Genomic DNA, 72,089 nt, shown 5'->3' with positions numbered 1-72,089 from the left:
CAAAAGTTAGTCGGAATGTCAGGAACATGTTTACATTACTAAAAACAGCTTTGGCAAATCCGTCCGTCCGTTATACTGGGCCGATCTGCTTTATTTTGGTTTTATTCTCTCCGGCGATAACTGCCGGTGAATCCCGAGACATTGATAGGTTTCTTAAGTTCAGCCAACTTTGAGTAATCAAAAAATCAAATAATTAAATGATCACTCTAATAATTACAGATGAAGGCTTACCCTAACCCGCAATACATTCCATACTTAGCACGTTGCTAAGCGACTGAAACTTTCATTCTTCTTCTTCTTCTTCATGTGCGATGTCCTCGCAGAACGTTGGCGATCAGTAGCATGATCTGTTGTTTGTTCATAGCTGTTCTGAACAGAGTAAGCTTTGTCACCCCAAACCACTGGCTCAAGTTGCCGAGCCATGATGTCCTACTTCTCCCCGGACCACGTTTTCCATTAATTTTCCCTTGGAGTATTACTTGCAGAAGGGGGTATTTAGAGTTCCGCATCATATGACCAAAGTATTTTAGTTTCCTTCTCTTGATGGTAGTGAGAATTTCTGGTTCTTTGTTCATACGGTGCAAAACGTCTATCTTGGTCATTTTAGCTGTCCAAAGTAACTTCAGCATCCTTCGGTACGTCCACATTTCAAATGCTTGCAATCTCTTGCACATGGTCTCAGTTAGTGTCCATGCCTCAACGCCGTATAACAGAATGCTGAAAACGTAGCACCAGAGTAGTCGTGTCCGTAGTGTAAAGGAAAGGTCACGGCGTGTCAAAAGTTTTCTAAGTCTCTGAAAAGAAGTTCTGGCCTGCGCAATTCTGCATCGGATCTCGTGAGTAAGGTCCCAGTCATCATTGATGTGACATCCCAGGCATAAACTTTCATTGAAATATGTGATTTTCATCCTTAGTCATGTCAGTGCCTGCAACCTGATCACTGTCTATTAAGCCAGAGAGAACATACTTCCTCTAATCACGGATGAATACTATTCCGTGCTAGATAATCGATTTTCTAAACTTTCCCAGCTTCCAGATATATTCAACAGATGGCAGAGCGGTCCTAATAATTTATAAACAGACCCCATCCTGACATACAACTTAGACATTAAGGACGGTGCCATCACGAATGCACTGTGGTGGGCGTTGTACACTTTACAGATCCTTGTAAATTTAATCATTTACTCACACATCAATGGCATGCATGTATACCGAATGGGATAATATTGGAGCACTCCTTCTGGGTGATTCACATTTTTGTCAGGCAGGGGAGTTGGAGGTCATCCGATAATGTGTGACGCGATGTTGTCTAGCAACAGTACCTTGAAATAGTAAGTGACTGCATGGTTTTGGTCACGTAGCTGTCAGCTTGCATTCGGAAGATGGTGGGCACGAACTCTACTGTCGTCAGCCCTGAAAATCGTTTTTCATGGCTTTGCATTTTCACAGCAGGCTGTACCAGGCCACGGTCGTTTCCTTCCCACTCTTAGCCTTTACCTACCCCTCCTGTGTCATTGCGTCGTAAAGTAAATTGCTAAAAAAAAAAAAAAAATAAAAAAAATAAATATACTTTCCCTTTGTGAAAATCAAAATGATCATAAATATGTCTCCCGGTCATGACCATCCATCAACGGCTGCTAATTTCAGATGACTGTCAGCCTGCACGGTTGCTAGGTAACACTGTCTGACCATCCATCCATACCTTACATCACTACCTGCACGGTTGCTATGGTTGTACTTCCGTCACACATCTTGTCGCCTTACGTTACACAAATTTTCGGATGACCCCAGCCATACGACACACAGTCGAATCTCCATTACTCGAATTTTCAGTATCTCAAAGTAACTTAAATTTCCGGGTCATTTGTCCTATTTTGCACGCGTATTTATTTCTCTATTACTCGAAATTCGGTCACCCGAATTTTTCGATTTCTCGAAGCAAACATTTCCTCCCTTGAAGCAAAATATAGGTACTCTGTAACTCGAATTTTGTGCAACATTAACTATGCAATACAGTATTTGTGGTTTGTAATAATAATAATAATGATGTTATTTGCTTTACGTCCCACTAACTACTTTTACGGTCTTCGGAGACGCCGAGGTGCCGGAATTTAGTCCCGCAGGAGTTCTTTTACGTGCCAGTAAATCTACCGACACGAGGCTGTCGTATTTGAGCACCTTCAAATACCACCGGACTGAGCCAGGATCGAACCTGCCAAGTTGGGGTTAGAAGGCCAGCGTCTTAACCATCTGAGTCACTCAACCCGGCTTTGTGGTTTGTGAGGAACAGCCAACAAGTAAAGGAAGGGTTACAGTGCTGATGGAAGTTAATCTGACGGGGACCGAAATACTAAATCCTCTAGCGATCGGAAAATTGGCGAAGCTGTTTCTCGGGTGTGAATTAATAACTGGCTACGTACGAAAGCAACCCCCACGAAGTTGCGGATGACAAGCTCCATTTACGAATCTCGGCTGCGTGGTACTGACGAGAAGTTTCGACGTGAAGGGAGGAAAGGTTAACCGTAACAAACAGCCCATTAGCCCGTAAATACATATGGTTCAATTATTTGCTACACATGTTAAAAAACGATATTCTCTATATCTCGAAATTTTGATAACTCGAAATAAAATTTAGCTCCCGAGGTGATTCGAGATATCGACTTTCCACTGTATTTATATAAAACTCTAAAGTACAGTACCTTGACAGCTAAGCAGATATGGATCTATGTCATGGCCATCTATCAATACTTCACATCACAGCCTGCACGGTTGCTAGGTAACATCGCGTCACACATTTTATTGAAAGACATATTATTCACTAGCAAACGTGCCCGTGCTTCGCTACGGTTTTTTTTTACATCGCATACGGATTTCTAAATAAATTACATTACACGCCGTAATTGAGATTTCATTAAATTTGTTAAAGTGCAGACCTCCACTACCAGATTCACTACTCCTACACGGTACATGATATTAGACGCACCTTTTATCCTTCTACATGTTTGGTTCTAAAACATTTTCTCGTATGCCCATATTTATGAGTTAAATTGAGCTCGAAACTTCGAATAGGGTGGAATTTGAGTACATTTTTATCGATTTACATTATTTTTTTGCATACTTATGTATAAGCTAGAATCATGGCCTTTGATCGTGCCAATGTGCACCAAACTTGAAACTATCTTTCGTATAAGTGTATCAAACAATGAAATATACGTGTAACAATCACCAAATTTACGAAGAATCCAGAAATACAGCCAAATCTAACGTATAAGAGAGAGAGATACGAAAAAATGTCGTAGGACCAAAGTTGTAGAATACGTACTCCAAACTGAACAGAGATTGTGCCATCCGTTTTGTGATACAACTTACCGTTTAGCCAACAAATAGCTCAAAAGAAATGTCTGCACAGTCATTAAAATTGCCTTCATATTTCGATATTTTTTGGGGGTTAAAAGTGAAAAATGTGAACATCCTGCAATTTTTCCGTCGGTAGCAGGCTAAAATCTATAATTTCGCCAAATTTAAATTTTCTAGCTCGCCTGGCAGAATGTGCCGCCATCTTGATTTGAAAGGAAGGGGGATAAAAATGAGGAAATTCACGAATTTTTTAAGTCCACCAAACCTATAGGTTGTCGCTGTGGATAAATTATACGACTGCATACTTATGCTTCAGCCCATAATTTGAATCCCCCAGCGCGCGCTCTTCGGGGAATTTTGAGAATTTTCGATTTTTCCAGGGATGCTGGGGTAACAAATTTCAAATTTCTGAGATTTCTGGAAGTGCCTCATTAATTCAGGGCTATTTTCATTATTATACCTTTATATATATATATATCGCTCCAGACCGACTTGCTTATATATATATATATATATATATATATTCAACCCTCTACCCTTCCTGCCTTTGAAATGTGGCGCCGGCTCGAGACATCCCAGGGTCGCTGACTGGGTACTACCCTCAGAGATATCTTCAGATATTATAAACTAACCTTAAATTAATCAAGCGGGAAGGATAAAGAGAAGAAATAAAATAATTAAATAAAAATCCGAATGAGAACATTTACGAATGCAAAATTTATTGAAAAGGCTAAACTTTGGCAAAGCAAATATACTTCTATACAAACAATAAACTCTTCGGACCAAATATTGTTCACAACCTCTATCACCCTCGACTATAAAATATCAACCTCATGACTCATAGATTTCAAATCCTTCTAAACACATTACTTCATCTTATTACAATTCCCTTTCATCTTATTCATCAACTCTACTTCAGTACTTCAAAAATTTTAATCCAATTCCATTCCACTCATATTTTGGTACCACCATATTTCAAAATTTTCAATAATAAAATATTATAATAATCTATCATCATGACCTTTGTTAATTTGTCAAAGTACCTTTTTAAAAATGTTAATACAACCAAAACTTCTTCCGTTCATTCTTTGAATAACAAATTCGTATTTGCTCTCCATACCTTTAAATTATTTCCTCACCATATTATAAACCTTGTAGTTACCATTTACTAAATACCAAATTATTTATTTAAATACACTCTTCAAAATGAAATGTATGAGGCTGTGTAAATTCATTAAGCAACATCCGCCGTGTAATTCACAACTCATCTTTTAATTAATTAAATCCATTAAATTCATCATAATTTACAAATTCGCAGTTATCAATGTCGGTATAATTGTTACCTTGAAAATCATAAATTTATCCAATTACGTTTGTTAGATTTGGTAATTCAATCCAAAATTTTATATATCATAAAATTATTCATCACAAATTTCATATAAAAATAATCCCTATTATTATTTGAGTCCGAAACTATTTAACTTATTCTTTCTCGGTACCATCCTCCCCTCATATAATGCTGATAATATGGAACGCACGCACGAAATCGAAAAGTAACCCTGACATAAATAAATTAAATTAATTTACCGATTCATTAAAATGATAAATATCTCACATATGCTTAATTAGCTGTTTTATCATACACAAAACATATGCCTACCCTGTAGCAAGAAACCCTATACTATAATGTTAAATACATCTTAACCTACACTGATTCTACAGACAATGGGATGAACCTCATTGCCGCAAGTATAAACAACCACCGTGAACTGAATTCAACATCACAAGAAATATTGCAACTGCAAAATCAAAATTTGCATTGCCCACATATTGAAGAACATATAACATAAACAAACACAACATAATTCAATCATATAGTCACAAGGGAAATCCTTATCCACTGACTCGGCCGGGCAACGAACTCCGACCCTCAACATGGCATCATTACAGTGACCTATCATTACACTTGCCGCAATGATCTGTCACGAAATCTAGCTATCATTATTTAATCCAATTGTGCTGTCCTGAGTTCCACAAACAGAATTTTCTTACGGATGAATGCGATATTTTGTTACTTATAAGACCTTACTACAGCTGCCATAGCCTCTCTAATACACAACGCGCCGTCCTGGTCTGCTGCCTTATCTCACGTCCGACTCATTTCATTGACACGGCATTCTAACATGTTCGCACCCACTTAAATTCTCTCTCTCTCTACTCTAAATGAAGCCATATGTTCCTCCACAATATCATGCGCCTGTGCGAACAGTTACTAATTATATAATACTCTCAATATATTTTATTCATTTCATATTTCACGTATTATTCTACATTTCTCACTCCATTATCAGGAACACGTATATCATTATGCCGGTATTTACATATATATATGGCGCTACACAATCATTGGTTCGACTCTTGCGGTCGGCATTTTGTGTCTTAGAGGTCCCTATTTCAACACTAGCTAACTACTTCTCGGAAAAATTTTAAGATGACAATTATTCCCTATAGCACAAAATTTCTCATGATTAACGGTGCACGTTACTTACTAATGACATATATTTCCAAAATCACACTGTAATGTGCCAGACAGTCCGGGTTCGAAACTTGGGTCAGTGAAAATTTTCTTGACGAACTTTTCATGCGACATGCCAGGTTAATCTATCTATTCCCTCTAACTAATCCTTACTGATGCCTCCTACGTCATTAAATATTCACACACGCACACGCTAATATTTGCTAGAAGATCACGCACTGAGAAAAAAAAAACCATGTTTCACACCCGTAATGGAAAATCATTATTTACACACATTATTTCCACACTCGCGAAGACCATATTTTAACACACGCTAATATCACAATATGTACACCCCCCTAGGCATCAGCATAAAATAAAACCTAAAAAAAACCTAACTATCCTTGCTACAGTACTTATAAAGGAAAATAAACAAATAATCATGCATTAATTTATTTACAGTTAACAGCTAATCATGCACATGCTAGATAATGAATCAGGGTACTTATCGACTCGGCGACGCTCCATGCTCAGCTCCACGGCCTCATGGTTTCAGGTCGGCCCCATGATGTACTTAAGCCATCATGCTAACGGCCTCAAAACCTGAACCCATACCATTCTCCACACCCATGGTCTTCACTCTTGTTGCTTTCATGAAATCACACGCTCATCACTTCCTACTACACTAAAATACATATAAAAAACACAGATATAGTTAAATTATTCTAGCACATACACTTATTCACAATTGTAATATACACTTTGTCTCTGCTTTCCGCGAGTTTACACGTGGCACTGCGATGCGTCCTTGTTTGATCTCGCTCCGATCCTAATTTTCAGTTAATGTTGTAAAAATTCACCTTCTTGAATTTACAAAAATTTCGGTCATTATTGAGTTAAATGCAAAGTCTATCGGACCCGTAGTATCTTCGACAGCTAGTTATTTGATAGGAAATGCTCTAGATTAGGGTTCTCGTGAACCACATACACGTACGTCCGACACGTTCAAATTTCCGTAGCAGAGTGCCTGTTCTTAGCGGCTCGCGTCCTCTCCATGCACGCCGGATTCTGGATATGGAGCTCGGGGAACCCCATTAACAATGATGTAACATCCCGTCACATATGCCTGCGATTATTTATTCCAATAAATTGTTGCAAATACGCCGTCTTTTAATTATTGTTCTCAAAATGGTTTAATCTTGTTTTCACCTTATCCCCTGGTGAATTTAATTATTTTAGAAGTCATTTATGCGGCACCCATTTTTAATTTACCCCCATCATTCCAAAACCTGCTCTACTGCGATTCGCTGCCTGAAAATGTTGCCAACTTAAATCTGGTGACTTTTGTCATCACACCTCATGGAATATTCCAATGCTTTCCATTTCATCACAAGATGACCTTGACACGTGGAACTATCTTTAAACCTGGGCAAGCGAAATGGCGCCACACATCCGGCCTACAATGTAACTGCGGCTATTCCCTCATATGCCATTTTTTTTAATCTCTAATATTTTTAAAGACAATGATATGAGCCAATTGGGCTCATCTTTCCCCCACTTTCTTTTTGGAAAAATTACTGACAAGGGATTTTTCCAACCACACATCTTCCAAATATATCATTGTCTTTCCATTATTTACTTAACAAATCCAGATTTTAGACTCAAATTTTCTTCCTTAAGACGAGTATTATTCATTGTCAACTTAGTAACCACCTTCTCCATCATTCCTCTTAATTCAATTAATTCTTCACAGGCACATTCTCCGCCAGAACTTTCGTTTTCATCCATTTCTCCTCTGGGCATCTCGTATGTAGTATCGTAGGTTAACATAACATCTTCTTCTTCTTCATCTTCCATCTCATCGTCTTCTCCTTCATCTTCTTCAGGGTGTCCTTCAAGATCGTCTTCAACTACCAACAATGCGTTTTCTTCTTTACTCCTGTTCCTTCCAAGGAAAAACCCGGAGCATTTGGATTTAAGCCCCTGGCTTCCTCTCTCTGTGTCATGTCATGATTTTCCTCAATTTCTTCTCTACATCTCCTATCCGGATTCCCTTGTTGAATCGCACTCTTCCACTGGTCTGACGACACTCCTTTCGTGGCCAACTCCTCAACATATCTTCTAGACTCATTCCTGCGTTCTTGAAGATCAATTCTGTCATTTTCTTCTCTTCTTGGTCGACCTTTTGCATCACCTGATCTATTATATGGTGGATATGGTCTTCTCATCTCTCCAAACCTTCCATATCTATATCGGTACCCTTGTCTTCTGTTTCCTCCATAATTCTGATTATAATTTGACTCATAACTTCTATCGTTGACTCGTCCTCTTCCAAAGGATTGAGCTTTCCAATTTCTTCCCTGGTATCCTCCTCGATACTCTCTGTTCTGATTATCATCGTTCTTATTGTTGTACGTGTTGGTTCCCTGGGTCTTCTTCTCTGATGAATTCTCTTCCTTGGTCAAGTCAATAGTATGGACTGCTTCAATATTCCGATTCCTAGGATGATACAAGTTCAATGTTTGATCTAATTGCCTCAACAATACTTCGGCCTCTACAGCTGTTTTCACGTTCGCAGCTATCAATGTCCTTTGCACATCCACAGGTAACTGTCTTTCGATTGATGCAATTAACTCTTCTTCTGGAGGCGGACAGTCTAACTCCCTAAGCTTCAAAAGTTGCCCACTGAAAAAGTCTGCGTATCTCGTGGGTACTGTGCTCTGGTATTTTCGTGAATACAGTTCAAGTCTGAGTCCTTGTTGAACCTCCTGACCCCAGTATTTTTGTAAAAAGGCACGCTTGAAACCTTCGTAGTCATCAAAACAATATTTGAATGCTTTAAACCAGATCAATGGTTGTCCATCTAGAAATCGCTCTACAATCCTCAACTGTCTATCCGGATGAATTCTATTGTCCTGAATATATTCTGTCATCTCTCTAAGGAAACTTTTCGGTGTTATCTCGGGCCCGCCAGTGAATTTCCTTGGCTTTCCCTCGGATAATCTCATCAATTCAAAATATGGAATTGGTCCCATAATCTGTGGCGTTGAAGTTCGTTCTTCAAATGGTTGGTTGGTAGTTTCAGGTAAACGGGTCTGATCTACTCCATTTCCCAATCCTACACTACTAGAATGGCTTCCTGCTTGCTCTAAGACGTTTTGTTTATTTATCATCGATCGCATGAGCAGTTCTCCCTTAGTCTCCTGTAATTTCAATATCTCGACATCTTCCTTAAGTCCCTTGATTTGTCCGATCTCCTCTTTCATTTCTTTCATTAATTCTTCATGTATGTCCACCTTCACTTCCGTCTTATGGCATTTATGAGCCCATTCACTAATTTGCTTGGTTACTTCAGAACCTTCAGCTCGAAGATCCGCTTGCACTCCGTTTATTTCCTCCAAGAGTTCCTTCCTATTTTCAGCCATCTCTTCTTTCAGTTGGTCTTCTACCTTCTTAACTTCTCCATGGACATTATCTTTCAATTGCAACAACCGGTCATTAAATCCCTCGGAAGTCTTAACAAACGATTCATGTGTTTCTATTTGTAACTTGGTAACTTTGGCGTCTGTCAATACAATAGCTTCCTCGATATCAACCATCTTATCCTTGATCGAATTTACGGCTTTCTGTTGACCCTCGACGTTTATTTCGACTTGACTCAGTTTCTCCGACAACCTGGCATCTACTTGCGATACTGTTAAAGCGACCTGATCTATCTTTTCTTCCAACTTGTCACTGCGGGTAACTGCTTCCATTCGGACCTCTTCTATCTGCTTCTCTAATCTTTGAGCATTCCTATCGCAGCCCTCTTTAACTATAGTTATCTCTGTCGATAGCTGATCCTTGATACTGACCATCTGGTCCCTAACTTCTTTAAATTGTTCATTTGCACTCTCCTTAACTTCTTTAAATTGTTCATTGACACCTTGAAATTGTTGGTTAACACCTTGAAATTGTTGGTTAACACCTTGAAATTGTTCATTCGCACTCTCCTTAACTTCTTTAAATTGTTCATTAGTGCTCTCCTTCGCTTCCCTAAATTGTTCATTCATGTCCTCCCTCAGTTCATTCATGAGTTCGGTCATAAGACCCTTCACCACCTCCACATCTACCATATTATCTCTCTGAGAAGACGGGCCTTCCCTCTAACCATGTGCCGTGGATATGAGAAAGAATAAGTTCAAATCTCCATAATCATTATCATATAATTTAATTCCAGCTTCTTTACTTTACGTTACGTGGATAATATCAATCAAAAATTTGGCCAAACATTGCCATCTAGAAGCTGTCCCTATTTCATCTACATTTTGCCAAAGTTTTATACAAAGAAAGCAAAACCCGAAAAAAATATTCACAAACCACTAATTAACACAGCCCCAAAGAAATTTAACATCGAACCACCGAATATCGCGCTACTATCATTGGGCTTTCGAATTATTAAGTACTTCACATACAGTACATGCCAGTATACAAACACATGCCCTCAGCATTACGGCGGATATGACCGAAACAATGGCCCATATCGTCGTAAAATGACACCATAACATTTGTTACTGCCATCTTCCACAACTTGAGACCGAGGTCATCTCATCCTTCCACGAAAATCTACAATTTCTTAAACTATTGCCCCTGGCTGAATTTATTTGAAGAATAAACCAGACATTTTTAACCTCGTTTGGATTTAACACAATCCCTCTATTCTTTTGGGCATTTCTATTAAGTGACTGCCATGAGCCTATGTCCATAACAATGGTACTCACGATCTGTTCTCATTCAGTTTCGCAAAATAATCTACATTTACATGTCACTCATAAAATATCTAACAAAAATCGTGAAACCCGAAATTTAGGATTTTTCCAAAAAAATTTCCAAAATTTCTATCATCACCATGATCAACTTGGTTCCACTTAATGGGTAAACACACAATCGTGCCCCACGTCACGGGCGACAACTCAACCCTCTACCCTTCCTGCCTTTGAAATGTGGCGCCGGCTCGAGACATCCCAGGGTCGCTGACTGGGTACTACCCTCAGAGATATCTTCAGATATTATAAACTAACCTTAAATTAATCAAGCGGGAAGGATAAAGAGAAGAAATAAAATAATTAAATAAAAATCCGAATGAGAACATTTACGAATGCAAAATTTATTGAAAAGGCTAAACTTTGGCAAAGCAAATATACTTCTATACAAACAATAAACTCTTCGGACCAAATATTGTTCACAACCTCTATCACCCTCGACTATAAAATATCAACCTCATGACTCATAGATTTCAAATCCTTCTAAACACATTACTTCATCTTATTACAATTCCCTTTCATCTTATTCATCAACTCTACTTCAGTACTTCAAAAATTTTAATCCAATTCCATTCCACTCATATTTTGGTACCACCATATTTCAAAATTTTCAATAATAAAATATTATAATAATCTATCATCATGACCTTTGTTAATTTGTCAAAGTACCTTTTTAAAAATGTTAATACAACCAAAACTTCTTCCGTTCATTCTTTGAATAACAAATTCGTATTTGCTCTCCATACCTTTAAATTATTTCCTCACCATATTATAAACCTTGTAGTTACCATTTACTAAATACCAAATTATTTATTTAAATACACTCTTCAAAATGAAATGTATGAGGCTGTGTAAATTCATTAAGCAACATCCGCCGTGTAATTCACAACTCATCTTTTAATTAATTAAATCCATTAAATTCATCATAATTTACAAATTCGCAGTTATCAATGTCGGTATAATTGTTACCTTGAAAATCATAAATTTATCCAATTACGTTTGTTAGATTTGGTAATTCAATCCAAAATTTTATATATCATAAAATTATTCATCACAAATTTCATATAAAAATAATCCCTATTATTATTTGAGTCCGAAACTATTTAACTTATTCTTTCTCGGTACCATCCTCCCCTCATATAATGCTGATAATATGGAACGCACGCACGAAATCGAAAAGTAACCCTGACATAAATAAATTAAATTAATTTACCGATTCATTAAAATGATAAATATCTCACATATGCTTAATTAGCTGTTTTATCATACACAAAACATATGCCTACCCTGTAGCAAGAAACCCTATACTATAATGTTAAATACATCTTAACCTACACTGATTCTACAGACAATGGGATGAACCTCATTGCCGCAAGTATAAACAACCACCGTGAACTGAATTCAACATCACAAGAAATATTGCAACTGCAAAATCAAAATTTGCATTGCCCACATATTGAAGAACATATAACATAAACAAACACAACATAATTCAATCATATAGTCACAAGGGAAATCCTTATCCACTGACTCGGCCGGGCAACGAACTCCGACCCTCAACATGGCATCATTACAGTGACCTATCATTACACTTGCCGCAATGATCTGTCACGAAATCTAGCTATCATTATTTAATCCAATTGTGCTGTCCTGAGTTCCACAAACAGAATTTTCTTACGGATGAATGCGATATTTTGTTACTTATAAGACCTTACTACAGCTGCCATAGCCTCTCTAATACACAACGCGCCGTCCTGGTCTGCTGCCTTATCTCACGTCCGACTCATTTCATTGACACGGCATTCTAACATGTTCGCACCCACTTAAATTCTCTCTCTCTCTACTCTAAATGAAGCCATATGTTCCTCCACAATATCATGCGCCTGTGCGAACAGTTACTAATTATATAATACTCTCAATATATTTTATTCATTTCATATTTCACGTATTATTCTACATTTCTCACTCCATTATCAGGAACACGTATATCATTATGCCGGTATTTACATACATATATGGCGCTACACAATCATTGGTTCGACTCTTGCGGTCGGCATTTTGTGTCTTAGAGGTCCCTATTTCAACACTAGCTAACTACTTCTCGGAAAAATTTTAAGATGACAATTATTCCCTATAGCACAAAATTTCTCATGATTAACGGTGCACGTTACTTACTAATGACATATATTTCCAAAATCACACTGTAATGTGCCAGACAGTCCGGGTTCGAAACTTGGGTCAGTGAAAATTTTCTTGACGAACTTTTCATGCGACATGCCAGGTTAATCTATCTATTCCCTCTAACTAATCCTTACTGATGCCTCCTACGTCATTAAATATTCACACACGCACACGCTAATATTTGCTAGAAGATCACGCACTGAGAAAAAAAAAAAAACCATGTTTCACACCCGTAATGGAAAATCATTATTTACACACATTATTTCCACACTCGCGAAGACCATATTTTAACACACGCTAATATCACAATATGTACACCCCCCTAGGCATCAGCATAAAATAAAACCTAAAAAAAACCTAACTATCCTTGCTACAGTACTTATAAAGGAAAATAAACAAATAATCATGCATTAATTTATTTACAGTTAACAGCTAATCATGCACATGCTAGATAATGAATCAGGGTACTTATCGACTCGGCGACGCTCCATGCTCAGCTCCACGGCCTCATGGTTTCAGGTCGGCCCCATGATGTACTTAAGCCATCATGCTAACGGCCTCAAAACCTGAACCCATACCATTCTCCACACCCATGGTCTTCACTCTTGTTGCTTTCATGAAATCACACGCTCATCACTTCCTACTACACTAAAATACATATAAAAAACACAGATATAGTTAAATTATTCTAGCACATACACTTATTCACAATTGTAATATACACTTTGTCTCTGCTTTCCGCGAGTTTACACGTGGCACTGCGATGCGTCCTTGTTTGATCTCGCTCCGATCCTAATTTTCAGTTAATGTTGTAAAAATTCACCTTCTTGAATTTACAAAAATTTCGGTCATTATTGAGTTAAATGCAAAGTCTATCGGACCCGTAGTATCTTCGACAGCTAGTTATTTGATAGGAAATGCTCTAGATTAGGGTTCTCGTGAACCACATACACGTACGTCCGACACGTTCAAATTTCCGTAGCAGAGTGCCTGTTCTTAGCGGCTCGCGTCCTCTCCATGCACGCCGGATTCTGGATATGGAGCTCGGGGAACCCCATTAACAATGATGTAACATCCCGTCACATATGCCTGCGATTATTTATTCCAATAAATTGTTGCAAATACGCCGTCTTTTAATTATTGTTCTCAAAATGGTTTAATCTTGTTTTCACCTTATCCCCTGGTGAATTTAATTATTTTAGAAGTCATTTATGCGGCACCCATTTTTAATTTACCCCCATCATTCCAAAACCTGCTCTGCTGCGATTCGCTGCCTGAAAATGTTGCCAACTTAAATCTGGTGACTTTTGTCATCACACCTCATGGAATATTCCAATGCTTTCCATTTCATCACAAGATGACCTTGACACGTGGAACTATCTTTAAACCTGGGCAAGCGAAATGGCGCCACACATCCGGCCTACAATGTAACTGCGGCTATTCCCTCATATGCCATTTTTTTTAATCTCTAATATTTTTAAAGACAATGATATGAGCCAATTGGGCTCAATATATATATATAGAGAGAGAGAGAGAGAGAGAGAGAGAGATATGATCATTTGATTTTCCCGAAAGCAAATTTCTTATAATTGTATGTCTTAATTTTAAACAAATTTACACATCTTTGTGAACAAGTCCATGAACAGCTGGTCATTGATATGAGAAGTAACATACATTTGGAATATGATTAATGTCAACATTACGGGCGGAGGCCAAATCTATATTATTTTGTACCACGCAGAGGAATCAGACATCTCACACGGTGTGCTACCCAGGGAGGCCCCACCACCCGGGCGCAGACGAGGAAGGAAATCCGGACGGCGGAAGGTAGCACGGAGAAAGACGCCCTGGGAGTTCAGAGGCTGCTAACCAGGCCCGGCCTGTTAGCGCTTCCTGCATGATGCAGCATCGATGTGCACCCCACAGGACGGGGAACGCAATCAGGTGCCAGCAAATACCACCGCCGCCAGTCAGGAAGAGGAGGAAGCCGGCAAAGCAGTGGGGCCACCCGCTACCCCAAGGTCACCAGGCCAGGAGGAGGGCCACCAGGACAAGGCCTTTTTCCCTGTCAAGAAGAGAACCCCATCTTCAGGAAGTAGATGCCGCCTCAGTATCAGGAGGAAGAAGAAGACGCCGGACCACCAGGAGAGGGCCACCCAGTCACAGTTCAGGACTGCTCTCAGGAAAGCAGTCAACCGACGAGCCAAACAGCAGAGAACCTGAGCAGGTAGCGGCAGTCACGTGAAATCGAAATGTGCCGCTCAGAAGCTCTTGAAGAATATCCACTGCTTGAGGTAGGGCCACCGTCAGGATAGGTGTGGGCTGCTTATGAGGTGCAACCGTTGTGGGGGTAATCAACGCTACAAGGCCTGCGCAGCATTTAAGGAGCCGGTGTGCGCCAACTGCGCTTGGTGCCGGCCGGCCGCTCATGTAGTTTCCCCGTTTTCCGGCCCATGGCGCGGGCAGAAAGGAGGCCCGGTAGCATGTCCCACCCCCATCCAGGAAGACCCCGCGTCGGCTGGCTTGGCCTCATTCTCCGGGATCAGAGACTCGATACTACGGACTCCAATGGGGTCGAACGTTGCAACAGGCCCTAGTGGCTATTAGCACATGGCTCGGCAACCGGCAAGGCCCGCGCTAGTCACAACAGTGCCCAGGACTGATCCCCTGAATACCTGAAGTGGCGAAAAATAAGCTAACCAGTTGTGCATGACACCTATTCTCAACTAACACAACTCTGGACCTTTCCAGGACCACATCCTTGCAGGTGCTATACACAACTAGTGAGATTTTACATGTAGGCTTTTTCTTTTTCCGCCTGTGTGGTTTCGTCCTGAGCAGTATACTACGCCTAAATACCGCTTTACCAATACGACGTCTGCCTGGTAACGCGTGTGACGTCCAAACAGGTCGATACTCCTGTTGTATAATTTCTCAATCCTCTCTGCTATCTCTTTCTTCTTAAAACTAATAGCATGTCGGAGGCGATATAGGTTAGAGTCGATCGCCATGCGGGGGGTCGGTTTCCGCCCCACCCCCGGAAAAATTGCCAGTCGTCTAGTTCAGTCAGTATGTGTACTCAGTGTGAGCAAATGAGAACTAAGTGTGCTACAGTCACTGATGAACTCAGTGTGAGCTCCGTCAGTTAGTGGAGTTGCCAGCTAGTAGCCTAGAGTAGAGTGGGGCAGTCTGCGGAGTGTTCTGTCGAACTGTGGACCCGTTCTGATGCCTTTCGCTGTGGGTTGTATCTCTTGAGGCCAGCTGCTGAAGGAGATCATCGCACGTGTTCTGGTGCAGCGTGGAAGAGAAAACTCGAAGTCGACATAGGGCTGTGAACCGAGTTCTATCGGAGTATGGACAGCGAACATCATCCTGAGCGGCGAGACTGTTGTGCGAGGGCTGTGACAGCAGCAACAAGAGGACTATATGAATGAGTAAGTCTGTAGTGCGAGTGATCGGAGTCTGTGTAATTGTGCGTCATGTGTGTACGTTGTGAGTTCGGTAATCCTGTGTGTTAATCTACAGTCTTAATAATTAGATAATACATTTAGAAGTAGAACGCTACCAGGTTCTGTATTTTTTATTTACCCCGCCAACACGTTACAATATCTACAACAGACTCTTGTTGCTAGGTACAGTGGAACCTTCCTCTATAGCAGGGCCTCTCTGCGCGCATGCACCAGTGTATTGCACGGTGCAAGGTGCAAAAGACGACTTCGTTTGGTTGACCAGAGTCCAGACCCCCCACTTTTTTGATTTGAAGCAATAGCGCTGTCTTTCCCCATGCCTGTCTCGCTCACTCCGCCTGTCTCCCCCTTCCTCGCTTGCTCCGTAGTGCTCAAATCCGAGCCGAGGTGAGCCGAGCTTAGCCGACTCGCACCGAGACGACGCGCTGGTCTGAGCCGAGCCGAGAGGAGCCGATCCACTGTCCACAGGACCTCTGCGCCTCAGTTTGCATGCGTAAGATGTTGGGCGTTTGAGAGGCCCTGCTCTATAGGATGAGATATAAAACATTGTGAAACCCCGTAAGAACTGTGAACTTTGAGTAACTCCCTCGTGCCCTTCTGTCGTGCAAGATTATAGCTTTCTAATCCTTGGAGGAGAGCATCCCGTCAGGAGCCAATGGAAGTGAAGAACGCCCATTGTTGTCTACCTCTAACGGTTCTAGCTCCATGCGTTGTCTATCACTGTTCACGGCTTGGCAACACCGAGGTGTGCGCTGACGGGAACTGGGCCTAATTAGCAACCAATGACAGCTCTCGTACGCAGAGTGTTGCACTGTATTAAGCGTGAGTTTTCTGCTGACGTCTCTTTTTTTAAATTTGATATTTTATCCTATCTCCGTGTGTTCAGTAACGGCAAGTATTAAAAACAAAGTTCTTCATAGTGAAAGGAGAGAGATAGCAACAGCGCATTCACTATCTAAAATCTGCTCTTTCCGTCACAACAGCTGATGAAACTAGCACTTATATCACTTCAATTCCAAGGTCTTGGTTCAACTTCTCCTGCTTTATAAACACATCCTGTTTCTAAATGAAGTCTTGCGCAACCAGAATACCCTGCTTGGAAATGTGAGGGTTGAACTGCAATGTCAACACAGCTCAATGATACCTTTATGAACCGCATGATGTGTACGGGCCACTGGTTGCTAACTCCGTCCTAGTTCAGTCATCCACTTGATTAACACAGTCGAAGTTGCTTGGTTTTACTGTGATGGATTCTATTAAAGAAGCAAATGTAGGTGTGGAGTGACGCAGGGTTTCAATTACTATTGTGGATCAAGTCCCGTGTTCCGGAAATCAACACGCCATTCAAGAGCCTTGTGGTTTTATGGACTCCGATCTCTCTTTGAAGTGAGACGAGCGAGCCCACTGTTTGAATAGATGACGACGAGATAAAGCGCAGGCTATCGTACAAGAACTATTGAGTTGGGAGCATGTGCCGTATTAAATGATCCGTCCACACTTCAACTAGAACGGAACAGAATTTGAAGAGGAATGTGAGTGCTGAGTGACATGGGGCGGAAACATCTATAGGAATCATTCACAAAGTCTAACAGCCCATACCCAGAGGACCAAGTATATCACAAAGTGCTGAAAATTGATCATTTTTTTGAATTTGAATTAGCTGGAGAACTGAAATACCTTGGCACATTTTCGACGAAAGGCATTGATGTAACATGTGGTGTTGGGAATTAGCTGAGCTAATGGTTTGTGACGTAACGTAAGGTTCAAATGGGCAGTATTCAGAAATATTATTAACTTAGTACCATATTTTAGAATAGTAAGAACGTAAGCAATAATAATAATAATAATAATAATAATAATAATAATAATAATAATAATAATAATAATAATAATAATAATAATAATAATAATAATAATAATAATATTATTTTTTATCGTGTGGCTATTTCTAGCTGAGTGCAGCCCTTGTAAGGCAGACCCTCCGATGAGGGTGGGCGGCATCTGGCATGTGTAGGTAACTGCGTGTTATTGTGGTGGAGGATAGTGTTATGTGTGGTGTGTAAGTTGTAGGGATGTTGGGGACCGGACAAACACCCAGCCCCCGGGCCATTGGAATTAACCAATGAAGGTTAAAATCCCCGACCCGGCCGGGAATCGAACCCGGGACCCTCTGAACCGAAAGCCAGTACGCTGACCATTCAGCCAACGAGTCGGACAATAATAATAATAATAATAATAATAATAATAATAATAATAATAATAATAATAATAATAATAATAATAATAATAATAATAATAATAATAATAATAATAGGAAGAAGAAGAAGAACAACAACAACAACCAATGAACAGAGTTCGGGAAGCGTGTAAAAAGCCAAAGGATTCAAAATTAGGATGTGAAAAGAATCGATAACAAGAACAGTAACAATTGTATTTTGAATAAATACTTTAACAATAACAAGTAAGAAGACCGAAATACTAGCGTAGGAATAAGAACCTCAATTAAGACGTGAGAAAAGTACAAAATAACAATAACTTGAACTGGCCACAAATCATTGATTACAATAAAGACATTTCAGATAAAATGAGATACCCAAGTAGAATTACACAATATAAAGCACCCTAGAAAGAAGAAGAACCCAATACTGGGGAAGGAAATTGGGGATCACAGGCAGGGATGCGAAATGGGACCTCGCCGAACAAAGTAAAAAAAAACAAAAAAAAACGGAATATTTAGAAAAGTATCACCATATAAAGAAAGAGTCTGAAACGCACTGAAGGAGAATGTTGCACTTAATGTTCCAACAGTCAGACATCCGTGATGCTTCAGTTCCAAAATTAGTCATATGAACTGAAATGAAATGTCGTATGGCTTTTAGTGCCGGGATATCCCAGGACGGGTTCGGCTCGCCAGGTGCAGGTCTTCCTATTTGACGCCCGTAGGTGACCTTCACGTCGTGATGAGGATGAAATGATGATGAAGACAACACATACACCCGCCCCCGTGCCATTGGAGTTAACCAATTAAGGTTAAAATCCCCGACCCGGCCGGGAATCGAACCCGGGACCCTCTGAACCGAAGGCCAGTACGCTGACCGTTCAGCCAACGAGTCGGACAGTCATATGAACTAATCAAGCATAGCACTCACACCAAATACAAAAAGTTACGAGAATATATGATGGTGTGAATCCCGTCTGAATCTTTTGGGCAGAGAGACGGCGTTACCTTCTAGGTGGCCCGCCTCCTCTTTCACGGGAGGAAGGGACGAAAAGTCTCACTATATATAGGGCATGTGGAAGGTTCTGGAGACATACGAAAATATTCGAGAAAGTCATCAGAAGATGACGTAATCGTGGCGATGACGCGGAGAGCGACGAGACAGAGGCATGCGGCGGTCAGTAATACGAAAATCAGCGGTGCGAGGTGTAGGTACCATGTCGCCGATACAGAAGTCGACGAGAAAGGTAAATGAAGTAGCATGTAGGCTTTTAGGGGAATGATTTAACACCAGAGATTAAATAGAGAACAGTACTACCTAACAAAGGGCGTGTTGCAACAACCAATTTATTGGTCCGTTATATGCTAACTGTCCAATAATCTCTAAGCAGAGTTTCAAGAAGAATCGATAGTGCTAATGGTCCATTTAGGCATCCAAGGAGTTATTGTTGTGATTGCCCCCCTCTAAATATTTATTGCTTCATTACATTTCACTTCATAAACAATTTGCTAATGTAGAATGTGTAAAGGAATGCCGTACGTTTCACTGTTAAGTGCAATACGAAACGCAGGAGACAAGTTCAGTTTATCACCAAACGTTACGAAGTAAAGATATGTAATAATGAGCCATCAGAGAGGTCAGTCTACGGAAAAAGAGAGAGAGCTGAAGAATTTTCATTATAAAACACGAAAATCACTAAGAGAAATTGGCAAAATTGTGAACAGAAGTTATTCAGAAGTGCAATGTGTTATAGATACACTTACTACAAAAAGTACTGGCACACCCCATATTGTACTATTGGGAGCAATGAGTGTAACATGCAAAATACACGCGTAGACAGACATACGGTAGATGCACAGTATTATGTACGTTATTATGCATGGACACAAGCAACGAGCGATTTCGAAAGAAAAATACAGTATTACAACCGCCAAATCATTATTGACACAGTGGAGCCCCCGTACGCCTCGTTGGTGTGAGCAGCATAGAACACTAAGGCTTGTTTACCAGTGAGTGTGACGGTAGATGTGGTAGTACTCGGTACTGTCAACATGGGACCAAAGAAAGGAGAACATTCATCCGCCGTTCCAGAGAACATTTTGTTACTGCACTCACAAGGCAGAAGTTACAGAGAGATCAGTAGAATGTTTACTATCAGCTTCTCCACTGTGCGATATGTTTTACACAAATACGAGGAGCATGGATCTACAGAAAACAAAGCCAGATCAGGTCGCCCACGAATACTCACACAACGAGAGAGACGACGCATTGTACGTTTAGTCCAAAAAGATTCGACAAGAAGTGCTGCCTCGTTAGCTGCGGACGTCGCTACAACATCTAACAAGACGGTAAGTGGACAGACAGTACGGAATGTCTTGTGTAGGGCCGATGTACATGGCAGATCCTCAGGAAAGAAACCATATATCTCGTAGGTACAGTTACTCCCATAAATATTCGGCCATTGATAAAATCCGCGGAAAATTGATAACAAGAACGTCACCATGAGCAGAATGTGAAACCGAATGTGTCCAAGTAATGGAACTACATGTGGTTGCTTATGCAGAAGAGAAATCACGGAGCATTGATGAGCAGTATGCTGTAAAAGGAAGGACATTGCGCACATGGGTGAAATGACATGCCTCAAATATATTCGGTCACCCGGAAAGGCCGGGATTGCCGCTTTGTTCGTTGACAGCGACAGGGCACATAGCGTTGCAAAACGTTCAGTTCAGTAGTGCGGTGCCGCAAGAGACGTCATGTCGAAGTCATATGCTACAGTGTTGCAGACTGGTATCAAATGGGGTGCAAAAGAGAACACACTGCCACGTTTGAAGAACTCCAGCTCGTGATATTCCATCGTGCTCGAGGTAAATCGCAAAGAAAGTTATCGCAGATGCTTAAAATAAGCAGAACAACAGTTGAAGGTACACTAAGACGATTCCAAAATTAAGACAGAATTGATTCAGTTTCCCAGACTGGCAGATCAAGAAGGCGGACAGAACGAGAGGAGCGGTTTGTGCTTCGGAATGTGGAACGAAATCCGAAAATTTGTGCCCCGAATCTGGCAGCAGCTGTCTTACAGGAGTGTGGAAAGATTGTGGGTACTGAAACCGTGCGAAGAGCACTGCGAAGAAATGAGCTCTTTAAGAGAAAAGCTAGGAGGAAACCATACGTTAGTGCGGTAAATAAAAAGAAGCGGCTAGAGTTCGCAAAAACCTACGTAAGCATACCCAGTGCTTGGTGGGAGGATTGTTGATGAGTCAAAGTTCAACGTCTTCGGATCCGATGGAAAGCAATTGGTGTGGGGGAAACGTCACGAGGAACTGAAAACAAGCAATTTACAAGCAACGGTAAAATATGGTGGAGGAAGTGCAATTGTGTGGGGATGTGTTGCTAGAGTCTTTATGTCGCACCGACACAGATAGGTCTTATGGCGACGATGGGATAGGAAAGGCCTAGGAGTTGGAAGGAAGCGGCCGTGGCCTTAATTAAAGTACAGCCCCAGCATTTGCCTGGTGTGAGGGATGTGTTGCATCGAACGGGCTTGGTGCACTGAGTTTCACTGAACATACTTTGATAAAAGAGGGCTATTTGGCTATTCTCAAAAACAATTTGCGAGAATCTGCGGAACAACTTGGTATACAGCGTACTTTCAAGTTCTACAAAGATAACAACCCCAAGCACAAGTCGTAACTTATCAGGAAGTGGCTGCTGTACAACTGCCCGAAGGTTTCGGAGACTCCACCACAATCACTCGACCTGAACCCCATCGTGAATGTGTGGAGTCGAATGAAGGCAGCTCTGCAATTGCGGCCTCCAGGTTCCCCCAGAGGATTGAAGAGGAGGCTGCTACAAGAATGAGCGGCATTAAGCCGTAATTATATCAAGGAAGTTATCGCCAGTATGCCGAATCGACTGGAAGAGGTCATAGAATAATAAGGTGGACCTAAGAAGTATCGAATATGTAACAGGGTTGTCAATTATGTGAGTTTATTTTGCTTTTTGTATAGTGGCCGAATATATTTGAGGCGGCACTGGAATTATTATTTTTATTTAATGTACGACGGATGGCGTACTAATGACTGTCTGAAGAGTTTGACTTACATCACAATGTTTGTAGAACGTGTTATTATGTTTTCCTACATGTTTCGTTGTAGTATACGTTATCATTATAGTGTAAGAATAGCTTCCCAATGAAAGTGTGTCAAAAATCAGAGTTGCCGAATATTTATGGGAGTACCTGTAAATAGGGAAAAACGCCTTGCGTTACCCAAGGAATATTGTGGAAAACCGCTGGAATTCCGGGACACTGTCATATTCTCAGACAAGTCGAAGTTCAACCTGTTTGGTTCTGACGCACGAAAGAAAGTGTGGCGAAAACCTAACTCCGAATTACACCAACAACACACAGTGCGAACAATAAAGCATGGTGGTGGACATGCAATGGTTTGGGGGTGCATGGCATCCTCGGGAATTGGAAAGCTGCCCTTTATTGAAGGACAAATACGTTGGTGTGTTGCGGGATAATTTATCCAACAATGTACACATGCTTGGCCTGGATGGGGTCTTCCATTTCCAACAGGGTAACGACCCGAAACAAACTGCTTTAAAACTCAAGAATTGTTACTGTATAATGCACCCAGAGGACTTCTTACTCCACCATAGAGCCCCGATTCGAATTCCATTCTGTATGTGGGATTATCTTGGAGGGGAAAAGGCCAAGCGCCGCCCGTCAGGTTAAGAAGATCTGAAGAGGGTTCTACAGGATGGATGGTCGGCAATTTCACCTGAAACGACAAGGGAGTTGGTAAATTGAATTACGAAACGTCTGGAGGCTGTCATTCCTGCTAATGGCTTGCATACTCGATATTGACACGTACGCACGAACACCTATAGTGTTTAGTAGTATGCTGTGCCAATATTTGTTTTGCAGTGTTAAAGTGGATGTTCTTGTGTAACTACATACTTCTTTTGTGTTAATGTTGTGATGGCAGTGCGTTGTAGGTTGGTTACACATTATATTAAGGGCTGAACAAGTTATTTTCTTTCACCCTTCCTGTATTCACATATTTTGGGGAAACATATGGTGTGCCAATACTTTTTGTTGCAATTTCAGGTATAAAAGTACCTACAGGATTTAAAACAAGGACAAAGTAAATCAGAAAAATCTTTAATTCCGCAGATGAAAGTTGGATACTACGAAAGGTTAAGATGGTTGAGGAACATACAGGGAAGAAATCCCATCCAGAAACAATTGGGCGCATTATCAAGAAAAGTAATAGTCATAAAAGAGTGAGCCGGGAAACACCACTGTCAACAAACTAAACAGGGAGAAGAGGTTAAAGTGCACATAGAAAAATTTGCAGATGAAAGCAAATTCAACCTCTATGAATCAGATGGGAAAGAGCTGAAACCTACCAATATGCGTCCAAGTGTTAAATGCGGTGGAGGAGGTGTTAAAGTCTGGGGGCGTGTGGCAGCTAGTGGGGTAGGCAAGTTGATTTTCATTAACGGTATAGTGAATAAAAATGTGTACTTTAACATACTGAAAAACAATTTCCTTCTAGTGCTCAAAAACTTTCAATACGTGACGAATACAAGTATTATCAGGATAACGATCCCAACCACAAAGCTCACATAGTGAGAATGAGGCTCTTGTATAACTGTCCAAAGATGCTGAAAACAAATTTAATGCCTTCACATCCACTCTTTGGATACCAACCTGCCCAGCGAAGATTGAAGTCCAGGAAATCATTTTTAACATCTTCAGAACACCTGGAAGGATCATCGGACAAAGCCAGGATTACAAAATGGAAACAAAAGAACCCTGGCCTTTTGAAATTGATGGAACCACGGGAAGTGTTGCCTTCCGGTCACACCGAGGACTGGTTGACATGGAGATCCTTAAACAGACTTAGATCTGGAGTGGGTAGAACCAGAGCGACTCTACAGAAATGGAACTTCCCCATCGATACGGCCTTTTGTGACTGTGGTGAACTTCAGACAACTGATCACCTGCTATATTGTCCCTTGTGTCCATCAAAGTGCACAATGGAAGACTTGGTGCTGGCTAATCCAAACGCCCTTGAAGTGGCCAAATTTTGGGTCGAATTTGTATGACATATATTGTTGTAGACCTTTTACTTGTATATATTTATGTATATAGTTTGTTTCTCTTAAATGTAGTATTATTCTATTGTACTTCTGATTCGAATAAAGAAGAAAGAAAGATTTAAATGTTATGGAAAACATGAGGCATCGCTTAGAAGTGACAGTAAGGAAGCATAAGATTTCCAACAAAGATGACCTGAAAACTGCTTTACGCTAAGAATGGGATAAAATAAATCCATAACACTGCGAATAATTAGTAGGATCCATGCTGCCCGTTTGAGAGATGTTAGACGAGCCAAGAGTTACCCACCAAAATGCTGATTTTGTACAAGATTGTGTCTTATTGAGAGCTTCAAGGACCTAGCACAGGGTGTATGATTTTCCCTGTGATCTCTTTTTGTGAATGTTTGAGAAACGCTTTCTAATTTCTTTTTTAGATGAAATATATTTAGGTTAATTTTGAATAGTGTCGTAGAAAATTATGTATTGATTACAACAGAGTTTAAACGAACTCGAAATTAAAAAATATATATTTGTTGGTAAATGCTCAAAGAAACATTTGCTGATGTATGAGTTTCATTTTGACTCACTGTATGTTTATAGAAACAGAGCACGAGGACAAGTTACATTCTACTGTTGGCTTCAAGTGGTGGTGATCTGTACTATGCCCGCCTCCATCCTTTGTGTCGGAGAATTACCCAACGCACGCCACCTGCAGGAGTAAATTACACTTGGTACCACCTCAAAGGGATCGCTAGTCGCTGTCATTATTTGCCCACTGCTAGTGCCGTGTTTGATGTAACGACCGTAAATCTGTCTTACTATTGCTCTGTTGACATCTGTCTTCTTAACATCCCGGCCACATATAGCAAAGGTTGTCATTCTGATAAGAATAAATATGTTCAGCTGCTTCCTCCTCACCCAATATGCACCTGTGCTATTTGCTGTACACATAGCACACGCTCCAATGCCAACCACCAAGAAACAAGCAATGGTTGAATGCATTCCTCCACATAGGGTTGGCATCAGGAGAAACAACCTTCTCCTGTGTGGGTGGGGGTGGTAGAATTCATCCTCAGTATGCCCTGAGTTTCATTATTTATTAAATATTTGACAATTTAACAGTGTTCAGCAAGGTCATACATATCCGAATTGCAAATACACTTGATATATAAAGGCTGTGACAATAATGTATTGTCGGGGCGACGACAGGATAATAATATTATAGTTTGATATACCACAATGAAATAAAATGTACCATAATTGATAAGATAACGTTAGGTGATCAAACTTGCTTAATAAAATATAATAAGTAGGCTATGATGAGGAAAATCGCGCAGTAAGGAAGGAACTAGGCCCAAAAGAAGATGACCAGCATAACAGTGCAAAATAATATATAAATATATTTTAACAACCATAAGTTAACAACCAGATAAAATTTTGAAATGGAAGAAAAATCTAAAGAAAATGTGCCATATTTACAAAAGTATACAATATGCATCGAAACCAGAACCCTGAAAAGAAAACGGACGCATGGGAAGGGAAAGGGGACTAGGATGAGAAAGGATCTTCTTCACCGGGTAATTGAATAATTTAGCATTAGCAATAGATCATAAATGATAACTGAAGAAGCATTCTGTTAGCAAATAGTCCGTAGCGCAGTTCATAAGTAGAAAGAGTCTATGTGAAAGTTTTAAAGCGAAGCATTGCCACTCGACTGAGTAAAGTATTTATAATAGACAATTGCCAGAATGAAGGTAAAGTCCAAATGTAAACAAATGTGTTATAAGCATTGCTCACCGATTTGTAGCAGATAATGTCCAGCTGAAGTTTACATAATAGCACAGCACACAGTTGTAGGCGTGTGTAAATCCACCACTCCGACACGAAAGCCCGACTCAAGGATGGATGGGCGGAGAGAGCAATTTAAAGAGGAAAGGAAGTTTCCAGAAACGAAGCAAAGGCTATACACACTAGCGAGTTCTAGAAAGAATAAAGTGACGTGGTGCACAGTACACAAGCACGGCAAAGTGTAGCACAGCTGACGTAATCAGTCGAGTTGACAGTAGGTGAGCAGAGTACATCATGCGGCGAGCTTAGAATAGAAGCAAGCAGCGCCAAGCAAGGTAGGGAAACGTAGAGTATATAGGGAGATCGTAATAGTATGACGAAACTTTCAAGACACATTTGTGACGCGCAGAAGAAGAAAATATTTTATATGAACATACGTCCTAACGACATTGCACTTCGCAAGCTTGAGCAAACGCACACTAAAGCAGCATATAAGAAACTTATTTTAGGCTACTATACAACCCTTAGCAAGCTGTTTGCAACAGTGTATTATGCGTATGGTGGGTGTTACTGACCTGCTTGGTTATACAAGCCCTTATTGCAAGAGTAACTTTAGCGCTTTAGAGAAAAACACTGTGGTGAAAACTAGTTTAAAAACATTCACTTTCATTCACCAAGGATCTGCATTTAGGGCTGTCATCCACGTGGGAGATTTCCTATCGGTTGTTTACTTAGTCTTTTATTAAATGAGTATCTTCCCCGACTTGTTCTCTTTAATTCCAACTTCATGCTCCTTTCAGTTCCAAAACTACGCACGTTAACAAGCGATGTTTCCTGGTTGCGGATGTCAGCATTATTATGGATTAATCGATACATTTCGAACTATCAGCGGAACCCCAACAAGCTGCATTCATCTGTTACTGAAGTGATAAATAGTCTGGGAATAATTCTGCGTGACCACAAAATTGGCCGCACCATTAAACTGTATTAAAAGAGACCAGAATGTTTTGTGCGCTAAACGTTTGGGCTGTTGCGGTCCGCTACAGCTGAATACACGAGCGACGCGCCCAACCACATCACCTTCACGGCCTGTTTAGCATTACACGTTACACATTTCCTAATAAAGCCGATGTTCTATGATACTGTGCTGGCGATAGTCCAGCTAGATACTGTATGTCCTATTCCTAGTGCGTGTCAGTACTTTCGAACATTAGTCAAAAGTACTCCTTATCCGCCAGAGCTTGAGACATGTTCAAATTACGAAGAAGCATAGAGCCAGTTGACGCTGAAATACTGAAGGGGATTATAAATGTTCATTTTGTTGGAAATGTAAACATTCTTGTTAAATTATTATTTTGAATTTGTGTACTAATTTATTAAATTTGCTCGAGTAGAAGTATATTTAATTTAATTTTGATTAGCTGCATGCGGCATTTTTAGGATTTCATAAATCATTCGTCAGTTAAAAATTAATATCTCAAGAACCACAAAGTCTACAAGGCTGTGGTGTGATTCAGATTCCAGTGGAAAACTTGCTGCATAAGTTGGTAGGACCGGCTTAACAGTTGTGATTCTTAGTATAATGTGCATCTTTTTCATTCCTTGTGCTACTGTGTTAGTGTACTTTTCATTTACGATAATCTTCTGATACTATACCTCTAGAATGATAGAGATAGCTTGTATTTTTTCAGTAAAATGCACAAAAAGTTAAGGAAAAATATTAAAAAATACACGTTTTCTTAATTTACAATTTTGCTTTTCGTCGCACTGACACAGATAAATTTGATGGTGAAGATGGGGCAGAAAAGGGCTAGGAGTGGGGATCGAACCCACTACCTCCCGAATACTGGATACTGGCTACAAGTAAGCGACTGCTGCTATCGAGCTCGGTACCCGTATTATTAAACGAAGCGTACTGACAGACAGTATGGCAGCAGAAGCATTGCACGGTGTTGCCACATTCCTGCATTCCTTTCTCCTTCCCTTAGCCTCCGGCTCCGTCCAGACCGCTTTGTTCTCTTGTACGTAACTCAGAAGTGAGAACTTTGGTAACTCCAAGCAAAACGACCCGGCCACTAGGCTTATCTCCATGCTTCTATGGCAACCATATCCTCTACTCCCTTCTCCCCACCCAGGCAGGCAGTAAACGGATCTCCCTCTAAAAACTGTCAGAACGTATCTTTCAATATTAAAATTTATTAGAATAGAATACAAATAGAATAGTTCCGGATTGCCGGAAACTGAGGAGAGAGTAATAATTTATTGCAATTCATATTATTTTGATACAAGCATCCATTTCTTGTTGCATTTAAATTTATCTACTACTACCTTAAAATTATAATTAGTAATATTTTAGAATTGGCTTTACGTTGCACCGACACAGATACGTCTTACGGGATAGGAAAGGCTAGGAGTGGGAAGGAAGCGGTCTTGACCATTATTAACGTACAGCCCCAGCATTTTCCTGGCGTGGAAATGGGAATCCACTGAAAAACACCTTCAGGATTGCCGATAGTGGGGCTTGAACCCACTATCCCCCAGATGCAAGCTCACAGCTGCCTGCCCCTAACCGCATGGACAACTCGCCTGGTCATTCAAAATTACACACCTAATTACTATTTATACCCAATCTCTAAATTGTAGTTTATAAAAAACTTCGGATGGATGGATGGCTTGATGTCCTTTCTGACACCAGCCGTATGGGGGGAAGGGCGGGGGGATGTAGCTCTACCCCTTCGTTCCGTTTCCTGCTACGGGATCGGGATGAGGTGAGATGAAAGGCAAATATTATTATTATTATTGTTCCGGGGTTTGTATGCAACGCAGAGATGGTGAAAGAAGGTTCGGGCTTAAATGGGTCTAACTACAACATCAAAAATTGAATTAAAGCTTTAAAAGGTTATATTTCTTTTCCGAAAACAAACTTAACAATCTTTTCGCTGAGTGAACATAACAACATTGACAGGTACAAATAGCAATCTTGAAACAAGACTAGGAAAACCCAAGATTTTTTAAAATTTTTTTTTTTACAGATTCTGGGCTTCTAGCCCCTAGTTTTACAATTTTACAAATGGAAGTGGTATTATTTAGTTAAGGGGAGAAATCGCCTAGTTAAAGAACACTTGCTCCCTAAATCACAATATCTAGCCTCCCAAAGGCACACTTTACTGTTACAAAAGAGATAACAGCTCTCAGTTTTCCAAGCCTACACAATGCAACATTACATCACGATGTACACTCTCTGGCCTCTCATGCCACAATTTACAAATTGAACTGGTTTCTACACAGGGGTATCTAGTACCCAACCTACAGGGCCTTTGCGAAAAAGAACAGGTTAGATAACTGGACCAAACAAAAAAAAAAAAATGAATGGAGGCGTACACTGCTCTCCCAGATAATGAAAACTTAAAAACCTACAGGGCTCTATGCCTATGAAACAAGGGCTATTCCCAAACTACTGAGGTGGCTCGCATAGAATTTACTGTAATCCATTACAAAAAGGTTGTAAAATTGCAGACCCCTCAAACCAAGATGAAGGGAAGCTCGAGAGGGTAACCCACTCTCTATCCCCAATTTACAATTAAAGATTTAATGAAGTTTTTACATCAGCCAAGAGAGCAAATCTACTGCTGTATTAAACTATGAGGTGTCACAAAGATCTTAGAAGACTTCAAAAAAATGTAATATTATATATAATAAATTATGAAATGCAATATTTTCAATCTAATCTTGTTTTTACATGTTTTACATTGTGACGATAAAATGATTTTATAACTTTAACAAAATATATTTCTATTTTGTGCGTAACATATTTGACTGTAATTAATTCTTACAGAGATCACATTTACAGTTTAAACAAGGTGGTTGCTGACACAGAATATAAATGCAAACTTTGATACCTTGAACTAATATCGATGGCCTACTTCTAAAAACACGTATCTGAGAATGCACTTCCTATCCATTATTTTTCTTAAAACTGTTCACGCTCCCAACCATATATGGCTATGCAGTCTGTTAGAACAATTTTCGTTGTGTTCCTTTTTCTCTGCACACGTGTAAAACGTTGAAATGATGATGATGATCATCATCATCTGTTTACCCTCCAGGTTCGGTTTTTCCCTCGGACTGAGCGAGGGATCCCACCTCTACCGCCTCAAGGGCAGTGTCCTGGAGCTTCAGACTCTTGGTCGGGGGATACAACTGGGGAGTATGACCAGTACCTCACCCAGGCGGCCTCACCTGCTATGCTGAACAGGGGCCTTGTGGAGGGATGGGAAGATTGGAAGGGATAGGCAAGGAAGAGGGAAGGAAGCGGCCGTGGCCTTAAGTTAGGTACCATCCCGGCATTTTCCTGGAGGAGAAGTGGGAAACCACGGAAAACCACTTCCAGGATGGCTGAGGTGGGAATCGAACCCACCTCTACTCAGTTGACCTCCCGAGGCTGAGTGGACCCCGTTCCAGCCCTCGTACCACTTTTCAAATTTCGTGGCAGAGCCGGGAATCGAACCCGGGCCTCCGGGGGTGGCAGCTAATCACGCTAACCACTACACCACAGAGGCGGACTGAAATGATGATGTACGTTATATACCCTGCAGGTCAGCACTCTTTGTAGATGATATCGCTGTCATAACAAAAAAAGGTCGTTGAAGAGTGGCAATCTAGCAACACTGTAACCACATGTAGGGTAACTACCTCTGTCAGCACGTATTAGTCGTGCTATACAGTTAGTGCAGTGGATAGATTTTTGGGTTAACATGCAGGAGGTCGAGGGATCGATCCTGGGTTGAGGAATATATTTTTTATTTCGTAAATGTAGTCCAGGTGGTATGTTATCTGGCATCTTAATTGTCAACAGCGACTTCAGCGGGTCCCTTAAGCCTGGGTCACACTAGGCTGGTTGCCAGCCGCGAATTACGGAAGCTGCTACTATCAGCGTGATGTGACCATAGAAATCGCAGCTGGCACAAGCAGCTGGCGAGTATTTGTCAGCGGCTGGCGAAGTAGGACATGTTCAACTTTGGTAGCAGGTAGCGGCTTCAGGAAGGTCACGTGATTCAATTCGCATCCGCTGGCGCCAGCTAGCAGCCCAGTCTGACCACTCCAGTTGCTCACCAGCCGCGAATAAAACAACACCTGGTTCCAATTTAAACGGTACAAATGGCTGATTTGAAGTGGTCGGGGAAGGAGATAATTGATTTTTTAAATTTATTTCAAAATTATCCGTGTTTGTGGGACGTTTCGTCCAAGGAATATTTTAATAGGAATGTGAAAGAGGAAGCTTACAATAAGCTGTTACAAAACCTAAAGGATGCTGGGATGCCTGCTACTCTTGACTCAGTTAAGAAGAAGATTAAAAGTTTACGGGACACCTATAGAAAAGAACTTGCAAAGATAAATAAATCTAGAAAAAGTGGCGCTGGTGCAATCGAAGTTTACAAGCCAAAGCTTGTGTGGTTTTCAGCAGCAGAGGAATTCTGGCATGGAGCTGTCAGTGGCAGAGAATCTTCTTCTAATATGGTAAGTAGGTAAATTATGATTCCAATATGTTAATATTATTAGAGTTTTTTTAGACTGTCATTAACATACACATGTTATTACATTAATTGGGTAGGGAGACTTATTGTCATTTATATCTATTAATAAATGAATAAAAATCTGAAATTAATTATTAAAATAAACCCCCAAGATATTCAGCGAACACTTTATTTGCCAATTTTCAAGTTTTTCGTGTTAGACAGTTTTATACTACGGAATTGTCATCTGGTTTCATACCAATTGATGTCATCTGCCACGGAACAGATAAAGTTGTCATGAACTGATGCATGTACCATTTCCGTACCTACTCCCCAGCGCGACCACAATTATTTGATGAATAGAAACGGTCTACCGGGGACATGAAAGTCGGTACAATACGCCAAGCTCCTGGAGTTATCACACCTGTGTTTAAGTCTTCATCATCCACTGAACCTGAAGGGAAATATGTTCTAGAAGAGGTCTGCCTGAGCCAGTTGTGGATAGCACAAGCTGATTTCACTAGAGTTTCTATTGTGTCCACGTTCAGTGGTATAAGTGTGTTAAAAACGCGAAATCTAGCTGCTAAAATGCCAAATGCATTTTCAGCAACGCGCCTTGCCCTGGATAAACGATAATTAAAGACTCTCTCTTGTACTGTTAGTCCTCTGTATGAAAATGGTTTCAAACAAAATGGTGTCAGGCAGAAGGCATCATCTGCTACACAAAGTCCTCCGTTTGGCCAATTAAGAAGATTTTTCTCAAGGGCTATCTTTAACGTAGAGTTCTTAAATACCGTGCTGTCATTAGCTCTGCCATCATGTCCAACATCTATATACCTGAAACAATAGTCCGCATCTACCATGGCAAACAAAATAATACTGTAGGTTCCTTTGTAGTTGAAAAACGATGTTGAATTAGGAGGCCGTTTAATTCTAATATGTTTTCCATCCAAAGCAGCGCAACAGTGAGGAAAGTTCCATTTATATTCGAATCCTTTTTGAATCTCATTCCACTGGCTTGTTGTGTCAGGTACCTGAAAGTAAAGTATAATATTAATGGATAATGAAAATTATACACTCAACTAGCCTGCTAATTGTAATATTTATTATGAATTTCTTTGCAGACCTACCGTTAGGCATTCAAACCAGAGTGTTAAATATATTTTAAACAAAAGTCATGTTTACTTGCACTCTGATAATCCTGTGCTTAACCATAGGTCTACAAATAATTTCTCTCAATTATTTAATTGAGAAATTATTGTAGGTGTATATTGTTTTCAGGATATACCTCAGCGATCGATGTGTGAAGGTGAACGATATTCAAACAGTGACACTGGGAACATGGCTGAACAGGGAGCATCACAAGTAGTGGAATCACCTGTACAGTCTGCGTCTGCTATATCTTCGTCATCGACAAAGCGTCCATCCACAAACATGGATCCACCACAACGCGCAAAGGAGTTTAAAAGACGCAAACCGACTAGATTTGAAAGTGCAGTAAATAAATTGCAATCAATCGCAGAATTAACCACTAATGACACGGAAGACCAATATGGCAAATTTGCTAAGCATATTGCATCCCAGATGCGAGAGCTCCCTCTCAGAAGTTTCATTATACTTCAAAGCAAGTTTCAAAACCTCATCACTGAAGAGAGACTCGCATCTTTAAATTTCAACAACAGTGAATCACTATGACAAAGTGTTTGCCATTACGACGTCTTTCAAACAGCACTTCCAATAATGAATTCGATCAAATATACTCTGAACTATCTGATAAAACATGCTTGGACGAGGAACAACCTCCACATGGTTTAGATGTTCTTTCTAAATCATTGGTTGGCATCTGCCCTTTAGAACACGATGCTTAGATGCCAATAAGAACACAAATCGCTGCCCACATTATATTAAATATTGCATTTTGTTCCAAATATTTCATTTTTCGCGTGTAATATTTCATTTATCAACATGTTTTCAATTCTAAATAATATACAATTATTTGTAGTGCATATTCTTATTTTACAAAGTTTTACAATACTCTTTCCATTACTATTGTTTAATGTTATTTGTATGTATTCTAATTCTACTGTATTTTTAGTTTATGAAAAGTTAGGTGTTAATGTTAAACGCAAGCAGCGCAAAATAAATAAATAATATCAGTTAATAAAATATGTTGTACAACTTTAGTTGATACCGTACTTGTAATGATGTTTGTTCATAAAAAGTGAAGATCATAATTAGAAGCTATGCTTAGCGTATCCAACAGCTATTACAATAAAAAAGAATTACGGACAGGATATTATTGTTAAAAATACTGATAACTTAAAGCTGAATAAAAACTTAATCATGCTTACCTTCATAAATGGTTGGAGAACTTCAAAAATAGCAGCAAGAACTTCAGGTAAAAACAGAGATTGAATTGTGCGGCACTCTAAACAATAAAGCCAGAGACCTAAAACTATCTCCAGTTGCGAGATACCGTAAGGTAATTTCCAGTTTTATTTTACATGGAATCGCCTCTCTCATTTTAGTATCTTGTTTTTTAATCAGCGGTTCTACTAATTCCAGCAACTCTTGGAATTTAGAAGGAGACATTCGTAAAACATTTCTGTATGTTTCTGGGTCCTCTTCTTTTAACTCCTGGAAAAGTCTTGAAGATGCTCCTAACTCTTCCCTTCTTTGAATCCAAGGTCTGCTCCACCATCGTCTCAACTTGCGGTGACGAAGCATTTCCAAACAAAGCTCCGTCACAGCCATCCTTAACAACCTCCTAATTTCTCGTTTACGTGGACCCACAGACGACATGCTGACTAGAACTAAAAAGCCGCTGCTTGCTGGGTGTGTGTGACCGGGTTGCCAGCCGCTGCTTGCTGGTGCTACTGCCAGCCGCTGGTGATCAGCGGCTGGCAAGCAGCCTGGTGTGACCCACGCTTTAGAAACCATTTGCACTTACACACTACGATCCTAGAAACGGACGAACTTTTTTTCATTGGTCGGCTTTGAAAGGCGCCCTTTCCTCGTCGTAGGCGTGAGGTGAGATGAAAGGCAAAGATTATTATTATTGTTCCGGGGTTTGTATGGAAAGCAGAGATGGTGAAAGAAGGTGCGGGCTTGAATGGGTCTAACTCTCTCTCTCTCTCTCTTAATCTGTTTACCCTCCAGGGTCGGTTTTTCCCTCGGACTCAGCGAGGGATCCCACCTCTACCTCCTCAAGGCAGTGCCCTGGAGCTTCAGACTCTGGGTCGGGGATACAACTGGGGAGGATGACCAGTACCTCGCGCAGGCGGCCTCACCTGCTATGCTGAACAGGGGCCTTGCGGGGGGATGGGAAGATTGGAAGGGATAGACAAGGAAGAGGGAAGGAAGCGTCCGAGGCCTTAAGTTAGGTACCATGCCGGCATTTGCCTGGAGGAGAAGTGGGAAACCACGGAAAACCACTTCCAGGATGACTGATGGGTTTAACTACAACATCAAAAATTGAATCTACTAGATGCGTTATAACGTGGTCAGCGTTATTAAATTTTGTAAATGTAGGATACATGTGACCTAAGAAACGGTGTCTTACTGTATTACGGTATGTAATGTCCGATGGAAATTAGCAAATAAAAAGGCGCTTCACCCCAGGATCGAACCCTCGACTTCCTGCATGCTAACCCAAAACTCTATCCACTGCACCAACTCTACAGCATGGCTAATATGTGCTGACAGAGATAGTTACCGTGCATGTGGTTACAGTGTTGCCAGATTGCAACTCTTCAACGTTCTTTTTCTGCCGGATATACCCGCAGGACGAATTTTTGTCAGAGACATATTTTATTGCTGGCATGTGAGGAGTCTCGCTGCGACGCCTGAGTGCGCGAATTTCGCTTCACTCTGTATATATAACTTTCTTGTGTCTTTTTCAATTTATATGTAGTGCTCTGTTTAATGACCTTTAGATATAGTTATTCAACGTGAACAGAGTATATGAGCGTTAGAGCCTTCGTCATACTTATAAGTAATTTGAAAAAATACGTGGATTTCTCGCACCATTGTCATTTTATGAGCTGCTGAAGTTAGCCGATTCGATCGCGTCAAGGGCGAATTGAAATGGGCTTTACGAGGCGATGTTGCCATGCCTGAAATGCGCATCAAACACTAACATACTGTCAGTTTCAGCCAATGTCACCGTAGCGTACTTGCTATGGGCCGAGCCTATCAGCAGGGAGGTCCTTGTTCTTCTATTGGCGCTCTCAAGCCGGACGTAAACCACGTGCAGGTTTAGCAACACCGCCTCGCAAAGCCCATCTGAAGTTTCCCGGGAAGCGATCTGATTGGCTAACTTCAGTAGCCGATAAAATGACAACGGTGCGGGATATCTAATTACTTTTTCAAATTATTCATCAGTATGACCAACGCTCTAACGCTCATAAACCCGCTTCACATTGTTTTCGACCACCCTGTATATTTTAACAGTAACTTATGTGTTGTATTTGACTTTGTCTATTGCAACTGTATGTTGTCTAATGGCAATAAACTATATAATAATAATAATAATAATAATAATAATAATAATAATAATAATAATAATAATTATTATTATTATTATTATTATTATTATTATTATTATTATTATGATTATTATTATTATTATTATTATTATTATTATTATTATTAGGAAAATGAACTTTACCGTACTGTGAATGTATCTCTGCAGGACGTATTTACGCACTCCTACAGCATAATGTATTTAAGATTATCATTTGTGCACGTTCTTCACACGGGACTTTGCAGTGGATTACATGTTTCCTTCAGAAATGTATGCGAAGTGTCATGGCTCTATTCCCACATTTAATGCGACGTATTAAAATGATATTTTCCTAAGAAAACGTGTGACAGTAACGTGAAATATGATGAAACTGAACAAAGTCGAGAGAGAATGAGGACGATTTCCGAATTTACTGTACGGTGGAGTTCTTAGTCCGAAGTTTTGTGAAATTCTCCGTGGTTCTCAGGTTGAATATTGTATCTCTGACCACTGGCGTGGCGTTTTGACGATGATATCTCCCTTAATATCTGCCCTGTCGAAAAGAGAACAATGGCTCTTTAGTTTTTCCGTTACCACCTTGAAGTGACATACAAGACATGTCCCACGGAACTTGAACTAAAAATCAATTTTTCGTAATGATCTGCATTATTATAAATACGTACATGGCATAAAGGAACGGAAATAACGTATTCTTAAGCGTTTGTTAGATATAGTATTCTGATAGACCCAATGTTAACGAAAATGTTTGAGTATAACCTTCCTATAAATACCAACCCCACATGCATACCATGACATCATATGGACCTGATAACACAATCCTGAGTGAGTAGATTCGAAATACGTAGTTTAGTTGAAAAAAGTCCAGCAGTTTTCCACTTTTGAGAATAGACAGACAGACAGACAGACAGACAGACAGACAGACAGACAGACAGACAGACAGACAGACAGACAGACAGACAGACAGACAGACAGACAGACAGACAGACAGACAGACAGACAGACAGACAGACAGACACCGAAGGGAAAAGTTCTACCTCATGTTTTCTCGGTATTCAGTTACTATAGGTGAGGTTAATTCTCAAGCCGAGCGAAATATTATGCATCCTCTGATTTTCTCCTGATATGGATCTTTCAAATAACTGTAGGTGTGGGAGGGTGTCCGTCACTGGTTGCAGAGCATGAAGCTCGTACAAAATAGTAATTCTCCCCGTTATTTGAAGAGCATGCGAAATTATGTATATAACAAAAATCATTTAAAGTGAAGGGGCGTTTCACATACCGGTATAGTTACAGATTTTACATACATTCAATAGTGTAAGATAAAACTGAAAAAACATTCTCTAGTCTTCCTGTAAACCTCCAGTCTATTGAGTGATTTTTTTACATGATATGGATATATAAACCTGATCCTAGATGAGTAGATTCTAAAAATGAAGTTTGGTCGAGATATGATCAATAAAGTAAAAGAAAATTGAAAAACTCTTCTGGTCTTCCTATAAACCTCCAGTCTATAACTTACAAAGCTAAAAACAAGTTGATTTAAAACTGAGAAATATTTAAAAATATGACGAAATAAAAGACATTACAGACTGCAGACCCCTACAACTTTATTTATAAGACTGCCAAATGTACCCGTGCTTCGGTTCGGTATTCTACATTGTGTACGGATTTCTCCGCAAATTACTGTAAAGGTAGTAAGGAAGATTATACGAGTATTAAACTGCATGTCTCTTAGCACAATCCGATACACAAAACAGGGAGGATGCCAGACGTTGTTTCCGTGGTAATATAGACATTGGGGAAGGTTTATTGATAATGGAAGGTCACAATTTCTACTGCCAATCACAATCGAGCTCAGGATTTTCTATTATAACGGAAGGATCACTTGGTAACTGCCATCTATCTATATATATAAAGCAGAATGTCTGTCTGTCTGTTCCTTACACAAATCCATACCGTTCCACCAATCTGAACCAAATTTATATACCTACCTTTTAGGACGCTGCGGGTAACCCCATCTACAAGAAATTTTGATATCCCTCTCTACTCCCTAGATGTAGGCCCTTTGGCAAAATCACATAGCCTAATATAGGTGAAATATTCAATTTGTCATACAAGGACAAGGCAAAGCTCATTTTAAGCCTGACGACGCGTAGAACAATATTCGTTAAGGCCCTACAGGCCCCGAAAACCATGTTTTGAGGGCCTAAAACCAACAGTTTTGGAGACACTGGCATCACACTACCCCACTCTAGGAATTGGATGAAGAAATGACCAGCCGTAACCATGGCAACGTCAGCTCAAGGATTCTGCAGTAACATACAGGCCTGGTGTTCGAGGTAGGCACGTGCCTAAATGTAGGCTAGGCCAAGGAAAGATTCTGCTACACATATGACTGTCCCGAAAAAAGCACTGTGGGGGGTTGTGGTCCGGAGGGGATGGCATATATAAAAATAATCGAAAATAGTGTCGAAACCATAGGTTTCGGGGTCGCTGAGGAGAATATTGACACTCCAGATGTCGTTCAAGTCCAAGTTCCCCTGCACTGGTACGGGGGTGACTAGGGGTGAAAAAGAAAATATCCTGGATAACAAATACTATGGATGTATGTATGTTCCAGCATATCTTTCAAACAAACAAACAAACAAACAAACAAACAAACAAACAAACAAACATTACTGTGGGGGAAGGACTCCTCTAACACCGTGACTCTTTGGATGCCGTTTAAGTCATAGTTCAGACCCATTCGGAATGGAGGTTGAGAAGGGTTGAAAATAAATGCCCAAAATGACAGAGATTATAAATGTAACAGTATGTGTTATACTCCAGCATAGCTCTCAACTGAAATTGGTGCACACATGACTTACTATAGTATACTATGTGGCAAAAAATTAATGGGGTAAGACACCCCTACCACCCTTGCCGGAGGGGGTGATACTAAAAAAATGATCGAAAACGACGAATATTACTGTCGGTACGGATATGAGTTACTATTTCGAAAAGTTACTGTAGGGGTAAGACACCCCTGGGAGGAGGGGATGACATGTAAAATAATAGAAAATAGCCGACATTAGTGTCGAATCCACAGTTTCCGGGATCACTGAGATGAATAGTGACACTCTGGATGCGTTTAAGTCTAAGTTCAACACCCATCGGTATGTTGATTTAGAAGGGGTGATAAAGAAAGAAAAAGTCCAAATTCACCGAGATGAATGTTGTTTACACAGTTTTCGGTGTCGCTCGGCTGATTGGCGACAGTCCCAGTGACAGCTGGAATCGAGTACATCATATCTATAATTCAACACGTAAATACATTACGTTATAACTTATTTTTATTGTTGTTTGGAAGGATCAGCTACTTCCCAGACAATATGGGCTGCCACAAGGAAATACTTTAAGGCAAAACAAAATAATTTCTAGCTAAAACGTAAAATTATTCACATAATATTTGTAAAGTTACAAATTTACAAAAGAGTTCATAAACAATTAATCAACATCACAATTAAGAAAACTAAAAAAATATAAACCACTTGAAGCAGGTTATGCAAATCCTAAAACTAAAAGGTGTGAAAGAGAAAATTACCATAATTGTAGATCTACGTGTGCACAGTATCTTCCAGAATAGCTCTCAATCAAACTTCGTACAAATATGAATTACTATTTCGAAAAGATACTCGAGAACTAAAACACGTTCTAGCAAACCTAAGGGAGGGAACGACGTACAAGAATAATCGAAAACGACTAACATTAGCGTCGAATCCATACTTTCCGTGGTCCCTGCGTTGTAGTGGGGCACTCTGGATGCCGTTTAAGTTCCAGTTCAGCTGCGTCTTCTTCTTCTTCGTCTTCTTCTTCTTCTTCTTCTTATGACGCCGTCTCCCTCCGAAGGTTGGCGATCCAATTGATTATGATTACACGCGAAACGGCAACACGGAAGATTTCTATCGACGTATGTCCATACCACCGCCGCAAGTCTTTCAGCCAGGAATTTCTCCGTCTTCCCACATATCTTTTCCCATCAATCTTCCCTTGAATGAACAGTCGGAGAAGTTCGTATCGTTCACCTCTCATGATGTGCCCGAAGTAGCTGAGCTTACGCTCCTTGATGGTTATGAGAAGATATTTCTTCTTGTTCAAGATGTTGAGGACTTCTTCATTTGTCTTCTTTTCTACCCAAGATATTCGGAGTATTCTTATGTATAAGTACATTTCAAAAGATTCAATACGCTTCTCCAATAAAGGGCTAAGCGTCCACCCTTCGAAACCACACAGAAGGACAGGAAAGACATAACAAAGTAGCATTTGAACTCGGAGCTGGAGGTTGAGTTCTCGGCTGGTGAATAAGGTCCTCATGGTATTGAACGTATTTTTTGCTTCTCCAATCCTGGATAAGATTTCGCATTTTGAATCACAATGCTGGTTCACTAGAGTTCCAAGGTATTTGATAGAAGAGACTTGTTGGACGATGCGTAGGCATGGCGAAAAGAGGTGATGAAGAAAATGGCCAAACTTGCCGAGATTAGTTTGATTAACGAGAAACAAAATATTCTGTAAAACTTGAAATAACACACAACAATAACTCCTGATCTACAAAATAGTTCTTAATCAGTCAACGTCACTATAATGACATCTACAAACATTCTCTTACATATAACTAACAGGTAATAAAATACCTAAAGGAAACAAAATGCCCAGGCAGCGCCGGGTAATATAGCTAGTTCACAATAGAAATAGAGTTTTCATTATAAACACGGGCCCCTTTTCTTATCAACAGTCGAGACACGACAAAATGTCATAGGACCAAAGTTGTAGATCTCTCCAAATTGCAAGTTGCTTTACGTCGCATCGACACAGGCAGGTCTTATGGCGACGATGGGATAGCAAAGAGCTAGGAGTGGGAAGGAAGCGGCCGTGGCCTTAATTAAGGTACAGCCCCAGCATTTGCCTGGTGTGAAAATGGGAAACCACGGAAAACCATCTTCAGGGCTGCCGACAGTGGAGTTCGAACCCACTATCTCCAGAATACTGGATAATGGCCGTAATTAAGTGACTGCAGCTATCGACCTCAGTCTCTCCAAATTGAACGGTGTTTTGTGATACGACTTACGTGAGCCTCCAACGCCCATAAAAGCGAGGCTCACCCCGGGAGGGACGTCAGTCGGCCGTCGGACGAGCTATGGGGCATCACCTTCTTTGGATATAACATGGCCAGGCCTCATCACCGGGTGCGTTGTGTACCCTGGTCTGAGGGGGGGACCGGGTGAAAGTCGTACGGAGTGGTCTAACTTGCCTGCACCCGCGCCGACACTTACATCATTGCTTCAAGACAACTGGCAGACGTTCCATCCTGGAACTCCAGAGGCCGACGAAGATTTTCCAGACACAACACTCCTGTGTCCACAGGAATTACGCCAACGTTCTGCGCCGTGGGATATCCTGGACGACGACGCAGCCAGCAGGGACAGCTCTCCATCGAGCAACCCCGATGACGAGGACGATGGCACACCACGTTCTCAGCCGCAGGACGACGACCATGGTAGCCAAGCGGACTGGAGCGGCCCTTGGCTTCGCCTCCGGCCACCTCCTGAGCCACCACCCGACCATCGCCACTGTGATGAATCGTCCGCTAGGGGCAGCACCGTTGCTGTCTCACGGTTGGTATCTGTAGCTGTAATACGGTTATGTTCGGTAGTGCTTTTCTGTGAAGGCAAAACTTTATTGTCGTGCATTATTGTTAAGTGAAAGTGAGGAGCGTGTTATTTTATTTAGAGTAAATATAGTGCTGAGTTAATAAAGCTTACAAAAATACCGACGAGGAAAAAAATGCCTACTTGCTTCGTTCTAGGATGTAAGTCTGGCTACAAAACTACGAAAGGCAAACACTTCTTCAAACCACCTAAAAATGAAGCAGAATTTTCAAAATGGGAAAAGGCGATTCCCAGAAAGAACATAAAGCTTTTTGATAAGTGTTATGAGTGCGATTCACATTTTTCTGATGAATTTATTGTTAAATCAGATTCATTTGTAATGCAGGGCGAACAGGTAGAAATATCTAGAGATAGATGGAAACTGAAAACTGGCGCTGTCCCTCATATAAGTTATTCCCCAATTTGCCACAGTATCTCACGAAACAATTAAACAAATGAAAATCACCCCGTAAAAGACAGCCTCCGAAGACGGAGGAAGGTTCAAGAAACAAATCACACAGGCCTCACCGCGAATTAAAATTCGAAGCTTTTTCTGAGAGTGCTAAAAGAAATGAAATAGATTCAGACACGGCTAAAAAGACAATAAGTTCACTTAGAAACAAACTAAAGAGACAGTGAGGTAATATAATGAATATCCGTAATAAATTAAAAATAGCTAAGGCTAAGATTTTGTTGCTAGAAAAACAACTAAGAGATTCCAAATTACCGTCAAATTATTCAAGTGATCCGACATTAAGCAGAAAGAAAAAGGTGATTATTGACACCATGCTAAAAATTGTCAGCTAAGAAATAGGAAAGGGGTGAGATATGATAATGAATTCCTTTTAGATAAGTGATTTAACTTTAAATAAGAGACTAAGGGCTATAGACACTGTTTAAGGCCTGGCATGCTTCCCCTTCCTTCGGAGGCTCACCTGAGGAAATTAGTTAAATGTCTCAAGTGCCCTTACATGGTGAACACCCATGCCATTAGTGCTATTGAGAACTATTCCTGCGGTGAGAAGAGTGAAAACAATCGCACGGGAATTCTCATATTTCACTAAGTAAAGCTAAAAGAAGAGGTTCAGTTTTTATACCAACTCATTAAAACTCGATGGATTCGTAAATGTAGGAGAACACACCCAAGAACACGGGAAAAATAATCTCTCAAATCATGCGTTAGTGTTCATGTTTGTGCCCCTATTGCATAATTGGGTTCAACCGGTTGCTGTGTATGGCAGCCGAAATTCCACACCTGGTCATATTTTATCACGAATTTTAATCCAGGTGGTCTTACAACTGGAGCAAATTGGCGCCAGAATTATAGGTTCCACCTCAGACAGAAGGCAGTCTAATAAAAAGCTGTGGAAGTGTTTAGGAATAAATGGGAAAGAAGGGAAGGTCGTGTACTCTATTTCTAATATTTTTTATTCTAGTAGGTGACTTTGGGCCTTTTCAGATGCGGTACATATAATAAAGTGCATCAGAAATAATTTTCATGACAAAAGGCAAGTCTATTACAATAATGAAGTTGTGGAATTTAATCGACAAGTTTTTGAAATGGATAACTGCCATAAATATGCAGGTTTGAAAGTTTGCCACAAGCTAACGTCTGTACATATAGACCCCACTTTAATTCAGCGCATGAACGTGATACTTGCTTTTCAGTTATTTAGTAATTATGTTGCAAATGGCATAAAGTTCTCTAGACAGATAAACTCGGAGTGATTTGAAGACAGCGAATCGACAGAAACGTTCATAAGGGAATTAAACATCCTAACAGATGTATTAAATACTTCTACGCCAGCAGGGGCTCTTTATAAAGATTCAATAGGGTATCAAACCTTCATTAAATGGAGAGATAACCTCAGTGGGAAGAATAATACTTTTGCTTCAGAAAGAACTCTTGAATCCCTAAGCGTCAAGCCCCAATGAATAAAGCATTCGTATTACGTATTACACCATCTCCCTAGTCCTATGTACAGCCGCCATCTTGTTTCAAGTTGAGTTTCCACCAATCTCAGCATCAAAGCCCCTGGACCATGTCTCTTATCTAGTTAGTCTAATTAGGTTAAGCTGGCATTCTTGGGTATCAAACTTGGGTCTGTAAACCTAACGCCCTTAATCCTAGGGTCGAATCCGGGACCTGTAAGGTTAATCTTGGAGTCGAGTACGTACCTGTTGGGTTAAGCTTACACTCTTGTCTATAATCACATTAGCAGTTGGTCCAGCTTGCACTTTTTAGCATCGAATTTGGGTCATAGGTCCGTAAGCCTAGGGTCGAACCCGTGGACTGTAAGGCAAAGCCTGGACATGTAGCCGGCGTAAGGTCATGTAAGGTTACGATCGCACTCATAGCCAGCCGCTCTAGTGAGGTCATGTGAGGTTAAGCATGCAGTCTTAGTCAGCGCAGTCAGTGAGGTGGAGGCCTAGTCCAGAAGGCCTGTGGTAGCTTTGGCGGTCGAACTGTCCAAAAGTATGCTACTGGTGTTTTCTAAAATGTATTAATAACTAAATTACATGTTGAGCCTACGACCCTAAGCCTAAAACTAACGAAATTGAAAATCACGAACTTTTACAAACATTATTTATTAGTAAACTGCAACAGTGTACAACGGATTCCACACATTTTTCTCATTTAACTGAATTACTTAACCTGGTGAAATTCAGATTCATAATTGCTACTAATCAGCACGAGGGAAAGTATGGAAATTGCAACACAGGGACTTAAACATTGATAATGGGCACTTCAGACCATTGCTTATCAATAGAATGGAACATATATATCGAATGAAATACATATATGTATTTCCTTGTCACAATAATAATAAAGTTATTGGATTTACATCCCACCAACTAGTTTTACTGTTTTCGGAGACGCAGAGGTTCCGGAATTTAGTCCCGCAGAAGTTCTTTAACGTACCAGTAAATATACCGACACGAGGCTGACGTATTTGAGCACCTTCAAATACCACCGGACTGATCCAGAATCGAACCTGATAAGTTTGGGTCAGAAGGCCAGTGCCTTAACAGTCTGAGCCACTCAGCCCGGCTTTCCTTGTCACAACTGAAAGGAAACTTTCGTCTCTGAATATAATCCTGGTATACAAATATTTAACACACACCGAAGTATTAGCAAGTACTTTAAAATGACCACGATGAGTACTCCTAACTTATTTTCCCGTTCATGATTTGTCCTTAGGAAGTCCAAAAGTTGGGGTATTGGCACAGTCATAATGCGAGCGGCAATTAGGCACAGATTATTTGTGACTCATTATATGACTATCATATTTTTACATCGAAAGCATCTCTCCAAGCTTACACCAAAGACAGCAACTGAGGCAAAAATAAATCTCAAAATACCACGTTATTAAATATACCATTAACGTATTAAATACATCCGTATCGCTAATAAAAGTAACCAGGACACTATTCAACACATACAAAATAACTAACAAATAGTGAAATTGCAAATTCCAGCAGCAAGATAACAAATTCGCCCGCAATAAAAACCGAACAGGATGTAAACATGGCCCCACACGTCGGCTACACATAGCCCTAGGTGGCAACCATTTTATCATGTATCGATATATGCATTCAGGTCTGATCGTATTTAAGTTAGTCTAGCTTAGGTTTCACGGTTCGGTCCATAATGACACCTTTGTTAGATTTTCTATCGATGACTACAATGTCCGGTCGTTTATTTGAACCTTCACTTGACTTACAGGTTGCTTCTTCACACACTTCGAACTGTTTCGTATTTCGAAAACAATCAGCTATCCTCCTTCTGAACTTATGGTGCCATTTGTTTTTTAAGAGCTCCCCTTTGCAGCAAAAAACAAGAAAGTGTGGAATTGTTTCATTCTCATTGTACTTCCACTTAAAACAGTAATTACTACCACCACCATACCACATGAGATCACACCTATTCGTTCATAGATTTCTTTCAATCCTCGGGAGATTGATCTACGACAATTAAGTGTTCCACAGATTACAGGATTGCCTTACTAAACGCGTACCTATTGGAGACTTGCCTGTTGAGTACTTTTAGCATAACGGATCCGGGTGTGTTGGGTTTGAGGTGCGCGAACTCCGTATTTGACATCTGTCTTTTTCTTAATACTTTTTCTCTTTTTGTCTTTGAGCATGTGGACTAAGAAATGCATAGATTAAGAATAAGTTTATCATAAACTCTTCTTCTTATTCTTCTCTATCTGTTTACCACCCAGGGTGGGTTTTTCCCTCGGATTCAGCGAGGGATCTCACCTCTACCGCATCAAGGGCAGTGTCCTGAAGCTTCAGAATCTGGTTCGGGGGATACGACTGGGGAGGGTGACCAGTACCACGCCCAGGCAGCCTCACCTGCTATGCTGAACAGGCGCGTTGCGGGGGGATGGTAAGATTGGAAGGGATAGACAAGGAAGAGGGAAGGAAGCGACCGTGGTCTTAAGTTAGGTACCATCCCGGCATTTGCCTGGAGGAGAAGTGGGAAACCACGGAAAACCACTTCCAGGATGGCTGAGGTAGGAATTGAACCCACCTCTACTCAGTTGACCTCCCGAGGCTGAGTGGACCCCGTTCCAGCCCTCGTACCACTTTTCAAATTTCGTGGCAGACCCGGGAATCGAACCCGGGCCTCCGGGGGTGGCAGCTAATCCCATTAACCACTACACCACAGGGACGGACAAGAAGAAATACTCACGCTATACATTGTTTTGAGGAAGTTTTATTTATATTTTTAACTGTAGAACTTCCTCACATCCTACCTTGGATGTTGCGTAAATTACTTTGACTTGTCAATTCGAATTAACAATGTAAACTATAGCGTACCTATGTTTGATCTTCAAAAAATTATCTTTTATCATTCGCTGGCTGCGTAGGTGAGATCAATAGGGTCTCCCTCTCTGTGGGATAAAATCCCGCGGAATTTACCGCTAATAATGTTACAACCACGAGGCTGCCGCACGTGAACGTCCTTGAAATGACATAGGATAAAGCTGCGAGAGAGCTGGTAATCTAACAAACTACACCAACAGCATCACTCGGCTAGACGATAATAGATATATGGAAAATGTTACTGGATAACGGCACGAAATACAGAATCAGTGTGACATGATCAATTATAAAAACATGGTTCACGGTAATAAATAATAATAATAATAATAATAATAATAATAATAATAATAATAATAATAATAATAATAATAATAGTAACACCGAGTGAGTTGGCTGTGCGTTTTCAGTTATGAAGCTGTGATCTTATGTTCGGGAGATGGTAGGTTTGAATCTCACTGTCTGTCTCCACTCTTACATTAAGCAAATTAGTAGGCTATATATACCTCGATTAAGGCCATGGTCGCTTTCTTACCAGTCCTGTCCCATGACCATCATACGATCTGTCTCAGTCGGTGCGATGTAAAATCAACTGCAAATTAATATAATACAATAATTTCATATGACTTTTGATGTATCAAGAGTGAAAGTACTTCCAGTTTTACGTGCCTATTGACACCGTAATCATAGACAAGACACATCCAAGTTTACTTGATTGTAAATATCGTAATACCAACCGAGGTAATTCCGATTTTACATAACTGTTGATGAGGCAATAACCAAAATACTCCCAGTTTTACCGGGAGAGTTGGCCGTGCGGTTAGGGGCGCTTAGCTGTGAGCTCGCATCCGGGAGATAGTGGGTTCGAACGCCACTATCGGCAGCCCTAAAGAGGGTTTTCCGTGGTTTTCCATTTTCAAATCAGGAAAATGCTGGACTGTACCTTAAATAAGGCCACGGCCACTTCTTTCCCATTCCTAGGCCTTTCCTGTCCCACTGTCGCCATAAGACATCTGCGACGTAAAGCAACTTCCAAAAAAGAAGTTCCAAAATTAACACTATACAGAGGTAATTAAGGATCGAAAGGATATTCTAGATATATCTCAAATCAGAGAATAAACCCCCCCCCCCCTCATCTCTATAAAAGTATTTAAATAATTGGTATAATTTGCAGGAGTCATTTCGAAAACCTGAGGAGTCTCTCTCTACATAAGATACAAATTTCTAGCTATTTATTGAAATTCAGTTGTAATTTGCAAAAGGCCGGAATTTTCCTTTTAAAACAGGTCATTAGTGCGCCAAGGACTTCGGTTTCTTGGTGCTTATGATCTGTTTTTAGGAGTCGGATGCCCGGGTCAGTAGACTGGCTAAGGAGGATTCTAGACTTGGTTATCTTTGCTATTTTATTTATCTGATATCGAATAGTCGGAATACGAATTTCTCGTCATATCTTCATATTAGAATTCATTAATGGGGATCTTCTCATCATTCTTAGTGTTTTGTTTTGGAAAACTTGTAATTTTGAAAGTGGGGATTTGTGAACATTGCACCAGGCCTCGTAACCTTGCAGCAGGATGGGCCTGATACATGCTAAGTGCTGGTGCATTCTTTACATTACTACTGACAGCTCTCTGACCAATATGATCCAAGCTAACGGCTATTTTATCTATTCCCGCCAAATCTGTTACTTTTTCCTTATGAATATCGGACTATAGCCACCCATGCAGACAGACACCTTTTTCCACTTTCTTTTTTCATTTTGGCATAAATGTGTCCTATAGCTGGGTGTCATCAGAGAATTAGTGTAACGTAACGCGACAAAATGTGTGGCGGAAGTGTAACCATAGCAACCGTACAGGTAGTGATGTAAGGCATGGATGAATGGTGAAACAATGTTACCTAGCAACCGTGCTGGCAGGGATGTAAGGTATGGACGGATGGTGAAACAATGTTGCCTAGCAACCGTGCTGGCAGTGATGTAAGGTATGGACGGATGGTGAAACAATGTTTTCTAGCAACCGTGCTGGCAGTGATGTAAGGTATGGACGGATGGTGAAACAATGTTACCTAGCAACCATCCAGGCTATGACTTACGGCTGGTTGCCATCTGAAATTAGGAGCTATTGATGGATGGTCATGACCGGGAGACACATTTATGATCATATGATTTTCACAAAGGCAAAAGTGATTTCTTTTGTTTTTGTTGGTTGTTACGTCTCACGGACTCAGTTAAGTCTTATGGCAACTATGCGATACGACACGGCTAGCAATAAGAAGAACGCGACCGCGGCTACGGTTAGTGTGAAAATGGGAAACCACGGAAAACCATCCCCAGATTTGCTGACAATGGGGGTCGAATCTACTATCTTCTGAATGCAAGATCATAGATGTACGCCTCGAATCACGTCAGACGCCATCTGTCTGTGCCATTTATCAGAGAGTGAAACAAGGTTTTAAACGTATCTATTGGTCTTAATTACCGTATTCTCACGTATTCGGAAGATACAACACGTTAGCATGGGACTTGAAACAACCTCTACATTTCAAGTCATAGTCCACTTTCATATTATCCAAACAAGTAACAAATGAAACAATCAAATGAAGGCGCAATATAATTCCTGTAATCAACTCTTAATGGCGCGTCGTGTTATTGGGGTGTAAGAGATAGTAATTACGTTGATCACGCTCTAACTTATAAATAAGACATAGTTCATGAACGTCACCCAGTTGGGAGAACTGATTACAGAGTAGACAACTCATTATATAAATCACGAGTAAATACTAATTTGAAACATGATCAGTTTTTCCATTGTGGATGATAAGAACGATACGATCAAAGAAAAATCTAACTTACGTGTTCACCACAAGGTCTTAATCTGACGAGTTGGAGACGCGAAAAATAGCTCAGACGTTTGAAGGCTGGCTTTCTCACTCCATCTTGACATGATAATCCTATCTCAATCTGGTGTCATCTGAACTTACTTAAATGCGCCAAAAATCAGATTTACCGGCAGATAAAAGAGCTGACATAGGAAAAAATTGTGGCATATCAGCGCCTCCAAAACCGTGAGAGTAGTTGCTGAGAAGCAAAACTTACAATTTTACTATGAAGAATTGACATTCTGATACGACATTGTGACAGTATTTCAATTGTTCAGACGGTAACGCGCTGGCCCAGTCAGCGGTTTCCATGCGGGATCAGTCTGGTTGAATCTGGTCTTCTTAGGTGTACTTTTCTTAAACACGCCCGGCTTCAAAAGCTTAATGTATCACTGAGTGTATTATTTACATGACATTACATTTACATTATATTTACATTACATTTTAGTCTTGTGGAAATATAATTGGCCGGCCCCGTGGTGTAGGGGTAGCGTGCCTGCCTCTCACCCGGAGGCCCCGGGTTCAATTCCTGGCCGGGTCAGGGATTTTTACCTGGACCTGAGGCCTGGTTCGAGGTCCACTCAGCCTACGTCATTAGAATTGAGGAGCTAACTGACGGGGAGATAGCGGCCCCGGTCTAGGAAGCCAAGAATAACGGCCGAGAGGATTCGTCGTGCTGACCACACGACACCTCGTAATCTGCAGGCCTACGGGCTAAGCAGCGGTCGCTTGGTAGGCCAAGGCCCTTCAAGGGCTGTAGTGCCATGGGGTTTGGCTTGGTTTGGTTTTTTGGAAATATAATTGTCTTCCCACTGCAAAATGTGCCGTTGTGGTGGGGGCGATAGAATGACACTCATGGCATTCCTTGCCTGTCTTAAGAGGTGACTAAAAGGGGTCCCAGTGGTTCTCAACTTGGGAGCGTGGCTTAGCGACCACGGGGCCCTTAGTTGGGTCCTGGCATTCCCTCTACTTACTTGTGCTAGGCTCTTCACTTTTATCTATCCTATCCGACCTCTTTTAGTAAACTCTTGTCCTTTTACGACCCCGTCGGTATTAGGTTTTGAGGGCAAGAGTCTTTCTTTCTCGTGTCCTTCGTGGCCCTTGTTTTTTTGTACGATATCTTCATTTCTTGAAGTGTTTGATCCCTTCCTTTTTTCTCTCTGATTAGTGTTATATAGAGGATGGTTGCCTAGTTGTGCTTCCTCTTAATAAGGATAATCACCACCACCACTACTGCAAAATGTACGCTTGTAAATACCCATGTATGTTACTTCTTCTGTGTCAATGATATGTTGCTCCACGTAAATGAATAATGTTAATAGTTTTTACGTCTCACTAACTAATTCTACGGTCTTCGGAGACGCCGAAGTGCCGGAATTTTGGTTTGCATGAGTTCTTCTATGAACTGGTAAATCTACCGACACGGGGCTGACGTATTTCAGCACCTTCAAATACCACCGGACTGAGCCATGATGGAGCCTGCCACGTTGGGCTCCATAAGCAAGCGCCTTAACCGTCTGAGTCACTCATCTCGGCTCCATATATTCTATGTGATCCCGTTGGATGATGGTAGGTGAGGCAGGTTGAATAATTCCAGGGGCCTTGTTCCTATTTAGGTCACTCACAGCTCTCTCGAATTCTAAACTCAAAATTGGGTCTCACATTACATGAACATCAACAGCTTCTTCATGTTCCAGATCCTTATCACCTACTTAGTTCCCTTGATACAATTGTTGAAAATGTTCCTGCCTTTTTGCCTCGCCTCCTTTTCTTAGAAGTGGTTTTCCATCTGAACTCTTAATATTCATACACATGGTTTTGTTTTTCTAAAGGTTTCCTTGTTTTTCATATATGCAAAACCTACCGTTCTTACTTCTTCTACATCTTTACATTTCTCTTTTAGCCATTCTTCCTTAGCTGTCCTGTACTTTATCTAATTCATCCCTTAATCGCGTATATTGTTTCCTGACATATTTTTCATTCTAGTACTTCCACCTTTCGTCATTCTGGAATTTTATATGTTTGAGTCGTTGTGGTAGGTTAATCTGAAAAGAGAAATGGACAGATTGGCGTTAGATGTAGTAAGTAAAATAAATGAAATGGAGTATGGCTTTTAGTGCCAGGAGTGTCTGAAGACAAGTTCGGCTCGCCAGATGCAGGTCTTTTGATTTGACTCCCGTAGGCGACCTGCGCGTCGTGATGAGGATAAAATGATGATGAAGACGACATACACACCAGCTCTGTGCATGCGGATCTAACCAATTATGGTTAAAATTCCCGATCCTGCCGGGAATCGAACCAGGGACTCCTGTAGGTCTGAATAACAGCTTCCTTTAGAGGCTTCTTGAAATATAACATCCACTCGTTTATTGCTGTCATCTTCTACCAAGGAAGGAACCATTTCATAGACTTCCAATTGCAAGGACGACAGTCTGGACAGCTGACGGATAAGTTACGCTTTTGTTAATGACATTTAACATGGCCTAGTTATGTTGATACTGCTATACAGTTGAAAGCAACGGAAAAGTACAGCCGTAACTAAGCTACAAGGACATGCATGCAGCTCTCTCTGTATCAGTGATGCTTCCTAACTTAAGGCCACGGCCACTCTCTTTCCTCTTCCTTGTCTATCACTTCAAATCTTCCCATCTACCCCCGCACAAGGCCCCAATTCAGCATGGCGGGTGAAGCCGGTCGGGACGTACTGGTCCTCCTCCCCAATTTTATCCCCGCTCCGGGACACTGCTCTTGAGGTGGTTGAGGTGGGATCCCTCGCTGAGTCCGAGGGAAAAACTAACCCTGGAGGGTAAACGAATTATAAAGAAAGAAAGAAAGAAAGAAAGAAAGAAAGAAAGAAAGAAAGAAAGAAAGAAAGAAAGAAAGAAAGAAAGAAGAAAAAATAGTCCCCCATTCAGACCTCCGGATGGGGACTACACGAGAGGAAATAGTCATCAGGAAGATCAATACTGACATTCTGTGAGTCGAAGGGTGGGATTTTAGAAGTTTGAGTCTCCTATCTTCGTAAGTGTACTTGATCTCCTCTTTCTTCGTAACCTTTCTTCAACAGCCCTGATGACTTCATTCTTCACGACTTCCACCCTTCATCTACTGTGTTCCCTTCACCCTTTTCATTTAGTCCTTATATAACATTTTCCTTGAAAAAATCCCTCACTCTCTTTTCTTAGACCCCATCACCTTCCATTCCTTCCTTTCTTTAATTTAATTTCTTCATCTTCAGAAAGCATTTCCTGACGACCAAGTTGTGGCCATACTCCACGTGTGCTGCTGGGAATGTCTTGCAATCCAACACCTGCCTGATCATAATGATCTCCAGGTTTTGTGTTCGTTAACAGCCATTGTTTATGGTGTTTGAACCAAGTATTAAAGAGGACAAATTTATTATCGGTGCAGAATTCCATCAGCCGACTTCCCCCTTCATTCCTCTGCCACCGGGCGAGTTGGCCGTGCGGTTAGGGCAACGTAAAGCTTCTAACAAAAAAAGAAGAAAATCCTCTGCCATAGTACAAATTCTTCTACTATATTACCTTCTCTTCCTTGGTCTATCACTGCTTTCTAGTCTCCCACTAGAATCAGTTTCTCATCTCATTTTGCATGTTGTATTAAATCTTCTATCTCTTCAAATATTCCTTCAATTTATTCATAATCCGTTGAACTTTTAGGCATATACCGTAGACCTGCACTGTTGGGATGCGCAATAGGTTTGGTGTCGATCTAGACGAAATTAATCAGTTTACTCTGCTGGTAGTAGTAGCAACCGGCTGCCCTATTTACTTATTCATTAATAAACCAACTCCAGAATTTCCCCTTTTTTGATTTTGTGTTAATACTCCTGTAGTCGTCTGACCAAAAATCCTGCTCATTCCACCAACGTACTTCACTTATACCAATTATATCTAATTTTAGTCTATCCATTTCCCTTTTTAGATTCTCTAACCTACCACAACGATTCAAATTTCCACATTCAACGCTCCGACACGCAGAATGTCAGTATTGATTTCTTGATCATCATCATCATCATCATCATCATCATCATCATCATCATCATCATCATCATCATCATCATCATCATCATAATCATAATCATAATCGTCTTCTTCTTCTTCTCTATCTGTTTCCCCTCCAGGATCGGTTTTTCTATCGGACTCAGCGAGGGATCCTACCTCTACCGCCTCAAGGGCAGTGTCCTGGAGCTTCGGACTCTGGGTCGACGGTATACACCTGGGGAGAATGACCAGTAACTCGCCCATGCGACCTCACCTGCTATGCTGAACAAGGGCCTTGTGTGGGGATGGGAAGATCGGAAGGGATCGACAAGGAAGAGGGAAGGAAACGGCCGTGGCTTTAAGTTAGTACCATCCCGGCATTTGCCTGGGGGAGAAGTGGGAAACCACGGAAAACCACTTGGAGGAATGCTGAGGTGGGAATCGAACCCACCTCTACTCAGTTGACCTCCCGAGCGAGGCTGAGTGTACCCTTTTCAAGCTCTTCGTACCACCTTTCAAATTTCGAGGGAGAACCGGGAGTCGAACCCGGGCCTCCAGTGGTGGCAGCAAATCACAGTAACCACTACACCACAGAGGCGGACCTTGATGATCATACTAATCAATAACCCTTGAAAATAAAATTCAAAATAATGTTTTCAAATTATAACGACCGGGCGAACTGGCCGTGCGGTTAGAGACACGCGGTTGCGAGCTTGCATCCGGGAGATAGTGGGTTCGAACCCCACTGTCGGCAGCCCTGAACATGGTTTGCCATGGTTTCCCATTTTCACACCAGGCAAATGCTGGAGCTGTAACTTCATTAAGGCCACGGTCGCTTCCTTCCAACTCCTAGGCCTCTCCTCTCCCATCGTCGTCACAAGACTTATCTGTATCGTAGCGACGTAAAGCCACTAGCAAAAAGAAAAAATATATAACGATGAATTTTAATAGAGATATCCTAGAGCGGACCCGGGAGTTTATGTCCCTATTGTGCTAACTGGGTAGTTAGAGTTTAAAAACCACTACATGTGGTGTAGCGCTCGGGTTACGATACTTTTAAATAAATCCACTTTCGCTCCAAAAAGAACGAACACATGCCATTGTAATTTCCTCGCAGTTGCTCTTTTCTCAGAAAAAAATTAACCTATAATGTTTATTGTAGGTATCCACATGGTGAGGAGAAATATTTTTTCCAGACCATCAAATTTGCCGATGATCAAGCTATACTTGCGGGTAGTTCAAAAACTTCATCCAAAATGTTGCTAAAGCTGAATGAAAAAGCTACTGAATTTGGTATAATGAAAATTATTGAAACAAAAGTCATGGTGTTTCGGGAATAGAACCAGCTTTTGGGTGGTTAGACCGTGTGCGTTTGCAGAGTTTCGCCCAGACGTGCCATTTGGGCTCATCAGTTGGATTGGCACGGGCATTCAAGACCGCCCTCCGAGGAACCCACGTCCATTGCACGTGATGATGAGTGGTGAGCCTCTACAACAAGTGGCACAGTTCAAATACCTTGGCCAGATCATAACAGAAAACCTCCAGTGTCACACTGAAATAAAAACACGAATAGCAAGAGCAAAGCAAGCCCCAGAGATAAACAGTGTCTTCTATATCAGAATACATTGTCCCTCACCTTACGTAAAAGAATAATTAAAACTTATGTTTGTTTGTTGCATTGTATTGTGCTGAGTCATGGACGTTGGCCAAGAGTGATATTAAGAGGCTAGAAGCCTTTGAGATGTGGTGTTGGCGTCGGCTGCAACGGATAAGTTGGGTAGAGAAGAAGACAAGCACTGAGGTGCTGAACTTTGTCCGAGAGAAGGGGCAGCTGTTGAGTTAGATCAAGAAGAAGCAACTCTCACGGGGCGAGTTGGCCGTGCGTTTAGGGTCGCGCAGCTGTGAGCGTACATCCGGGAGATAGTGGGTTCGAACCCCACTGTCGGCAACCCTGAAGATGGTTTTCCGTGGTTTCCCATTTTTACACCAGGAAAATGCTGGGGGTGTACCTTATTAAGGCCACGACCGCTTCCTTCCAACTCCTAGGCCTTTCCTGTCCCACGGTCGTCATAAGACCTATCTGTGTCGGTGCGACGTAAAGCAAAAAAAGAAAAAAAGACAACTTACTTGGATGGGACATAGGTTTCGACATAGGAATGTGTTGACAGACATTTTGGAAGGTAAAATACCAGGGAAACGTCCTCATGGAAGACCAAGAAAGACATTCATGATGCTATTTCTTCTAAACTCAGGATGCAGGAACTAAACAGACGCAAAACGTAATGCACAGGATCGACCCAGTTGGAGAAGACTCATAGCAGGGGCAAACCACTCATTAGGCTGATTTTCTCAAAGAATAATAATAATTGTTGTTGTCTGAGTCGTCAGTCCTTAGAATGGTTTGTTACAGCTCTTCATAACACCCTATCCTGTGCTAACCTTTTCATTTCTACATAATCATCTTCGAAAAACTTACACGTCTTAAAAAATACGAAATTTCTCCTGTAACACTAAACAGCACCATTACCCCATATTGTGAAACAGTTGTGAATCTTGGTGTGGCTATAAGCGAAACATTAAAGTGGTCCCAATATGTGACGAAAGTGTGCCAAGAGATATATCAAAGCCTGCTTCTCCTGAAGCGGTTTAAAATATACTTCCTTGGTCCCTGAAAATAAAGCTCATTCAGTTACTTTTGTTTCCAATTCTCGAATACTGTGATACACTTTTTATTGATATCAATAACGAGCAAGGCATGATGCTGCAACGTGCCCAAAATGCATGCATCAGGTATGCATTCGACATACGACCCTATGCCCACGTATCCCCATAATATAGACAGTTATCTTGGATACGACTGAATGACAGACCTAGACTCCATGCAACTACTTTCTGAAAACACTCATTACCTATCCACCAGATTTCGCTACCTTAGTTCACTACACCTGTTCAATACCCGGTCAGGCTGTACATTATCATATAAGAACTTCCACTCTTTCTTGAATGTCAATGGGATGCATAAATGGAAGTGAATATGGCGGTTTTCTGTAACGTGTTCCAGTTATACTTTACTTTCCTTAGTTTAGTGATACTTTATAGTTAGTTTAGTTTATAATTTAGATTGTAAAGATGTAATATGTTTAAATTAGGGCACTTCAGTTTTTATACTGTTACCATAAATTAAAATGTAAATTAATAAATTCTTGCATTATAAAATTGTAAAAATTATATTGTAAATTAGTACTCATTTATATACATGAAGTGGTTAAATGTATGAAATGGCCGGGAGCCCTAATTCGCCAAAATAAAGTCGCTTTAATAATTAATAATAATAACTACTCCATCCTACATTTGCTCTAATCTGCTTGTTATATTCTTATCTTGGTCTACCGCTTCCATTCTTACCACCTACACTTCCCTCAAAATACAGCTGTACAAGTCCCGGGTGTCCTATCATTCTATTTCTTCATTCGTGATTCTACAACCTACCCATCTCACCTTCAGCATTCTTCTGTAACACCACATTTCATAAGCTTCTATTCTCTTTCTTTCTGAGCTAGTTATCGTCCATGATTCACTTCCATACAATTCCACGCCCCAGATGAAAGTTTTCAAAAACATATTTCTAATTACTAAATCACTGCTTGATGTGGTCATATTTCTGTTCTTAAGAAAGGCATTGCTTGCTTGTGCTAGTCTGCATTTTATGGCCTCCTTACTTCTACCATCATTAGTTATTTTACTGCGCAAGTAACAATACCCATCTACTTCCTTTAAGTAGATGCATCACCTGACTTTGTTCGACCGCACTCCATTACATTTCTTTCGGACTTATTTATTTTCATCTTGTTTTCCTTACCCTAGACTCTTTCCATACCATTCAGCAATTTCTCAACATCTTCTGCAGACTCAGATAAAATAATCATATCATCCGCAAATCTCAGAGTTTTGATTTCCTCTCCTTGGACTTTGATTCCCTTTACAAATTCCTCTTTGATTTCCTTCATCGCCTGTTCTATGTCAACATTGAAAAGCAGAGGAGACAAACTTCAGCCTTACCTCACTCCTTTCAGTATTGCTGCCGCCTTTTTCAAAGCCTTCGATTCTTATCACTGCTGACAGATTTTAGTATAGATTGCAGATAATTAATTTTCTCGGTGTCTGAACCGTTCACCTTCAAAATCTCAAACAGCTCGGTCCAATTAACATTACGGAATGCCTTTTCTAGATCTACGAATTCCATGTACGTGGGATTGTATTTCTTAATTCGGCAGTCTAAGATCAGATGTAAAGCCAAATTTAACTTCTCCCAACTGAGTTTCTTCTGTAAATAATAAGTGTTAAGATTTTGCAGGCATGAGATACTAAACTAATGGTGCGGTAGTTTCCACACTTGTCAGCACAGGCTTTCTTGGGAATAGGTATAACAACATTCTGCTGAAAATCGGACGCTACTTATCCTGTATCATGCACATACATCTTACACAGTAAACGGAATAACCTCTCCATGCTGGTTTCTCCTAAGGCAGTTAGTAATTCTGAGGGTATGCCATCAATTACCGGTAACTTATTCCTACAGGTCTCTCAAAGATCTGTTGAATTCTGACCTCAAAATTGGGCCTCCCATGTCATCAGTAATTAATAATAAAGCGCGGGGAACGTAATTTAGCACGCTCTGATTCCTTCCTTGAGTGACTTTAATTTTGGCATGGTATTCTGTGAAACGTTGCTTTAAAATAAATATAAGAAAGGTTCATGAACTCCAGATGGCTAAAGGAGTTAGTAGCAGGGAGAAGTGATGTGGAAACGCCCAACTTCAAGACCTCTAATTTAATTAAAGCAAACGCGTTTCTCATTTTCCTTTTTTGCTTTCGAACTTCGTGAGTTATATGTATCTTTCGCTGATACCATAGAGTTCTTGACCCAGATACTATGTTCCTAATAAAACATGAATTTCTCATCAGAGATAATTTACAGGATATTAGCGATAGCCAAGATTTTAAAGAGGAATTCTAAATATACTTTGTAGTCTATGTTATGGGGAAGCTGGCCCACTTCTTGGAGTTATTAGCCTTTCCTAGATGCTTGTTTGCCTTAGTTCTCTCATTAAACATGAATTTTTAACATGCGTACTCAGACACAGCGATGTGAAACATTGGATGAGGTGTGGAATTTGAGAACGATCTTACCTACATACATAAGCATCGTGTGTATTCAGAAGTACTCCGCATTGTATACTGCACAAAATTTGTTCCACTAGTACTGTATTGTGCTTCATCGTTTCGTTCTGCACTTTTAAAGCAGTGGGCTAAGGAAAACTTCTGCAGATTCAGAGAGGAATCATCCTTAGAACTTCTCGTGCCTATCGCACAATATCTACTTAGACAGCCATCGTCATCACTGGACTGGAATAGCACACATGTTCTTCACCCTCATCGGAACGGCCGAACTCACGTTAATGAAGAAAAACATAACTTCTCCTGCACCAATCCTTGAAACCACAGTGGAGAAAAGTTGTCAGTTCCTGGAATCCTGTCACCCTAGCGTCTTCAAGATTTATGTTTGCAATAGCTGCTCCCTTAACTATGACTACTATACTTAAACGGACGGCTCTCGCCGTCCTAAAGTGAGATGCGCACTCCTTGTCTACGAGATAATCAGGGAAGTGTTCTCAGCACAATACAGATTGTTATCCAGCTGCTCAGTATTTCAAGCCGAGCTATGGGCCATCAAGTCTGCTGTGGAGGTGTGTGAACACAACAGTAGTGCTCGGATACTAAATGGCTCACAGGCTGCATTGAACACAATCAACGACAAAAACAATGTCAACCCAGTAGCTGCTACTATAAGATCTACAGCACAGCAGTGCCCCCACGTCTGTCTTTCGTAGATATCAGGACACATCGATTCTCCTGGAAATGAAAAAGCAAAAGCAGCCTCCTCATCCAACATAGAAATTACCTACAGCAACACCCGCGAAAGAACAAGCTTGGAAAACAACTATGAATTGTCCTTTCGATAACCAGAAATCCAGTTATGTTCATCAGAAACAGATGAATTAAACATGTCTGTATTAAAGAAGATCATTCGGGATCTCTGTGGACGATGTTTGAAGGGTAATTAGCTTATGAAAAGCCACGTCTCCACCAACGATCATGCTCACTTGGAAAGCCAGCATTTCTAGCTATAGCCCAGCAACGTAATTTCCATTGCAGCAGACTTTAAGCAGAGCTAGTATGTCTATGTTTTCCCACTCCTCCTAACAGGCTTTTCAGACGCCATTGATGGTCTGTAGACGTCTACTTCCTATAGCCCTTTTTAGAGCCCAAACGCACAGAAGTCCATGGGCGATCCATGGGGTGTCTGGATCGGAATGTCAGTGGTAATTTGTGATAACATCTACTTCTAAAACCTATCATCATGGGTAATTGCCTCATCATCTTTGCTACAAGCATTAACCGTTTGTTTCAAGTTCTGTTCAGTTGTCATAGAGACGCACCTTGCAGGAGTTCTTTAACATTGTCAAGTAGACTTTATAGAGTTGTTATGGCAGTTTCTGTCCAGCCTGGAGCTTTGCCACGCTTCTTGGATTGCATAATAGCTATATTTAGCATCGGAAAGGACTGTTATGTAGCCCTCCCAGTAAGAATCAATCCGCTTCTGCATCGCTGATGTCACGAAACTCTACACATACATTCTCAGTACTGACGTGAATCATCACTCCCCATTTTGGCGTGCTCAAGTTGATAACAGTGACACCAGCGACCTTCAAACTCGTCACCAGAGATCCCGAACGATCTTCTGTACTTCGTAAGTCTTCTGTATATTTAATACTGGTGTGGGACGTCGTATTTGTTTAATGGGTAGCGTCTCTTATACTCAATGCAAGCTGAAGTGTTTGTCTGCAAATTGGACCCTGAATTAATTGTGGAAGTGCACTACTTGAATCAAAGTTGTATTAAAATAGCAGAAACACTACGCACTTCTGTCTGCTACCTACAAGATTTGCAAGTCAACTGCAAAAAAGTTTTCCGAACAAAGCTTTATGCTAGGGGCTTTACGTCGCACCGACACAGATAGGTCTTATGGCGACGATGGGATAGGAAAAGCCTAGGAGTTGGATGGAAGCGGCCGTGGCCTTAATTAAGGTACAGCCCCAGATTTTCCTGGTGTGAAAATGGGAAACCACGGAAAACCATATTCAGGGCTGCCGATAGTGGGATTCGAACCTACTATCTCCCGGATCAAAGCTTTATGACACCTGCAGTGCAGAAGCTAACGAGATGCGCGCGCATGAGATGTGAGTGGATAATGTTATCTGTCACTTGGTTGCAAAGCAAATACGCACCACTTTCACTGGGCTCAAGAGAAACTAAGACGTAAGAATGTTGATGCAGAGAAACACTGCTCAGAAAGAATAACTAGAAACCTCAAATCAACTGAAAGAACATGCATGTCGCTGGTTTGGCAAAGCTCCAGGCTGGCCAGAAACTGCCATAACAACTCTATAAAGTTGACTTGACAATATTAAAGAACTCCTGCAAGGTGCGTCTCTATGACAACTGAACAGAAGTTTAAACAAACGCGTAATGCTTGTAGCAAAGATGATGAGGTAATTACCCATGATGACAGGTTTTAGAAGTAGATTTTACCACAAATTACTCCATTTTAGAACCTCTGTGGGTGGGGGGCGCAGACGAAGATGACACCCACGATATCCCCCGCTTGTCGTAAGAGGCCAATAAAGGGGGCTCCAGGGGCTCTCTACTTGGGAGCGTGGGATGGCGGCCACGTGGCCCTTAGCTGAGTCCTGTCATTGTTTCGACTTGCTTGTGTCAGGCTCCTCAATTTCATCTAACCTCTCCGACATCTCTTGCTGAACTCTTGGTTTTTCCGACCCGAAGTTATTAGAGCACTCGAGGCCTAGGGAGTCTTTCATGTTCACGCCATTCGTGGCCCTTGCTTTTCTTTGTCGAATACCTTCCTTTCTTTCCTCTCTGAACCCCTGTGGATGGGCGACGCAGATGAAAAATGCACTCACTGCACTCCCTACTTGTCGTAAGAGGCGACTACAAAGGGGCGACCAAGGGATGATTAATTTTGAACCATGAGACTACTTGTGATGAGTACCATAACGCGAGGAACACCATGGGTCGACTTTACTTGCGAGTAAGACTTTACGACCGAGCGAGTTGGTCGTGCGGTTAGGGGAGCGCAGCTGTGAGCTTCCATCCGGGAGATAGTGACTTCGAGCCCGCTGTCGTCAGTCCTGAAGATGGTTTTTCTTGGTTTTCCATTTTCACACCAGGCAAATGCTGGGGCTGTACCTTATGAAGGCCAAGGCCACTTCCTTCCCACTCCCGGCCTTTCCCATCCCCTAGTCACCATTAAGACCTATCTCTGTCGGCGTGACGTAAAAACAAATTGTAAAAAAAAAAAAATTGCTATTAGTACTACTACGTGAGGTACACCATACGTTTATTATTAGTGACATCGTGGATGGATTACTATGGGTTTACAGTACTCGTGGTTAGTACAACTATATGAGTTACACCGTGAGTTTACGTTGCCAGTGATTAGTACCACAATGTGAGAAACACCACGGGACATGGCGTTGTCTGTGATTAGTACCACAATGTGAGAAACACCACGGGACATGGCGTTGTCTGTGATTAGTACCACAATGTGAGAAACACCACGGGACATGGCGTTGTCTGTGATTAGTACCACAATGTGAGAAACACCACGGGACATGGCGTTGTCTGTGATTAGTACCACAATGTGAGAAACACCACGGGACATGGCGTTGTCTGTGATTAGTACCACAATGTGAGAAACACCACGGGACATGGCGTTGTCTGTGATTAGTACCACAATGTGAGAAACACCACGGGACATGGCGTTGTCTGTGATTAGTACCACAATGTGAGGAACACCGTGAGTCTACGTTACTTGTGATTAGTACCGCTACCTAGATGATAGGCCGCTTTAAACAACAAGCATCATCACTCCATCATTTTAAGAACTCTAGTTTCAACTTTATTAAAATTTCCTTTAATAATAATAGCAATAATAATAATAATAATAATAATAATAATAATAATAATAATAATAATAATAATAATAATAATAATAATAATAATAATAATGTTTTTTGCTTTACGTCCCACTAACTACTTTTTTAAGGTCTTCGGAGACGCCGAGGTGCCGGAATTTTGTCCCGCAGGAGTTCTTTTACGTGCCTGTCGTATTCGAGCACCTTCAAATACCACCGGACTGAGCCAGGATCGAACCTGCCAAGTTGGGGTTAGAAGGCCAGCGCCTTAACCGTCTGAGCCACTCAGCACGGCAAAAGTTCCTTTAAGAACGAAACGTACCATTCTTTGTTTAATAGAGTGAATTTTTATTCCTTGCTTAATAATGTGTTATTTTCATCTAACTTTTGTGTTCGACAGACTGAAGACATTTTAAGTTACATTTTACTAGTATCATTCATACCTCAGTCACTTTCATATCGTCTAAGCCAAGAAAAAGACAGAGAGGTCAATGAAAGTAACAAACATTGTCTAGCCCATACCAGAAGACATCCCCCACCCCAAACAGCCCCAAAGAGTCATGGCCTACAAAGCGACCGCTGCTCAGCCGGAAGGCCTGCAGATTACGAGGTGTCATGTGGTCCGCACGACAGACCCTCTCGGCCGTTATTCTTAGTTTTCTAGACCGGGGCTGCCATCTCACCGTCAGCTTGCTCGTCAATTGAAATCACGTAAGCTGAGTGGACCTCGATCCAGCCCTCAGATCCAGATACAAATATCCCTGACTTGAGCAGGAATCAAACCTAGGTCCTGCGGATAAGAGGCAGGCCCGCTACCCCTAAACCGCGGGGCTGGCTACTAGATGGCACAGTGCACTGTAAACACTAGGTCTCACCAGCAAACGTACTACTTTTACATATTAGAAGAATACATCCCTAGCTCTTATAATATCCAGAGAATAATAATAATAATAATAATAATAATAATAATAATAATAATCATAATAATAATAGGCGAGTTGGCTGTGCGATTAGGGGCACCCAGCTGTAAGCTTGCATCCGAAAGATCGCGGGTTCCAACCCCACTTTTGGCAGCCCTCAAGATGGTTTTCCGTGTTTCCAATTTTCACACCATACTTTCGAGAAAGGAGACGAGCTGCTCGACTAAGTGGTATGTTCCGAGCTGTCAATGTACCTTAATTTAAGTCACGGCCGCATCCTTATCACTCCTAGGCGTGTCCTATCCCATCGTCGCCATAATACCTATCAGTGTTGGTACGACGTAAAGCAAATTGTAATAATATTATTTTCTTTACGTCCCATTAATTACTTTTTGGAGACGCCAAGGTGCCAGAATTTTGCCCCGCAGGAGTCCTTTTACATGCCAGTAAATCTATCGACACGAGCCTGACGTATTTGAGCAACTACAGTACCACCGGACTGAGCCAGGATCGAACCTGCGAAGTTGGATTCAGAAGCCCAGCGCCTCAACCCTCTGAGCCACTCAGCCCGGCTCATGATAATAAGCCACGCTGGGGAATGTTAGACAGTCTCCTAAAAAAGACTTGTTACGAAAAGAGTGATGGTACTCACGGTAAATAAAAGGCGTACCGCAGGAAACAAGTTACGGTGAATATTCATTTCTAAATTGTGAAAATGATCATTACAATGCATTACCTACAGCAATCTTAGAACCTTTTTGCAGAAACACATTATTCAAGAGAAAGACTTCAATTTTCTGGTAATTTTGTACAAATTTCTATATGATGACGGCGTTGTAAATGCAGTTAAGCTAGTTCTGCCTCATTGTACTGCTCATTCCACTGTAAATTGCAACGTTAGGTACTGAGATTATTTAAGTTAAGAGATAATTTCTATGCGATTACATTGTAATTATTGTACTTAGCTATTTGTAACTATATCTTATAAATCTTGAGTGAATTACCGTGTAACCGCGTTGCAGTTATTATGTTATATTGCTTGTAATAGAATATTGCACGTTATATTTTCTAAACATTATGTGAATTCCTATACGATTAAATGTAATAATAATAATCACTATAAAATACTCGTAAATATCAACAATTAAATTCCCAGAAGGAAATCATATTTTAATTTCACCGAAAGCAGATATTAAAAACATTGAAGTTATTCAGGCCTTTTCAACTGTGAAATGAACAGCGTTTCGCCTCAGTGGGGCAGTATCCTCATCAGTTGGATTGTTACACCTTTCCAAGACGCTGGCGGCTGGTCCATCGTGGTGACGGTGCACTAGGGGAAGTACTATATCTCCACTTGCAAATATCTTTTTTTGGATTTAAAAACTAAATTTTGTATTACCAAAGGCAGGCATTTATACGGGTGGAATTCACTGATACACTGAGGCGAAACGATGGTAATAACACGATTGAAAAGAACTAAAGAAGTCAATGGTTTTAGTCGTAAATAGGTTTCAATTTTCATGTGTTCCTTTTTGTTTCGTGTTTTTACGCATTACTTTTTGTAGTTGTTGTTATAGTTGTTATTTGATGTAGGCCTACGTTTTCATTCATTCATTCATTCATGTACGACAACTGAGGACCACTCATTTCAACTGTCTTCTTCCCCGGACTTCAACATTTGCCCAATACTCCCCCATTTGATATCAGTGTTGATCCTTTCTTTCTTCGGTCCACGTCTTCCCTCTTTACATCTTCGGCTTCTCTTGGAAACGCTTGTGGTCTTGAAGTTTTTCCTTAAGTGGGATGACCTCCAGGATATCATCATGTGTGATGCCCACTTCTTGTACCCAATTCTCTTAATATAGAAAACATTCTAGCATTCAAAGCAGGGATCTCCATGCTCCGAAAAACGTAAAATTAAGCAATTTCCTCAATTGTGCTGAAAGTTGAAGACTTAAAGGGCCCGGAAAGGTTTCAAATTATGAGTTTTTTATCAAACTGAAAAGAACATTCTGGAGAGTTGCGTTCTATGGAGTGATTACCCGAACAAAAGATTCTTGTGCGTCCCACTAACTATTTCAGAGACACCGAAGTTCCGGAATGTTGTCCGGCAGGAGTCATTTTATGTACCAGTAAATCTAACGATACGAGGCTGACGTATTTTAGTATCTACAAATACCACTGGACTGAGCCAGGATCGAGCCTGGCAAGTTGGTGTCAGAAGAACAGCGCTCTACCGTCCCAGCTAACAAACCCGGCAAACTGTTCATTAACACGTTCTGTGATATTTAACATAGGACTAGAGTTTTTATAAAAGTTCACGTATATTACTTCGCATTCCAATTTAGACACTGTGCCATGTCTGGAAGTGTTTCAGTCAATAATAATTAATGTTACTAAGCACACCAGAGGAGAGGAATGCTTCAATTTCGATTTCCTCGTTCATTATGAGTCCACATTAATGGAGAGACCTTCACTTTTTAAATATTTGTAGTAACTTAGTAAGACTGGAAGCGGAACCGATGCCGCTGTGTGTGTGTGTTTTCTTCAGTTAGGCCTGCTCGGTCGTCTTGCTCATTAATCAAGACGTAATCAGCACGAGTTAATTAAAAGAGATCGTGAAGAATAATTATGTTGTCATTTCGTGTGATCAATCACATGGAATTAGAAAGGAACAAATTTGCAATGCGGTTTCCAGATGACAGCTTCTCCTACTTTTCAGTTAGTTGAGCTGGAGGCGTCATTTTTTATCAAAACAGACACGATGAGCTTATTGGAAATGTGTGTTTGTTTGATCGCCCCGTTCTATAAATAAGGGATGGAATTTTGAGTGTCTAATTATGTTTTGAAAGGTTGTTTGAAATGCATTTATATTAATGGATTTCCCTCCATCTATTTTAGAAATGCTGCGATTAAAATATGATTCCCAGCCTATGGCAGTTTTTAAAGCAACATTTTTGTTTTTGTGGCAAAACATATTGTTATGACAAGCTACAAGATGTTCGTATCGGATATGTGCCAAGAAACTACTACTACTCAAATGTTTTCACCCCTTCCCTGAAGGACGAGGCGGGCCTCCTAGACGGTGACACCGTCTCTCTGCCCAGGAGATTTGTTGCGGTGAAGGAGATGTGCGGAGAAGGTGAGTGGGTTGGTGGCCGTGGCCTATACAAGGAGCTGTCCCGGTATTCACTTTAGTGCAGGAGAATGGAAAACCACGGAAAACCATTCTCAGGACAGCCGACGGTGGGGACCAGCCCCTCTCCGTCTCGCGAATGCAGAAGCGTAGAGCACTAAAAACGCTAGCATTTACTAAACAAGCTGTGCGATTGGTACTCTGTCCTTCACTGATAAGTAGAGCCACGGCCGCGGTCTCACAAATGTAGCAGCCACATTGGAAAACGACTGCCAAATTTAGGATCTCCACAGAATAAGGATGAACCAACATATTTTCGGAAAGTGAGATTTTAATCGAAATAGAATGCACCATCACGCGTCTCGGCTGTGGTGTCATCGTATATCTTACATTTGAACTTCAAGCAGAACTTTGTCCTCTGTGTGTAAGAAAGGAAGATGGTGGACAGTGTTTATGTTGGTTCATCACCAGGTGTAAAGGATCATTTAAAAAAGCCATAGACGAAATCACATCCATATTTTGAAATATTTTCTTGGCATTTGTGTTGTTATTGTTATTTTTATTTTTACGCTAATATTATTTGCTATCATTTTTGTTCCAAGTGCATAGACAGAATTTCTCCTCTGTTATATACAAATGTAAGACGTTCTTGCAGATTATTTTCCACTGTATCAATTCAAGGGAACCGGGAAGTGCGATAGGCTCGAAAATGTCAATTTACGTTTTCAACTTTAAAAAATCTCCATCATTCCTGAAGAATTTGCTGTATCAATTATTGTGATGAAGTTATATATGAGGCAAAAAATTAGGGTTAAACAGAACTCTGTACGCTGAATATCATTAGATGCCAGCTACCAGTCAATATTCTTTTTCGATTTTTCGTGTCATATTTTTTGAAACTTTGTGTACCTTTTTCTCAGAAGCTACTACCTTAATGCACTTGAAACTTGGTAGTCTCTTAGACACTATACTGATATACTTGTGGAAGTAAATTTAATCAGATATCTTGATTAGTTCATGGAGGCCAGCTTGGGGAACACAGACAATTTTACAGAAAATTGAAGTTTTCAACTAGGACAATACTTTTACTTCAGCAGCTCAATAAAGGTTTAAATATTATGCGTACAAAGTTTCCTGTGTCTGGTTTGAGTATTTTCTCAGGAAAAGGTACCTCAGTTGAGGGATGTTTAACAAAATTTTTTAAAATATTATTTTTATAATGTTCCTTCAGACACAAAATATTGAACAATAGAATTTTCATATTCTACCCAATAATGATGAATGTATTCTGAATATATCAAAAGAACATTCAAGGTAATACCTCTTTTACTTTCTGAGATATGTATCTAAACAACGGGTTTCATTTTTTCCTATCGCTTCACACTTCCCGGTTATAACAACAAAATATTGTTTTTAGTACATGAACTAATTTGTACACTTGCATATGCAATTGGTTCGAGTAATGTATACCATGAAATAGAGCCCGAAAACAATTTTCCTCTCTCTTGAAAAATTACCGATTTGTTGTGTTCATCCTTATTCTTGGGAAGTCTTCAATTAAAGAGTCATAGTAAGGACAACTGATTAGGCCCTGGCTTATTCTCCCCTTGAATAATATCTTCCGTGCTTCGATCTCATTGATCAGATTTCTGTTTTCACCCACCACCTTGAGAATCTCGTCGTTACTTTTCGTTTGTGCTCATAAGAAATAAATTGACAAGAGTGTCCACTTTTTCATACAATATATCAAGTAAATAATATTACATAAGTGTTGGGACTAGTTTCAGCCACTTAGTGGCCATCTTCAGCCAAATAAAATTGAACAGATTATTTGATAACTAAAACATATGTATTCCAAACAAGGACAATGTTAAAGGAATAATTATAACATCAAAATACATAAAATAACAAAATTACTGTTTATGACCTTGTCCTAAAATGATGTCTTTATAAGGTATACAATTCATTTTTGTTCCGTATTGAAGTGCAATTAAGAAATACATTGACGAAGAGGTTTCACATTTTCAATGCAATATATCAAGTAAATTATACTACTTCAGTCTTTTAACTAGTTTCAGTCACTTTAGTGGTCATCTTCAGCCATATAAAATCAAACAGATTATTTACTAAATAAAACATATGCATACCACACAAAGACAATGTTGCAGGGATAATTTTAACATTAAAATACATATAGTAACAAAATTATGGTTATGATCTTCATTCTTCTTCGCCGCAACGATTGGTTCTCGATTTTCCCCATTTTTCTAGTCTCAAACTTTCACATCCGTATGTAAGTAAACTCCAGACGAAGCTCTTCACAGATACTCATACCTATCCTCCTTGTTTCGATATTTAGATACTTACAGGCTAACAGGTGTGGTTTTCTCTGGAAGGCTGTCTTCATATATCGTCTTTTCCCAACCTAATAGACGATTTTATTGTTACTGGTGAAGATGCTTCCGAGGTAACAAAACTGCTCAATTTTTGCAATTCCGATCTTCATTTCAGCCTGAGGTTTTTGAATGTTTTGTTATTATCATAGGAGAGAATCCCATAACTAGCACCAGGCATTAAGCACCTGTATTGATGTGTTATTTGTATGAACGATAAGTGAAGAATTGAATCCGGTGCGTGTAAATGTGTGAAGTTAAGATAACTAACAAGGAAAGGTGCCGAGATGCTGTAAACCTATAATTTGGTGAATTCTGGTTATATATTAGGGAGTTAAGAAGTATCATATATAGTTCTTTCTTTTACCGCAGACTAAACGTATTACAAAGTTGAAATCACCCCCAAGAGTGTAAAGAGATGGGCTTATTGCTTCACATAGAAAAATGCTATCTTTTCGAACAAAAACAATTGCAAAAGTTGTACTACCAAGATTTTTGAAAAATTCACTTTAGCTTATTTAGATATTCGATATTATAAGGAGATTAACTATCCTCAGATATTAAGTAGATGTCAGAAATATTACCTGAAGTGTCCATATAAAAATGGAACGTAGACTTACGCGGGGGGCGGCGGTGGTAGCCACTCCTAAAGGTATGAAGTGTATTTTAGTTCGAGGAATACTTACGGAGTGTTGTGCACAATAGGGGATCTGCCAGGCATCCACTTACCTGAAAACAAGAACAGCACAGTTTTAGACAACACAAACATTTGCATGAATAATTAAAAAAACTGTCCTATTAGAAATATCCAACATCTGATACAACGCTAAACCACCCGGAAGTAGTTACAAAACAATACTGGGTGTCCCAAAAGTTCTGCATCACAGGAATAACTACTTATATTACGACAATTGTCCAATACGATTGCCTCCAATGTCAAAACATAACTGTAGATGCCCCTTCATGGTCGCAGAATGCTTTCTTACTACGATTTTATACTTGTGTACTAAGTCACGAAATACGTTGTTGCTAGTTGCTTTACGTCGCACTGACACAGATAGGTCTTATGGCGACGATGGGACAGGAAAATGCTAGGACTGGGAAGGAAGCAGCCGTGGCCTTAATTAAGGTACAGCCCAAGCATTTGCATGGTGTGAAAATGGGAAATCACGGAAAACCATCTTCAGGGCTGCCGATAGTGGGGTTCGAACCTACTGTCTCCCGAATACTGGATACTGGCCGCACCTAAGCGACTGCAGCTGTCGAGCTCGGTAAGTCACGAAATTAAACTAAGACAAAGCAAGGATTCATGTTAACTTCTAGAGACTGAACACTCCGAGCCGCAGGAGAGTATCACACGGAATACATTTATCTGTGTACTAAACATTTGTGTGGCGTATGCTGTAGGTACGACATAACAGATGAGCAGATCAGTATAAACTTAATGTAGTCATGAAAATTCTATGTTCATTAAACATAAATTATTTGCGCAGGTTATATCACAGGTGGTTTAACGTTGGAAACTACAAATAGCTTCGCATACATTAAATAACCCTCAAAATATTTAGCTGGGACTGCCAACTTGGCATAGGAATTAGTATGATTGTGTCAACTATTTTCAAAACAGTGATGAGGGGAGGGGTGATAATTGGTAAACCTAATTTTTTTTAAGAAAGGAGACCACTTTAAATAGAGATTTAGTTTGGGGGCACTACCATATCCCTTCGTATGTAGGTTTCACTCCACTCCTTACACACAGTTTAACACAGCAGAGACGACACTCATTTTAGCACACGACAGCTCACGCAGGGTCTGTCAGACCCATCTCTAAAAGTTTAAAAACCGAGCTCGATAGCTGCAGTCGCTGAAGTGCGGCCAGTATCCAGTATTCGGGAGATAGTGGGTTCGAACCCCACTGTCGGCAGCCCTGAAGATGGGTTTCCGTGGTTTCCCATTTTCACACCAGGCAAATGCTAGGGCTGTACCTTAATTAAGGCCACGGCCGCTTCCTTCCCATTCCTAGCCCCTTCCTGTCCCATCGTCGCCATAAGACCTATCTGTGTCGGTGCGACGTAAAGCAACTTGCAAAATAAAAAAGTTTAATAACTACTAGTAGATCCGTGCTGCTACGTAGCATTCGTTATAAATAGGTCAGATAACTCGTCTTGATATGCCTGTCGCAATCATATTGCCTGCCTGCACTTTTCAATAGTTTTATGAACATTTAATACTTGTTGCTTGTTGTTTTAAGGGGCCTGACATAGAAGGTCATCGGCCCACATTTAATATCGGTACATAACAACTGATTCATTCGTAATATTCACAATATTCACTGTGCTTCAACCATTCGGTCGTATCTGGATCTTAACATTTTCAAACGATCTTGCCCGAGATAGTGCAACATAGAATTGGCCGTGAATGAATACTGGTTCGGGTAATAGACATCCGCATTTTCAAAAGGCTGTCGCTGCTCTTTATTACTGGTAATGGTCATACAGAAGGCTGGTCGACTTGATACCTTCTCATCTCTGCGTACGTCGATGTTTTCTATCAGCAGCATGTACGTTATTAGGATCGTTCTGCCATCTGTTGAGTATATCCAGAAGCTGGAGAAGGTCAGAGAATGAAGAGTATACAGAACAAAATAATATTCTTCCATGACCAAAGGAAGTGCATAATCTCTGCCTTGACAGGTAGTAC

At 40.7% G+C, this 72,089-nt stretch overlaps 1 pseudogene; it reads right to left on the bottom strand.

Moving 5' to 3' along the window:
* Nucleotides 1-32,183: 32,183 nt before the first annotated feature.
* LOC137502159 (uncharacterized) lies at nt 32,184-34,758 on the bottom strand (annotated as a pseudogene).
* Between the last annotated feature and the right edge of the window lie 37,331 nt (nt 34,759-72,089).

The sequence above is a fragment of the Anabrus simplex genome, chromosome 9, assembly GCF_040414725.1.
Source record: "Anabrus simplex isolate iqAnaSimp1 chromosome 9, ASM4041472v1, whole genome shotgun sequence".
Lineage (NCBI taxonomy): Eukaryota > Metazoa > Arthropoda > Insecta > Orthoptera > Tettigoniidae > Anabrus > Anabrus simplex.
Note: the sequence above shows the minus strand (reverse complement) of the source record. Positions and strands in the feature narration are given on the sequence as shown.